The following is a 72,089-nucleotide window of genomic DNA, read 5'->3' on the forward strand; positions in this document are numbered from 1 at the left end:
CATAACAACAAAATAAATCCCAGTTTTTCTATTGTGCTTCATATTTGGTCATTAATATCCAAGGAATCCAATATCCAATCCAGTTTTGTAACCGTTTACAGCAGTTTGCGAGATGTTTGGTACTTATACCAAGGTAGCAGCAACAGGAGTCTTTACACAAAGTTAAAATACTTTGGTTTGCCAGTAGGGAACGTTTACACATTATCATTTAAGTGTAAAAGCTTTTTGGAGTGCAGCCATTTATTTTGACGAGGGTAGATTGCTCCAAGTGTTTACCGTTTTATTGCAAACATATTTCATTGCTCGAAACTGCTTTAATTCACATTGATTCTCCTCATTAAAAGTTTACACTACTCACCATCTGATAACAGATCAAAGGTTGTTTTAACTTCAGAAGGTTCCTTTAATCATCCACTATATACTTTGCTTTATACTAAATGCTGCTAAAGCTGCCGCAGGTTCAACTACATGCACAATGTTGCTTTCAAAGACAGTGGTGTTAAACAGAACTATATATATATATATATATATATATATATATATATATATATGCACACCAGACTTTTATAATTCATGTACACTTAGATTTTTCATATTTATATACCAGTAATAGATTTTTTTTAATTCAAAATAGTGTAAATGTGTTTGATTTGTTTTAATTTATGAGCTAAATTAAAAGACATGTGTATGAATTGATATTTCCTTTTTTTTTTTTTTTTTACCAAATATACTTTAAACAATAAATACTGAATCCCAAAAGTTGTTGAATTCTTTAATGAACATCCTGAGTTATCATTGAGTATATTATGAGGCATCTGTTCTTAGATATTGTATTAACTAAACTTCCTTTTGAGTTTCTGCTCTGTTAGCCGCCTCATCTTCACTGCCGGGCCAAAACCCTTGCTGATGATGGATTCCTGATGGCTTGATGAACGAGTGGTTCTCTGATTTATCGGCCCATATTAGACTTCCCCTTTTTTAGAAAAGTCATAGAAAAAAAAAAGCTTTTCAACAGCTGTGCATCCTGACACTATACAGTTGTTTTGATGTGTTCCAGTCAGGTTACTGGCCACATCCCAGCACTGAGACATCTCTAAAGGTCCTTAATGACCTTCACTCCAGTACGTATAGTGGCAACATTTTATTCTTGGTCTTACTGGATCTCAGTGCTGCATTCGACACGGCCGCCCATAACATCATGATAGACCGATTGAAGAACTGGGTGGAACTTTTTGGCGCAGCACTTACCTGGTTGGAGTCCTGTCTTAAAGACAGGGACTATTGTTTCTTTAGGTAACTACAAATCAGAGCTAGAACAAACATGTGGAGTTCCTTAAGGTCCCGTTCTGGGGCCTCTGTTGTTTATCATTACAGTAGATGCTCCCCCTCACTCAAAATGCATACAGGACTGTCTCAGAAAATGTGAATATTGTGATAAAGTCCTTTATTTTCTGTAATACAAAAATGTCATACATTCTGGGTTCATTACAAATCAACTGAAATATTGCAAGCCTTTTATTATTTTAATATTGCTGATCATGGCTTACAGCTTAAGAAAACTCAAATATCATATCTCAAAAAATTTGAATATTCTGGGAATCTTAATCTTAAACTGTAAGCCATAATCAGCAATATTAAAATAATAAAAGGCTTGCAATATTTCAGTTGATTTGTAATGAATCCAGAATGTATGACATTTTTGCATTACAGAAAAAATAAAGGACTTTATCACAATATTCAAATTTTCTGAGACAGTCCTGTAATTAAAAGTCTCTAATTTTCTGTTTCCCCTGCCTTTGCTTACTCATTTCAGTGCTGTTGTGTATCATACACTACACTTTTACCTTGGGAAAGTCACTAGTTTTTTTCTTGTAATTATTGTAATGATTTTAAGATTAAATGAAAAGAGGCTTTCGACTTAGTTTGAAGTTAGAGCCAGCATTTTAACCTGAAATATGTCAGAGTTTAATTGTAATTAATTAAGTTTTAATTGCATTACAGAAAATAAAGAACTTTATCACAATATTCTAGTTTTCTGAGGCAGTCCTGTAGGTATGTTCCCATAACGATGCAGGTGAGACAAAAACATATACAGCCACTCACCTACAATCTAATTCAAACATTGATTCAATAAAAAAAAAGATGTGCCAGCCTTCCATTAAATAAAGACAAAACAGAAGTAATAGTGTTTGGAGCCAAGGAAAAAAGATTAAAAGTCAGCACTCGGCTTCAAGCAGTGAAGTTAAAAACCAACAGTCAAGCTAGAAATCTGGGAGTGTTTCTGGACTCAGACCTGGGATTTTAACAGCCACATTAAGACAGTAGTGAAGTCGGCCTATTATCACCTAAAGAACATATTGAGGATTAAAGGACTGATGTCTCAGCTGGACTTAGAGAAACGTTTCCATGTTTTTATCTTCAGTAGCCCGGACTACTGTAACACTATTCTTACGGGTCTCCCTATAACATCCATCAAACAGCTGCAGTTATACCAGAACGCTGCTGACCGAGTCCTCACTAAGACCAAGAGATTGGACTGTATAACTCCAGTTCTTAGATCTTTACACTGGCTACTTGTCCGTCAGAATATTTCAAAATCCTGCTGTTGGTTTATAAATCCCTGAATGGTGTAGGTCCAAACTACATCTCTGATCTCCTGGTCCATGATGAACCAACCACACCCCTCAGGTCGTCAGGCTCACGCCTACTTTCTGTTCCCAGAGTTAGAACCAAACACGGTGAAGCAGGGCTCAGCTTTCCTGCTCCTCACCTGTGGAACAAACTCCCATAATGCATCAGGGCTGCTGAAATTAACTTGCTTTAAGTCAACGTTGAAAACCTTTTTACTCTTGTATTTTAATAAATCTCCCACAATGCACTGCAACCTTTATTTCACTTGTTTTATTTTTTCTAAACTTATGCCTGTCTCTAATTCTGCTTATAAACTATATTATATAACTAAAATTACTTTTTAATGCATTTTAAAATGTTTTTATATTAAGCACTTTGAATTGTCTTGTACATGAAATGTGCTATATTAATAAACGTGCCTTGCCTTAAGCACTTGGTCCAACCGCAAGCAGAAGTTTTCAGTTATTATAAATTATATATATATATATATATATATATATATATATATATATATATAAATAAAAAAATATACGTTACATATTAAAAAAAAATATATATCATATGTATTTTATATAAAAAATGCACATATATATGCCTTAGGTTCTTACCAGCATGGTCTTAACCATTAATATGTGTGCAGACAAAAAAAATCAATAAAAAAGAAGTTTTCAGTTATTGAAATGGAAGTGCATCACATCCAAGTTCCCACAATTCCACGCGTGTTGAATTCAATTCAGGTGCTTCATAAATGGCATCTACTACTAAATGGCGTCACTTGATCAAGATGTCAGAACTACAGAGAATAAAAATAGCAGTTCATCCAGTGTCGTACTCATCCCACCATACAGAGGGACCAACGTAGGACCTTGCAGACATGAGGTGGGTTTTTTCTGTCTATATAAAAGGACACCACATGAGAAAAGTTATTCTCCTTGTACTTCAGCACCATCAACAGGAAACATCTAAACCAACAGGATAAACATCAGGCCCATGAAGCGTGTGCAGCCTCTCTGAACCAACCTCAACTCATCTCATCACTCCTGCAGTACGGACACATGATACAAGTTTTAATCAAAAAATTGAGAAAACAAGGCAGAAAATGATGAACATAGACAAAGTGTCATTCATTTAAACTCAAGGTTACATAAAGAGTTTCTTGAACTTAACAGCAAAATGAGCAGAACTTGTTTACGTAAACCATCAAGTTAAACATGTCTTCTTACATTTAGAGTGAATAAACCAAAGTCATTACATAGCAAAGACTCATGAACACTTATTCATAAACATGATCCTGAAAATCCAAACCTGGGTTGTACTTTTGTATGAAATGATAAAGTAGTCCACCTACAAGTCAACTATATCTAGTAATATAGGCGATAAAGATCCCAGAGGGAATTAAAAAAAAAAAAAAGAAAAGGTACAGCCCAAATTTCTTATACAGACGAGGCTCTGAAAACGGATACATTCGTGACGCTAAAACTGCATATTAGAGGATATTAACAGTGCAGTGGTTTGAAATGCAACTCAGTACAAAATAAATCAAGTGTTTTAACAACTGCAAATAAATCTGAGGAATGAATGAGTTAAGCTCCCATTTAAACAATAACTTATCAGAAACGTCTCTCACATCCTAAGGGTTTATACGTTGAAAATTTGGCACACAGGCTGTCCAAAGCACAGGAATTAGAAAAGAAAAGTAAAAAGGCTGGCTGTCTAAAGGAGAATACTGTAGTCCAAAATGACTACATATATTAGCCATATACATGTTAATTGCTAGTCAGACTAGTCAATAGGAAGTTTCATCTTCCTGGATGAGTTCAGATTATCAGAAGTCACTGCGATTACATTTCAAGTCGTCTCCTCAAAGTGGTCCCAGTAGTTTGTAATTGATTCCAGCGTGGATACAGTTTACTCTTACAGCCACACACAAAGGCTCTTCTGTTAACAACACAATCAGTTGACCATCAAATAAAGAGCAAACCCTCCCAGATGCCAGAAAGAGAACCTAAAAATCAGCTTTTACTCAGTCAGGCTATGGATTTTACTGCTGGGGGTAAAAAAAATATATAATATATAAACAAGACCAGAAAAAAAGGCAGACTTTTTAGAAGTAAGCTCCCAGCGCCGACTGATTATATGATCTTCTTCTTGAGTATGAGCGGCCCCACGTTGTCTCCAGTTAGTTCGTTGTGCTTTAAGTGCGACTTGTCACAAACGGGAAACTGAAAACAGGAAACATGTTAATATTAGCTCATCACCAAGATGCAGACAGCCCCTTCCTCGTTTGAAAAAAGCAACAGTTTAATGAATAATGTGCGATAAATTTAAGGCAAATGCTCTGGGAAAATCCCACGTACTGTCCCCCATTAAGTGAGGGAATAGTGAGGATTAACTGCAGCTCTGTAATTTTACCACTAGGAATGTGTCAGACCCAAACTCCAGAAAACGTTTGAAAAGGATTATGAAACCTATTGAGGTGCCGGGGGGGGAAGAGAGGAAAAGCAACAGTTTAATGAATAATGTGCGATAAATTTAAGGCAAATGGGCTCAAATTAAAAAAAAAAAAAAAAAGGTCAGACAAGCACAGATCACACATTGGTGAAGGTCAGAAAAGGATCCACTTACAGTTTTGGAGCGCCAGCAGCGACAGTAACACACATTTGTGCAGTTCAGGTCCTCGATGTCGATCTCATTGACCACTTTAGGGTTTTCCTTCTGGATCTTCAGGTTGATCAGGCTGTCTCGCTGCTTCTTCCTCTTGGGAAGGAACGGGCGAATGGTCAGGTAGCCCAGCAGAGCCAAGATCCCCAGGAGAGGAAGCAGCCGGAGCCACTCGGACACTGCAAGCAGACAGTACACGGGTCAATGACGCGACGCCTATACTTTCTGAAAAACAGACTTTTTTTTCATTCAAAAAAGGTTTAAATGGATAAAAAAAATACCTTATATATGAACTACCTGTCCCACATATGGACTCACTTGAATTTTACAAAAAAATACTAGTTATTTGGGATTTTGTTGTTGTTTTAAGCGTCTAAATGTCATGTGGTGCGACCGTCCGACCATGACTCTTGTTTTGAAAACTTTTTTTGAAATCACTCTAAATGTTTTTAAATCAATCTTCTGCTCTATCTGGCATGATTTCCAAAATGTCTTGTAGTGTATAAGATTGCAACACATTTGTATTTATATTTCCATCATAATATACAAACAAAGTTTGACTGATGACGTCCATTTTATGAAATATTATGTGGCGCGACCATTAAAATAACAATTTTTGTATAATACTGAAAACTTGTAAAAAGATGTCAAGATGTTAAGGAAATTAATTTATTTTAGTATGAATCATGGTTGCACCACATGACCTTTTTTAAGGCTAGTGCCAATTCATCTTGACAAAAAACTCACTTAAATTGAAATCACTTAAGTTAAAATTTTTATATGAATTTATGTGTACACAACATTCTTAATGTTTGAACTACTGCAATAGATATTCTTTTTCTTTTTATTATTTTAAAATTGACCTGTTGAAAATCCTTATTCATCATTGACCCGCATACATGAACATGGGTTTGGTATCTCACAATAACAGCGTTAACCACATCATGTAAGCGTAAACCATGACTTCTGCTTTCAGTCAGTTACTCTCACCATCTGACACCTGATAAAAAAAAAAAAGAGAACATTTTACAGTTTCTCACCCACAGTTTGATGTGACAAGCCAGAAAATATTTTCAAATGTTAAATTAATGTCAGTTTGGTATACAACTATCCTATCTTATGATGTTTTCTACAAAAATTAAGTTAAAAATCTAATCAAGTAACCTTGATGTGCATACAGGACTGTCTCAGAAAATTAGAATATTGTGATAAAGTTCTTTTTTTTCTGTAATGCAATTAAAAAAAGAAAATGTCATACATTCTGGATTCATTACAAATCAACTGAAATATTGCAAGCCTTTTATTATTTTAATATTGATGATTATGGCTTACAGTTTAAGATTCCCAGAATATTCCAATTTTTTTAGATAGAATATTTGAGTTTTCTTAAGCTGTAAGCCATGATCAGCAATATTAAAATAATAAAAGGCTTGCAATATCTCAGTTGATTTGTAATGAATCCAGAATGTATGACATTTTTGCATTACAGAAAATAAAGGACTTTATCACAATATTCTAATTTCCTGAGACAGTCCTGTACAATCACTTTGTATAATGATGCAAAAACATCTTCAAATAAAAACTGTTCGTCAGACCCAAATGAGGAAGCTGCAGGAAAAGACAATTTTTGCCACAATGAAGCTGCACTTGTGCGCTGCAGTATTTTTACACCAGATCAACTGCAGAGCAACCGCTCACAGCAGCAGCTATGGGGGCGGAACGCCAGACAGAGCTCTGGAAAGTGCTCTGGGAAAATCCCACGTACTGTCCCCCATTAAGTGAGGGAATAGTGAGGATTAACTGCAGCTCTGTAATTTTACCACTAGGAATGTGTCAGACTCCAGAAAACGTTTGAAAAGGATTATGAAACTTATTGAGGTGCCAGGGGAAAAATGTGCACACATGAATGAGAAAAACCAATGTTTAGTCACTGGAACATAAATATAAAACTTTACATTTTACTGTTACTGTTTAATTTTTAATAGAGTCTGCAGAAAGCTACATCAAAACATTTTTGACAAACTGATGAATAACAATTGAGTTCAGCCACACTGCTATGAATTACAGCCCTTCTGCAGATCTGTCTCAGAAAACTAGAATATTGTGATAAAGTTCTTTATTTTCTGTAATGCAATTAAAAAAAACAAAAATGTCATACATTCTGGATTAATTACAAATCAACTGAAATATTGCAAGCCTTTTATTATTTTAATATTGCTGATTATGGCTTACAGTTTAAGATTAAGATTCCCAGAATATTCAAATTTAGAAGAGATAGGATATTTGAGTTTTCTTAAGCTGTAAGCCATGATCAGCAATATTAAAATAATAAAAGGCTTGCAATATTTCAGTTGATTTGTAATGAATCCAGAATGTATGACATTTTTTGAAAATAAAGAAAGAAAATAAAGGACTTTATCACAATATTCTAATTTTCTGAGACAGTCCTGTAAATATAAATATCTAGAGTCTGCAGAAAGCTACATCAAAAACATTTTTGACAAACTGATGAATAAGAATTGAGTCCAGCCACACTGCTATGAATTACAGCCCTTCTAGTTAATGACAGTTGACCAACCAGAATAATCATCAATGCGCACACAACAGATTGTATTGGCAGGAATAAGAACTCAGTGGCGAATACGGTAAAGTTTTATAATAATGAAGAACTACGTGACAGATCTAACTTGTACACGAACATAATAAGAACCTGGAGACTTTTGGTAACACTAGATTCACACAGAGGTGTCAAGTAATGAAGTACAAATACTTTGTTACCTTACTTAAGTAGAAACTTTGGTTATCTATACTTTATTGGAGTAATTATTTTTCAGATGACTTTTTACTTTTACTCCTTACATTTTCACGCAATTATCTGTACTTTTTACTCCTTACATTTTAAAAACAGTCTTGTTACTCTATTTCATTTCGGCCTTTAAAAACAAAACTATCCAGTTAAATTGCTCCATCCGGATAGAGTGAATTTGGTTGTGGTTGTTTCAGATGTTCTTGTCCAGTTTTGTTCTTACATCCGTTCCCTCAGATTCCTGCAACTAAACTTGGATGTTCATTCCAATAAACATTAGGATAAATGATAACATGCCTCTGAAGTTTGACTTTTTGCACCATAACAATACTTATAGGCAACTAGTCATCATATCTGCTGCTCTCTGAAACACATGTTAATGCTCAATAGTACACATATATGGTTCTTTAATATATTTGCATTATACTAAGATACATTCATTTTCAATGGCTTTTGTCCTTAATGGCTTTTTTCCCCCTTACATTACTTTTACTTTTATACTTTAAGTAGTTTTGAAACCAGTACTTTTATACTTTTACTTGAGTAAAAAACTTGAGTTGATACTTCAACTTCTACAGGAGTATTTTTAAACTCTAGTATCTATACTTCTACCTGAGTAATGAATGTGAATACTTTTGACACCTCTGGATTCACACAGCGGCGACGCGTACGCCATCTGCGTCGGCCCCAGTAGACTTTGAACGGGGCGACGTCATCGGTGGCCAAAAGGAAGTGTGGACTACATGTGCTGCCTCCATCAAAAGTTATGGGATTTTTTTCCTTGCATGAATATATGCATCAGCCAATTAAGCTACACAGCTAGAGTCATGCCAATGCACCCGTACATGGAGGCCGGTCAACCCAAACGCACACCGGCGGACAATGACGGAAAAACTCTCTGCCAGTGCTTTTAACAAACAGAATGCACCCAAAAACAAGGTTGTTAGAGCGTCAATGGAAAATATAGATAATCCCATGACGACAGCATCGCCCAGAAACGTCAGACCCATTCTCCATCATGGGTTACCGTGACGCTGCTGTGCAAATTCAGTAATTCAGAGGTTTTAAAAAGGGGGTCGGAACAATTCGCAATTTGAGGTTGTGCCAAATTTTAAAGTGCGTTTTATTTGACACCATTCATCCTTTTTAAATCTATAATTCTAGAAGCACAAGACGTGGCACAATATAATTCATGTCTTTAAAAAGGCACACTACCGCATCAATCTCACATGAACTGGCACATAAACTCGTAATCTCAAAAATCCAGCCGAGCAGACAGCCCTTGCAAGAGCTCCACTTCTGAAACGCTCCAGAACCACTCAGAGATGAGAATCTCAGCCTCGACAGACTCGATAGAATTGCAGGGTGAGAAGAGGCTGTCGCCTCCGAGAGCCTGCTGAGATGGTTTGGGTATCTGGTTATGATGCCTCCTGGCCGCCTCCCTGGTCTGTCAGGGACGTCCAACCAGGCCGAGGCCCTGAGACGTGAAGCCCCAAGAAGAGCATTAAAGTTAAGACCATGTTAATAAAGCAGCCTCTCCGCTTTATCTTGGACAGATCATCGGGTTAGTTATGTGATAAAAATGTAAGCCGTTTATATTTTACCTGTGCAAAAGTTAATTTGCAATATTTGGTCGACTAAACACACACACAAAAAGACAATGGGCATGGTGTGCTGCTATGCAAACAGGCTCCCTGGTGTTTTTAATAAAGATGCATCTGTTCGGTATATTTGAAAGGACTGCAGCTAGAGTTCCTCCTGGATTGGATGATTTGCAGGTAAAAACCCAGCTAAAATAGTAGATCCAAACCCTGGGACCAGGGTGGTACTGCACATGTAACTGGCTTAAATGACAGAGGGTTAACAGGAAGGAAATGTATTGTTACTGTAATTGATGTCTACCTCAAATGATGATGGAATAAGTCAACTAGAATAGATACAGTTGAAGTCAAAGGCAGTTATTAATGTGGTACTTTTTACTGTTCTCAAGAACTATAAATAAGTCATGTATGAATGGACCAAGTGCTTTATAGTAAAGTTGAGGAGCCACTTTAAAAGTAACGCAATTTAATTATTGATCCAAAGATTTGATTAGTGATTATACATTTAACTTTCTTAAAAACAAACAAAAAAAAGTGATCACATGAATATATAAGGTAATATATTTCTGCTTATAATAATCTCCAATAAAGAAAAGCTGGATAAAACTAACAAATTTTACATTCAACTCCCATCCCCTGCTATTTTGATCCCCTGTTATTCTTCTCTTGAGGTTTAATGATATCAGCTGCACATGTCGGGGCACGTACAATCAGCTAACTCCATTTTTGACAAACATCCATAGACATTTATGATATGGATATAGTTCTTATTCCAAAGGGGATACTTTAATGAAAAACGAGAGTTGAGCAGCTTGGAGCAGGTAATCGCAACGTCTGCAAAGGCGGGGAAAGATAAACTAATAATAGCATAAAATGACAAAAGACATCAGTTGTAGCAGTTATGGAAATGAATCACAAGTTATCATGTGATTGTGACAATGAAGGTGAGACACTGAAATTCCTACATTACAATAAACCACAGAAAATTGGCTCAGTTTTCAATATCATGTTGCTTATGATCAGTACATACATCAATGAGTCTGTGTTCCTGCCAGTTTTGGTTTTGTTGACCTCTCCTTCCAACACCATGTTAACCACATCACGAGAACTGCTTTCTTCCATCTCAAAAATATCTCCCGTCTCCGTCCATCACTCTCCTTCTCTGCCGCTGAAACTTTGATCCACGCCTTCATCACCTCCAGACTCGACTAGAGACTAGAGACTAGGCTCATCTTCCAAGGTCCTCGATAAACTTCAATACATTCAAAACTCTGCCGTCCGCCTGCTGACCCACACCCGCTCCCGTGACCACATCACCCCAGTCCTCCAGAGGCTCCACTGGCTCCCCGTCCCTCAACGCATCCATTTTAAAGGGGACCTATTATGAAAAACACGTTTTTTCTTGCTTTAACATATATAAAGTGGTCTCCCCTCAGCCTGCCAACTCAGAGAAGGAGGAAAGCAACCAAATTCTGCAGTGTCTGTTAGGGCTGGGCGATTTTGGACAAAAATAAAATCCCAATTTTTTTCTCTGAAAACCCGATTTTCGATTTCGATTTTTTTGGTAAAACTACAAAAGACAATGGAATAAATTGTTTCAAATATTTTATCTTTATTTTTAAAGAAAAATAGCAAACAAATTTCCCTATTGGGAGTGAAGTGCAATTGAAAGATACTGTAAATCCTCCTTGAGTTTAGTAAAGTGACAACATTTACAATTTTCTTGACCAAACAAAGATGACTAGACGAGCTCTGTCTGTAATGCAGCCAGCTGCAAAAAAGGAAAATCGATTTTCCGATTTTCCTTTTTTTAACATCGCCTTGATTAATAAATCCGATTTAGATTTAAAATCGATTAATCGCACAGCCCTAGTGTCTGTACAGCTGCCCGGATGAGCCGTCCAGTCTGATGTGGATCTACGAGCCGTTCAGATTCTGTTCCCGTCGTCACGTAACGACGGGAGCGATTTACATAGGTTGGCCTCCGATGAGTGAAACTACGCCCACAACTAACTCCGCCGGCCGGAGCTTCCACCATTTTTTCGTAGCGGTGTATCTCGTCATTCAGGCAGCCAATCAGCACAGAGCCTCATTATCATAGCCCCGCCCACTCAGAATCCCGCATAGATAATGAGGTTAGAGACTGGGAAGATAAAGACATGGCTCAGAGGCTGAATTTCTAATTTATTTAGCAAAAACAATCAAAAGCTTGTTTTTAAGACATTCAAGGCCTGTTTAAAATAGGTATTTGATGCCATAATAGGTCTTCTTTAAGCAGGGAATATCAGTATGGATCATATTGTTTCTGTACTTGTAAATGTATATTGTTATGTCTGTTTGTAACGTGTGGACCCCAGGAAGAGTAGCTGTAGATAGTAGATATACTGCTTCATGGGGATCCTTATAAATTCATAAATTCTCCATCAAAGTGAACCTCATACAAAACTATAGACAGTACTGGAGTTGAGGGGGGATGAGGGGGGATGGCATCCCTCCTGAAATAAAAACGGTCCAAATCATCCCCCCTGTAAAACTGCCATCCCCCCTTTCCTTCTCTTATGTCATTTCATCAATGAATGTGGTTTTACTGCTATTTCAACATTTAGAGTCATCACCAGAAAAATAACTTATTTGACAATTTTCACCTGTTTCAAGTAAATTTCACTTGAAATAAGTAGAAAAATCTTCCAGTGGGACAAGATTTATCTTCTTATTACAAGCAAAAAAATCTTGTTCCACTGGCAGATTGTTCTACTTATTTTATGTGAAAATCTACTTGAAACAGGTGAAAATTGTCGTTTTTTCGAGGGATGAGTCTTGTTTTAAGTGTAATGAGATTATTTTACTAAAATGAGACATTTTAACTAGAAATAAGACAAATATTCTTGTTAAGATTTTGAGTTTTTGCAGTGATCCATTTTACTTATCCTGTGAAGAACAGAATTATATTGATAAGTTCAGAAAACAGTTTTTTATTGTTGTGTTTTGATGTATTTGATGTAAGCCCAGTGGATATTTAAAGCTTACAGAAGGCTGCATTTAACTGCTGCTATGTCATTCCTGCAGTATTTCTGCAGGTGTTTTGGTCACTGCTATTATTAGTAATATATTATATTATTTGTAATCAGCACAAATTATCTGTCCCCATATGATAAAATCCACCATCCCCCCTGATTTATTTTTACAACTCAAGTACTGACTATACTAGAGTACAATTGTGCTGCAGCTCACTTATTCTTAATGTAATAAAGTCACAGCCATTTTCCAACTCTCCAAGAAAGCCTCATGATGACAGACGCCACTTTAAGGTCATTGCAGCGTCGTTGATATAAAAAGGCACAACATAATACGGAAACTATTTTTGTGGTTTGACACCTGAAACAAACTCTGACGGCGTGAATGCAGAAAAGTTTTCATTTGCATGCTAACTGGAATAGTAATTTAAAAAAACAACCAAACTGTCTCCAGATGAGTTCACAAGTTCTCCTCACAGTGAAGTGAAAAGTGCATTAATTACCTGTTAAGCTGGCGAAGCCGCCGATACTTTCCGGGAGGGGGAGCTTCTTCAGGTAGGCTGGAAGCTGCACTTTTATTATCCTTGAAATGGTTTCTAAAACCATCTTGGATTGCTCGGCACAGCCGGGTTTTGTGTTTGACTTGGACAGTTCCTGCGTGGGTTTTTATGTCACTGCGTTCATTTCTGTTCGCCGGAACGTACGAGCATAGACATATTTACATAGACGCGTCATCGGCCGCTGGGGCGCGAGAAGCACGGCCGCCATCTTGGAGCGGGCAGCCTACCCAGACGACAGCATGAGACAGAACAGTGTTGAAGATGCCAGAGCACTGGGCCGAGTATTCCTGTACAAATTGGCGAACAATTGCGACCAGGGATAAAAATAATGAATACAAATGAAATAAAATTAAATGAAATGAAATTAAATTAAATTAAATAAAAAATCTAAAAATCAGGCTACACCACATTGCCAAACTCACCCATCTCAATTTTTAATTGTATACATGTTAATAAGTGCCACATTAGTTTATTTACTTAAATCTGGGTACAGTGAGCGAAATAACCGGAGTCAAATTCCTTGTCGGGCATGCTTAAACTTGGCCAATAAAGCTGATTCTGATTCTGATTCTCTTGACCTGCAGAAAGGCAGCATGAGTAGAAGTAGTCTTCTTTCAGGGCTTTTAGCATATGTATATGGATTATATATATATATATATATATATATATATATATATATATATATATATATATATATATATATATATATATATATATATATATATATATATATATATATATATATTCTGAAGTTCTGAAGTTAAAACAACCTTTGATCTGTTATTAGATGGTGTGAGCAGTGTAAACTTTTAATGAGGAGAATCAATGTGAATTGAAGCAGTTTCGAGGAATAAATAAAATAGGAATAGAATAGAATAGAATAGGAATAAAATATGTTTGCAGTAAAATGTTAAACACTTGGAGCAATCTACCCTCGTCAAAATAAATGGCTAGACTCATGGTTAGACTATATATATATATATATATATATATATATATATATATATATATATATATATATATATATATATATATATATATATATATATATATATATATATATATATATGCAAAATAGCCTACCTATCACATGCCAGAATATTCTATTACTGTTAAGCCTACTATGAATACTAAAATACGCCAAATCATGTGTCCGGTATTATGCCTAGATGTATGACGTTTGCAGAAAAAAAACCCAATTAAAATCAGTTTTGTATTCTGCGAGTTATGACAGATTAATCAGAATCAGAATCAGCTTTATTGGCCAGGTTCGAACATTGTCCAACAAGGAATTTGACTCCGGTAATTTCGCTCTTTGGTATTAAAAATAAACAATAAACAATAAACAAATGTGGTATTTCTATGTATTGTACAGTATAAACATTTTAAAGGTGCAGCAGTTTGAGGTAGTGAGAAGGACCGTTCTGAATAAAAATAGAATAAGTATAACCTATTTACAATTTTAACAGAAAAATTATACAAAAAATACAAAAAAAATTTACAAAAGAAATACTAAAGTGAGAGGGGCAGCAGAGTGAGGCAGACATGATTATTAAATGCGCTGACACACATTGCGCCAGCCAGACAGATGACAGTGAGTGGAGCGGGTGCCCGCACCAAGATGGCGGCCCCGCGGCTCGACAGCAGCGGTCGATGAGGCGTCTATGTATATATGTCTATGCCTACGAGCTACTCCGAAAACGCGAACACACACGGAGCGCAGCGTAAACGCCTCCGTGAATCTCCGTAGAAGTGACGTGTGACGGAAGAATCCGACCAATCAGCGTCGGAAGAGTTGGTGGCTGCTGATTGGTTAACTTTGAACCCGACACGAGGTGCATAAGCATGTGCTGCCCCCATGGTGCTGCCCTGTTGCCTGGCAGTCCCTCCCAGTGCTGATGCTCCTCATAAGATCAGTTAGACTTTGAAAAAGAATTTGAACACAACGATGTTGTGTTTGAAGAACGTGCATCTTATCATCTTACTATATCTCACTTTTTTATTTCTTTTGTACAATTTAAATTTTTTATCTTGTATTTTTGCATAATTCTTGTCTGTAGAAATTGTAAATAGGTCATACTTATTCTCATTACCTCAAACTGCTGCACCTTAAAATGTTTATAATTTTTGTACATAGAAATTCCACATTGTCTATTCGTCTATTGTTCATTTGTTTATTGTTCACCTTATACCATAGAGAGCGAAACTACCGGAGTCAAATTCCTTGTTGGACAATGTTCGAACCTGGCCAATAAAGCTGATTCTGATTCTGATTCTGATTCTGATTAAATTGAGTTATGTGAACGAGAAATTACGTTTCATTATTACAATATTTTGTGGAGCAAGTCAAACTTTCTAAAATAACACGACCCTTTCACTTGGTTTTGGGAAGCTTGGTTCTTTACTCCCCTCGACTCCTCAGTTTCCTGTCCTTCTCCAACCCCACATGCACAGGTTACTGGCATCCAACACTTTACTGAACATACCGGTACTTGTAGATTGCACATAATAATAATCACTTTATTCATCAGTATACATGGAAACAGACTGACATGTGTCCTCTGCATTTTAACCCATCACTAGTTAGACTAGTAGCAATGGGCTGCCTTTATTCCCCCCAACATGCATAGACTACTGCCATCTGCCACTTTTTACATTTTTTGTCTTCATATATATCAATGTTTATGGCCTATTTGGCCAAAAACCTTTTTTTTTTACAGTAAGCATTTTAATCTTGCAACAGTTGTTAGTTTTTGTGCGTAGGTGTGTGTGAGAGTGACCGTGTCCTACACCAGTCCTCTCGTCAGACTGATCAAACTGCCCCTTCTGCCATTTACTGGATTATACTCACCCAAGCTGTTGCTCTGATGAACTCTCATCACTCATAGAGTCTCAGAGTAATCAATCAATAACTGTGCAATAATAATAATAACCACAATCACATGCTGTAACAATGCAATTTTCAATAACCATGTCTACCTCGTACTGTTGCCTTTAACTTTTTTTTTTTAAATTGTATATATGTTAGGAAGAGCCATTTCTCTATTTACTGTACAGTGAGCGAAAATAACCGAGTCAAATTCCCTGTCTCGTTTGACCTGACTTGACCAATAAGCCTGATTATGATTATGATTATGATTACGATACTTGTACTTGTATTTTGTGCATACACAGACTACTGCCGTCAGCCACTTTACTACACACACTTTCATCATATTTCTGTAAATTATTGAACTTCTTGTAAATTTGTATGAAACAGGCTGTATATATGTTTATTTCTGCTCCAAAGTTGTACATTTTAAAAGGGTTAGCCCCTGGTGGTCATTTGAGGAATCTGGGATTCATTTTACTCAACTTTTACAGTGAACTCAACTCCACAAAGGGAAGTTGAACAGAATAAATTTAGATTTTAAATACATGTTCAAAAAGAAGTGGTTTTGTTTCTTTTTTTGTTTAACTTTTTTTTACTGTACTTTCAGTTTACAATATGCACATATAACAAACTGTTGTAATGAATTGTTTTAATGTAGATGAATTTCCTTAAGATTTTATTGCATATTTAACCTGAAAAATACATTTTTGGCACCTGACACTGTGAGTAAAATGATATAAACGTTAAAAAAAAAACAACTGATGGTGGCAACAGTGTGCTGAGTCATGTTGATAATTCAAAGATTTTGATAGGGGGAAACAATACAAGCTTTGTTCTCTATCATCATAAATTGTAGTTAATAGTAATCCATCACAGGGTGTCTCATCAAAGTGGTTGTGTTGCTACTTTTTTAGATTTGGATATAGAATGTATATACGATTTTATTTAACTTTTTTAAAATTTGAAATCACATCCTTTTGAAGTCAAATGTATATATATATATATATATATATATATATATATATATATATATATATATATATATATATATATATATATATATATATATATATATATTTTTTTTTTTTTTTTTTTTTTTTTTTTTACTTTATTAGCAAATCTTGCTATACAAATACCAACAAGGTATACAATAGTGTGGAACAGCACATACAATGATGGAGTAAATTATAAAAATATCTAGTATGAATAAGAAGTCATAATATAGATAATGAAGGTAACAGTCATAATAATAATAATAAAGATGAGTAAGTAAATAAATAGAGAATAAAATAAATACATAAATAAATAAAACAGATATGAGGAATAGAATCAGATGCATAGAAAACAATAAGGAAAGGTCAAGACAAATAAAATAAAAGGTTAATCAGAGGATACAGGGAAAAACTTTTCATAGTTGATTAAAAATATATTGCTTTAGTTGTTGTTTATCAAATAAAGAGATTTAATGAGAGCATTTCATTCTAGTAGAAAAGGGGCAAATTTAGGAGTAGCACCAGCAAAGTTTTGTTTGTGAATAAAGAATTTAACGTAAATAATGATAAAATTCAATAGGTGTTCAAGAGCACGATCTTTAGGATAATCAAAGTAACAAATAATATATTTAATTTTAAGTAAATAAACAGATTTAGCAGCATTGAAAAAGTGAAACTCCAAAATTTTTTGGATATGTCACTTTGAAAAAATAAATGCAGAGATGTTTCTGTTTCATTGTTACAAAAAGTACAGGAGTCATTAACATCTGTACATTTAGCAATGATACAGTTGACAGGGTATATGTTGTGTAGAATTTTAAAGTGGACTTCTTTTCCTTTGTTTGAGATGCAATATTTATGTGGTAGGAGCCAGGCTCTTCTCCAGTTTATGTCTTCAATGTGAGATCGCCAATAGAATTTACCTCTAATTATAACTTGGTTCTTTTTTTGAAAACACTGGCGTACAGGTATATGCTTGTTATTACACTTTTTATCTGTTAGTTCTATTCCACCTAACATTAATGCAGGTAGCGCTTTCGTAAAAATTACTATAAATCAAGTGGTTTTTCACAAGTTGAATTAAATCTTTCGAAATAGCATGGGTTACAGTATTAAATTATTTAAAGGGAACAGGGAAACTATGTACAGACATAAAGTGTTCATAAGATAGTATATTGCCAGATTCATCAAAGAGTTGGAGAATATGGTTAATGTTCTTTTCAAGTCAAATGTATAATCCCTTTCTGTCTAGTTGTAATCTTGACGCCCACTGAAAGGATCCCAGTGATCGAGGTGCCCTCTAGTGCTGACCAAAAGCGCTGACAAAGGTTAATCGCAAGTATTTTATGGAAGACTTCAATACCCACAATGCATTGCGTAAAAAAAGCAACCACTGCTCCGCCTGAAGAAAAACAACAACCCCGAAGTTGCTTTCAGTGTAATAGACTTTATAAAAATAATTAAAAAAAAACATACATGTAACGACAAAAGAATGCGAATATGAAAAGGATGAATAAATTATAAAAGAACAACTTGTTTCAAGATTAATCTAAAACTGTAAATCTGTAAAGGATGTGTTTAGGCAGCTGAATGAGGTCCTGCGGGTTTGGTGTCATTGGTGAATGACCGAAGATGTCTCACAGCAGGTTGTTTGCGAGGCTGCTTTGTAAGTATTTGACCAAATAACACTTTTGATACGTCGAAATGTGTGGGTGTTTAACTTCCGTTACACAAGCGTCTCCAATGGAACTAGTCGTTGCATTAGCGGAACTTTGCAGACGGGAGTAATCTTGCAGAGAGCAGAGATAAGCCCTGCTGGACCGGCTGTCATGCTATTAGCCGCATTAGCTCCAAAGCCGTGAGTTCATTGACAGTTGGAGCTGCAAACCGAGACACAAGTCCATCTCCTGGTCTGTCTTTGACCTTGTATGATTTCTGGACTGAATCACAGCGCTTCTGTTCACTAAAGGGTTAAAGTTACAGTTCAGCCAGTCTGATATTAGGTGAATGTTGAACTGTCAGTGTAAATCTGGAGCTTCACTGGTGTCATTAGGGCTGCCACCTTTCAGAAATAGAAATAAGGGACACGCCAATTTCAGCAGCGCAGCCGCCAAAAAAAAGGGACATCCCCAAAACTTCTAAACTGCATAGAAATGTGTTTATTTTATATGAAAAAATTTCAAGTTTAAAGTGCTTTAATAGCATTGAATTTGCCTGACTGTACAGACAGCAAACCATGCTAGCAACTGAAATAGCCTCCTATTCTGTATTTGTCCACATTGATTGATTGATTGATTGAATTGTTTATTTCGAACACATAAGGAAAAAAATATAAAATTTTAAAACAAATTCAAAACATACAGAAAAAAGCAACAAAAACGTAATACAAACAGGCAAGAAAAAAAAACAGTGTCGGTAAAGGTGCAGGTAGATGTAAAACGTATTTAACCCTGCCCCTTTGTTACCTCTATTATAAATTAAACATAAATATTATAATAAATAGCTGCTAATTTACCTATTAGGCTACCGATTTTCCCATTGGTTGTGCCTTTGCACCTAACCTGCTAACAAACACAATCTTTCCTTAACATAACTCCTCCTCAATCAAATAACTTCCCAGAACTTCCTTTTTGTACCGTTTTTTTTAAATTGAATTATATTTGTACATCAGCCCAGATGTAGAATATAGCTACAGATGAAGGCTGGAAAATTAAAATACGGTGTAAAAGTGAATGTATTTCAATAATTCAACTTAAAAGGTGGAACTAATTCTCATTACATGCAAAGCTAGATATGTTATGTTAAATTGATTTAATAAAATATTCAAAATTTCTTTAGATTCTTTTTATTTGGGGTTTTCATAAACTGTGAGCCATTATCGCCAAAATTATAACAAATAAAGGCTTGAAATATCTCACTTTGAATGTAGTGGGAAATAATTTGTTTCACCCTAAGCTGAAACGAATGAAGTTTTGCAATATATTCAAATTTTCCGACCTTCATCTGTATATTATGACATCAATAAATAAGAGCATACTATGTGTCTGTATTGGTTCAATATAGAACGCGACTTTTACTTCCCAATTACGCAACAATTCCGTATTTCAAGGGACGGGTGGCAAGCCTAGTGGTGGCTTCATATCTGTTGCTCGTGGCCTATGTCCCTGTCCTAGGATAATCTGCTCGTGTGTGCAAACTGAACTTTGCACAGCGGTATAAGTTAAAACAGTGCAAAGTTCATTCAGATACAGCCCATACTGTTTGTGCTGGTCTGTTAAGGTTGTGTGAGGGTTAAAAAGTGAAGTTTGTCACGTCTAAAGCCTCTTGGGACTTACATTTTTGTTTTTTATTTGGCCTGGTCACCATGGTAATTCACATCATGCCCAACCTGTTTTGGAGCAGTTAGTGTTTACAATTTTAGATACAGATTTGTTAACTCATTGTTGATTAATTTTGGGTTTATATCCCAGATTAAATCATCTTGAAAGAGCATTTAAATTTCACCTGGCTCCAAATTCATGACTTCACAAGGAATGTATCTTCAATATTCCCAGATCACCCTCCATGCACTCCCTATGACCAAATCTTAAAACAGCAATCATTGTTTTAAGGGTATCATATGAGCAGTTACTACTCTTAAGATGCTTTCACATTCCACTCTTGCTGACAGAAAATCTTTTTGGGAAGGGGACTTCTGATTCTAAAGTATCTTTGGAGGCAGCTTCATTTCGTCAGTTTGTGCAGGACATGGCTCATTATAGTTCAGGATTGTACATTGCAGACACTGGACTAAACTCAGACTCTTTAAGTGTTTCTCTAACATAGTTTCATCAAATTACAGATGTAAGTGAAACCCCGCATCACATGCCCACATACTTCTGTTCTTGCCCAAAGTTTGACCACAAGTGGTCATCTGTCTTTGATCCCAGATCAGGTTCCCTAAAACAGTCTTGGGATATTTGGCATTGCATCAAACTCAAGTCGTCTAGAGAGTCTAGTTGTGTTGCCTTTCTCATGACTCTTTGCTAAAATAAAAGTATTACAAACCATCAACATTCAATAAGAATTTATTTATGAAATATAATAGACATCATTTTTATTTTGGGTGGAATACAGTTTTTTTTGTAACTTTCAGCACCCCTTTATATGAATAATAAAATGTTTTAATTTATTTTTAATTTCATATATATATATATATATATATATTTGAATTTCTTCTTATATATGTCATGTATATAGCTTAGTTTTATGTTTTTTTTTTATTAATATATACAACATATATACATTATTAAAGTATTTTGATTGATTGATCAGCACAGAATTATACAAAAGTACTTTGCCCTTTTGTTGGAATATATTAGGGAACATAAAACATTATGTGCCTTCCAGTAGAGTAGCACAGGATAAATAACCTTTTTCAGACTTTTTTTGCCTCCTCTCTGAATGTGGACAGATATTTCTAACTTGGCAGCAATAATAAATCATAATAGAACTAAGTTTGTGCATGCTAATTTTATTTGGCCAAATCAAACATAACACAATCTTAATTCATTCTTTTCAAGTTTTAATCTATTAGTCTGTCCTGCAGGGGTTTTAACCTGAACCAAAAATCCTCCAATCTGATCAGAAATCACTATTAAGTTGATAAATTTGTTTAAATTCTCAGCTGAATGAATTACTCAAGTGTCCAAAACTTGCTGAGGTGTATATGATGCCATCAAAGAAGCTCATGCCTAAAAGACCTTTTCAGTACATCCCTCTGAGATCAGCGTGTCGTCTCATCTGATATGGCGGTGCCATCTGAATGTAAAACTTTTACGCTGCAAATTATAAGTTAATAAATTAGTTTTTTAAATGTCAGAAAGCATAGGGAAGAAAAGGCCACCGCACACTCCCTGAGCTCAAGATGACATTTTCAAACGTACAACCAGCCAGTTTTTGGTGCTTCTGCGCAATAATTATTGAAAGGATTAATTATATTTCTTTCTGTGGATTGACAAACGGTCCAATCAACACACCCTGATCACACTTTTGATTATTTTGGTTTTTAAATACAATAAAACATCATGCTATACATATTTGATCATTTTGAACAGTGAAAATATTTGAAAAATTTGGCAGGATGTCATATTGCTGGAGTTATTTACCGGTAGACATTGTTTTTCCTCTTGAATACTGTGAGCCCAGTCAGTCTGGTAGTTGTTATGTCTTTCTGCTATTGAACATAATCTGTTTTTCTTTTCTTTTTCATGTTCATGTTTGACAGTATTATTAATTATAATCTCTCCTTCACATGTCACATTTTCAGAGATGTTGACACCTTTACAGCTCCACAAAATAAGCAGCCAATAGATTCTTTATAGGTTAAAAACAGTGTTTGTGTTCCCATTTAGAAAAAGTGAATGTCAAACTCTTGAAACTGGTAATTGTTGCTTGGCAACAGCAAAACAGATTGCTATCAAAACACTGCAACCTCTGAGTCTTGAAAGAACAATATTTTCCAAGTAAAGTAAAAGAAAGATCCTTTTTTTTTATTATTTCACCCTTTATTGTAAAAAGAGAGGAAAAAAAAGTTTGGTATAAAATTATCATTTTTTTCCAGTCACGTATACTCGACTTCTGTGTTACTTTCTGATGCACAAACGCTCTCTGTGTTGCTCCTCTTCTCTCACCATCCATTAGTGCAGCAGTGTGGAGTCAGACACTACACTGGAACGAGAAAGAACCTCTACATCACCAAGGACACGAAGGTCATCTGCCAGGGATTCACTGGGAAACAGGTTTGTAGCGACTTCTCATCTGTGATATTGCCTCACATCAGTTCAGGTGAATGTGATCTTGATGTAAATTCTCAGTTCATCCTCGCTGCACACTCAATTCCACTCTTGTATGCGTCTGTGAGACTCCCTGCGTGATGAAGATTACCAGAGAGGAGAAGAAGCGTTTCTTTCCATCACAGTAACCAGTCATAAGGGAAAGAAGTGAAATCTATTCCTGACTGACTTTCGTTTGTCCTCCTGTCTCTCCCGAGGAGACAGATGTGCACTTAAAGGAAGTGCCCAGAGTAAAATCAGCTCAAGGTCTATTGTTAGACGGTGAGTAGTGAAAACTTTCATTAAGGGACCACAAACGATGTGAATTAAAGCAGTTTTGATTAAGGGAATGGAGGAATCAATAACTCGTTCACTCTCATTCCCTTCTTGAGAGCGTGTGGACCTCCTTCGTCGGGTGTAGCATCCGTGAACCACAGTAGTTTGGTGTCGCGGTGTAAACCACACTCAGACACGTCTGTTGGTCGTATTTGATTTGTCACATGCATCCTGACATCCCCGCTCAATGTCAAAGGTGCAGTTTCAGATTTCTTGATCCACGCTGCTCACAAAGCTGCAGGATATCGGATTAAGTTTGGATGTAGAATTAAAAAAATTAAAAAGACATAGACAGGAGCAACCAGTCAGCTTCAGAATAAATACGAGGCTAGATGTTCTTAAATATAATAGATTTAAATATCCAAAGTAGTGGTGCACTGAAATGAAAATTTGTGACCGAAACCAAAAAATAATAATAAACATTTGGGCGAATACCGAACAATACCGAACATGGTTCTTTGCAGTTTTTCATTTATTTTGCCAATTTTTTCACCATTGCATAAATCAAATAAATTTGATTTAGGCATGCTTTTCAAAGAAAAAAAACTTTTACAAAATTACAAGGTAGAAAATATTTATTGAACATAAAAAACTGAACATTTTTTAATTTCCCAGCATTATGTTGTTTTGGTTCCACCTCCTGGTGAATGTTAGGTAAAATTCTTACGTGGTTACCTTTTGGTTGGCCAACGATTTATGTTTATGGTGCGCAACCGTTACTGGAGGGGCCAGTCTTATTTCCTTATATTACAACGCCGTTAATAATTGTTCGTTTTTTTTCCCACTTATTCCACCGAACCCCCGAAAGTGTTTTTTTGCCATTTTCGGCCGAACAATTTCGGTTACCGAACAATCGGTGCATCACTAATCCAAAGTGCCCTTGAATATTGGCAGGGTTTATTTTAATTGTTTCACCTCCTCCTGCTGTGTTGCTACAATATTAAACAGGTTTTGTGTGTGAAATGGACACGTTTTAGAAGCAGAGACCATGAACGCTCCACCTTGTGTGATGTTTAACAGCCGTTTGGACGACGTGGTTGTCGGCTTGTACAGACTTTCTAAAGTGGCGCCAGCAACTGGAAGGAAATGCATTTACAAAGTTGAAATGACCTGGATTTGTCTGTAGGGACCCAATTCACACTATCACTGAAGTGAAATGACATTTTTGAGTCTTGTCAGGGGTTTAAAATAGCAATTTGTTTTCACACAGGTCTGTTGCCCCAAGTGGTAACATTAATTGCTATTTTTCAGCAAATGCAAATTCTGTTCTCAGTCAAAACTGCTTTAATTCGTGTGTTTTTGTCCTCGATGAAAGTTTACACCCGTCACCATCTAATAATAGACTGTTGTTTTAACTCCAGGATATTCCTTTAAGGCAGAATGCACTAGAATAATAGATGGAAACATACTTTTTGGCCTAAGGTCTTTAGCAGAACTGTTTTTTGAAGTCGGTCATATATTTCAAGCTAATATTAATAGTCTTTGTGAACGCTGAAATGTGCTTGGCTCACTCGTCTATTGAGTTTCCTGACTTATTTTGTGGTCTTAAAGACGTGAAATTCATTTTTCTTCAGACTTTGATTGCATGTGGAGTTGAAAGGCGTGAAAAAACAACTTTGATGCACAATTGTTGTCATGACAACCCTTTGTCATCATATTATCAATAGCAATAACTCTGAAAGGCAGATTGTTCACAATTCAGTTTTTAAGTAAAACGAAACAAAAGAAAAAACTAACTCGGGACTTTTTTCAAAAGAGGGAAGAAGGACAGAAAGTGTTGAGTTGTGTTCAACAAAGCAGAAACATGGATTTTTATTACGCACACTCCGTTCTTGAGTTTCCAGTATGAGGCTGTTAAATAGGGTTCCAGTGAACATGCTGAGTAATTGGAAGAGGATGAGCAATGAAACAAGTGCTATTGAGTGCACACTGCCGTGTCCTCCTGGCTTGATAAGCGAGCCATTTTTCAAAATTACTGTCCTAACATTTGCTGTAATAATGAGTGGTAAAAACAGCAAAGTTAACGGGGTGAAGGGGTTCATTGCAAATGGAGGTGAAAATGCTGATTCATGCCTTCTAATTCTTCTTAATAGGCGAGTTTTCATTTTTGCGTTAAACTCATTCATTTTCAGTTTTTGCTCATGCTACTTTATCTACATTTTTTCTGCATCTTCACTACTGAATAACTGATTTCCATCTTGCAGGTCGTTTTCAGCATAAACGTAGTTTGGACCAATTTAATTCCCTCGTTCAAGAAAACCTTCGTCTGACAGGGTTAAAGGATTTTAGTTTTCCAAAACACTTTCTACACTTTTTCTTTTAGTTTGATGCAGCTTCATCCTATTTATCTTTACTTCAAATAGGCCATGAAAGATTTATCTATATGACTTTTCTTGGTTTTGCTGTAAATTCCATTGTGATCATTTCAGTATGTTATGTCGCGGTGGAAATTTGTGCCAGTCATTTCACAAGGAACTTTTCATGAAGTGAATGGCTGTGTTAGCTTAGCTGGAAAGTAGTAGCGCGCAGTCTTTTAAAATATTAGTTACCTTTGCTTTAATGTTTGTTATATTATTCACGTCTGCAAAACTGACAAAGAGGAAGAGGAAGTTCTTATTAACATGGAGAAACGCAAGACCAGGAGGAGACTAATCACTTCATAAATGTAATGAAAGATATGAACATTTTGTCATTTGTAAACGGTAGAAAGTACCGCGATAGCGAGATTTACCACCAGTGGTTGCTCATCAAACCGCCCTTTGCATACAGTTGGTTAGCACTGTGACCAATCAGAGCAACAAACAAGGTGACGAATTCAGAGTGACGAAACAAGTAATCGAAAGTTGTGTAGAAGAGATGAAAAAAGACATCAAACACATAAGACCTTTTCCAAAATAAAGTTCGTTTTTGAGTACATTGAGGATGGTGATGAAGTTCCTGTAAAAAAAAAAACAAACAAAAACTGTAAAGTTTGATTTGCTGTGAGACTATTTGCTCTTACGAATGTGAAATTGACCTAAAATGAAAACAGGTTCTACAAATAAAGTCCTATTTGAATTGGTTGTCTTCAAAACAAAGAAAAATGTCCTTTTCTTGCAAATGTAAAGACTGTCTTGTCTTGGTTTCCTTTTTAATAAAATTCTCCACGTTGGACCAGAATATTCAACGATACAACAGAAATTACACGAGTATTCAATGTCAATATTAAATAACCAATGCTTTGTTAGCTGGATGTATTATAGGTGTAGTTTTGAAAGATACCTCTTTATCTTATTGTTGAGACAAAATGTATCCTCGACCAGCCACACCTTTTTCCAATCATATCATCTATCATTATTATCAAAAGATTTATATATAAAATGGTTTTAACATTTGAACCCCCCCAAAAAATAAAAAAATTTAAAAAAAATGCATACTGGAGATGTCACATCATTAAAGTCCTAGAGCCAAAAGGAGCTGCAATACATTCCTGCCTACTCCAGATTACAACGTTGCGGCTCTGTTGTCGTGTTAATCCGGCCCAGAGACTCTGTAAGGAGAGACTGATTTTATTGGCTTCTCGTGATTATTTTGGCATATTTAATGAGCTCCAGCAGACGGTACATGTAGCTCGACGTACCTGCTCAGCAAATAGAAATTTGTAAGCAATATGTCTCGATTTCTAGGCTAGGTTAGAGATGGTCCAACATCATCTGCTGTTATGCTTCTATGAAGTTGGAGTTCTGGTCAGGTGGAGCTATATTGAGATTTGTTTCTTTAAATGTATTATCTAAATATACACAGAAACAGCACAAATATGTGCAAGGTGACCCTGTAACTTGCTGTTTTACAATTATATGAGCAAAGTAAATTAACTTCTGGAGTGTGAGGAATTAAACGCGCCGACTCTGGAAATGCAAGCGTGACACTTCCTCTGCAGAGCACATGAAAGTGACAGAATGTGAAATATTCTTGCAAACTCTTTCTGGGGACATATTTTACAGTCAGTCCCGCTGGTGAAAACCCAAAGCTATTTTGATTTGTTTTTCAGATACTCTGCAAAGAGATTAAACTGAGCTTTCACCATTATTTATTTATGAAGAACATTTCGATTCCTTCTCATCGAGTATATTTATTGATACCTTGATTCCCTGCTAAAAATCCAGCCCTTACCCAGCAGCCCGTGTGATTAATCCCAGACGGAAGCATATTTCTTCTAACTCCGTCTGCCTTGAAATCTTAATGTCGACGCTTTCGAAGTTGGCTGTATCCCACTTCATTGCTCACACACGCACTCCCTGATTCCTCTTTTCTCCTGCCTTCCTGCCTTCCAGGGAACGTTTCACAGTCAGCAGTCTCTTGATTATGGCTCCCTGTTGGTTGGAGGCGTTTCCCCCGGTAAGGGCGGAAAGACGCACCTTGGAAAGCCGGTCTTCAACTCAGTCAAGGAGGTACATGTGTCATCCTTTCTCAAAATCTGCTGTGCATCAGTTTAAGATCAATTTTTTTTTTAATTTGTTGTTATTTTGAGAAACATTAGGTGGCAGTGTTTCATAACTCAAGAATTTCCTTCTTAAATTCACCACCACTACTTTTTTTTTTTTCTTTTCCTTCATCCTCGCCTCAGGCAAAGGAGGGCACAGGGGCAGATGCCACTGTGATTTATGTACCTCCACCATTTGCGGCAGCAGCCATCATTGAGGCCATTGATGCGGAGATACCCCTGGTGGTGTGCATCACCGAGGGCATCCCCCAGCAGGACATGGTGAGGGTCAAACATAAACTACTGCGCCAGAACGCCACGCGCCTCATAGGCCCCAACTGCCCAGGAGTCATCAATGTAAGCACACACACACACACACACACACACACACACACAATGCACACACTCTTTTACAGCTAAGAGAGCTAAAAGTGAAAACTCCTTCTTGTGGATCTGTCAGTGTTTAACATTTAGTGCTTTGATGATGCTGTACAGTAAATCTAAAACTCTAAAAGCCCTTTTTATATCGTCCTGAGTAGGGCTGGGCGATATATCGAGATTTTAATATATATCGATATATTTTCAAATGCGATATGGTACGAGACAATATCGCTTATATCGATTTAAAAAAAATAAAAATTATTTTGATATAGCCTATTTTGTGACAAATTGACTTGAATGTTTTATTTGAGATTTGCACAAATGTTTTGTTATTTGCACAACTGTCAACCTCAGTGGAAAAGTCTGCCTGTTAATGTCTACATTGTATTAATTGCACAGTGTATTTTAATTTAATTGTTATGCAGGAAAGGGATATTTGTTTTATTTTTATTCAAGAAGCATTTTTATTCTATATATGCAGGCAGTTTATTTTTATTTCATTTTATACATTTTAATATTGTGCAGACCTCTGTTAATAAATGTACCTGTGTGACATTTGGCACGAGGCTTTGTATTAAAACTGACTGTTTTTTTAAGGGTTTGCCTCAGAAAAAAATGAAGCTAACAGAGATGCTATGCTATAATGCTTTGGGGGAAACTCCAATTATGGCACAGAAAAAATATCGATATATATCGAGTATCGCCATTCAGCTAGAAAATATCGAGATATGACTTTTGGTCCATATCGCCCAGCCCTAGTCCTGAGTAACCCATATGTTAAAATAACTGTATAGTTGTTTATTTCAAAGTTGTATTATGACAAAGAAAACCTTTTGGAGAATTATTTTTTTCTTAAGGGAGTTTTGGAGCAGGAAAACAGACAAACAGTTTGTGCAGATAAATATTTTAGTAAGTGAGAGGGAAAATATATCGAAGACCGACTACTAGTATGGAAGTAGTGCAGCAATATTTTCAGAGACTGTTGAGTTGTTTTGTCAGCGTTTAATAGAAATAAGTGTCTTTTTTTCGCAGCCTGGAGAATGCAAGATTGGCATCATGCCTGGACACATCCACAAAAACGGAAGAATTGGTGAGATTTTTTCTGTTGTGTTTGTAAAATGAATAACATCAGACTGAAATGGCCCCCGTTGGGAACTTTAAGCCTTTTTGGTTGTACATAAGATTATCAGGAAGGAAGGAAGGAAGGAAGGAAGGAAGGAAGGAAGGAAGGAAGGAAGGAAGGAAGGAAGGAAGGAAGGAAGGAAGGAAGGAAGGAAGGAAGGAAGGAAGGAAGGAAGGAAGGAAGGAAGGAAGGAAGGAAGGAAGGAAGGAAGGAAGGAAGGAAGGAAGGAAGGAAGGAAGGAAGGAAGGAAGGAAGGAAGGAAGGAAGGAAGGAAGGAAGGAAGGAAGGAAGGAAGGAAGGAAGGAAGGAAGGAAGGAAGGAAGGAAGGAAGGAAGGAAGGAAGGAAGGAAGGAAGGAAGGAAGGAAGGAAGGAAGGAAGGAAGGAAGGAAGGAAGGAAGGAAGGAAGGAAGGAAGGAAGGAAGGAAGGAAGGAAGGAAGGAAGGAAGGAAGGAAGGAAGGAAGGAAGGAAGGAAGGAAGGAAGGAAGGAAGGAAGGAAGGAAGGAAGGAAGGAAGGAAGGAAGGAAGGAAGGAAGGAAGGAAGGAAGGAAGGAAGGAAGGAAGGAAGGAAGGAAGGAAGGAAGGAAGGAAGGAAGGAAGGAAGGAAGGAAGGAAGGAAGGAAGGAAGGAAGGAAGGAAGGAAGGAAGGAAGGAAGGAAGGAAGGAAGGAAGGAAGGAAGGAAGGAAGGAAGGAAGGAAGGAAGGAAGGAAGGAAGGAAGGAAGGAAGGAAGGAAGGAAGGAAGGAAGGAAGGAAGGAAGGATATGAGAAAGGAAGGAAGGATATGAGAAAGGAAGGAAGGATATGAGAAAGGAAGGAAGGATATGAGAAAGGAAGGAAGGAAGGATATGAGAAAGGAAGGAAGGAAGGATATGAGAAAGGAAGGAAGGAAGGATATGAGAAAGGAAGGATGGAAAGATATGAGAAAGGAAGGATGGAAAGATATGAGAAAGGAAGGATGGAAAGATATGAGAAAGGAAGGATGGAAAGATATGAGAAAGGAAGGATGGAAAGATATGAGAAAGGAAGGATGGAAAGATATGAGAAAGGAAGGATGGAAAGATATGAGAAAGGAAGGATGGAAGGATGGAAAGATATGAGAAAGGAAGGATGGAAGGATGGAAAGATATGAGAAAGGAAGGATGGAAGGAAGGATAGATATGAGAAAGGAAGGAAGGAAGGAAGGATAGATATGAGAAAGGAAGGAAGGAAGGAAGGATAGATATGAGAAAGGAAGGAAGGAAGGAAGGATAGATATGAGAAAGGAAGGAAGGAAGGAAGGAAGGATAGATATGAGAAAGGAAGGAAGGAAGGAAGGAAGGATAGATATGAGAAAGGAAGGAAGGAAGGAAGGAAGGATAGATATGAGAAAGGAAGGAAGGAAGGATAGATATGAGAAAGGAAGGAAGGAAGGATAGATATGAGAAAGGAAGGAAGGAAGGAAGGAAGGAAGGATAGATATGAGAAAGGAAGGAAGGAAGGAAGGAAGGAAGGATAGATATGAGAAAGGAAGGAAGGAAGGAAGGAAGGATAGATATGAGAAAGGAAGGAAGGAAGGAAGGATAGATATGAGAAAGGAAGGAAGGAAGGAAGGAAGGATAGATATGAGAAAGGAAGGAAGGAAGGAAGGAAGGATAGATATGAGAAAGGAAGGAAGGAAGGAAGGAAGGATAGATATGAGAAAGGAAGGAAGGAAGGAAGGAAGGATAGATATGAGAAAGGAAGGAAGGAAGGAAGGAAGGATAGATATGAGAAAGGAAGGAAGGAAGGAAGGATAGATATGAGAAAGGAAGGAAGGAAGGAAGGAAGGAAGGATAGATATGAGAAAGGAAGGAAGGAAGGAAGGAAGGATAGATATGAGAAAGGAAGGAAGGATAGATATGAGAAAGGAAGGAAGGATAGATATGAGAAAGGAAGGAAGGAAGGAAGGATAGATATGAGAAAGGAAGGAAGGAAGGAAGGATAGATATGAGAAAGGAAGGAAGGAAGGGAGGATATGAGAAAGAAAGAAAAAAAAATTCCCATTGATGAGGTTTTTGTGTAACAAACATGGCGGATCTGAGTCATTCCAGTTTTGCAGTACAGGTGTAACTCATTTAATTGGTTTTTATTAATTCAATTTAATTGGTGTAGTTTAGTATTATTTAGTATCTTTTAGAGCAGGCCAAAGGCTGAATGTGGTGATAGATTTATAGTTACAAAGGTGGAGTTGAATTGGTATTTTTTGTATCGTCATTTTTATCGTTATCGGGATAAATGCCAGAAATTATCGTGATACATTTTTTTAGTCCATACCGCCCATCCCTAGCAAGAACCCACTTCATGACTCACATTTCTCCTCACATTATATCAGATATATTTCTGTTTCCATTCACACTCTGACATCAACTCCACTCTGGTTTCTGTTGGACAGAATGTTAGATTTCCTCTAACCACTCTCTAGAGAGCAGTGTATCCACCATGCCACCACACTGTACCCGTTTTGCCAGCGTTGTCCTAATGTAGAGGTGGAAAGGAAAAGTCAGCGGAGGATTTGTTGTCCGGTAGCCATGGTGGAAAAAGAAGAAGTCAGCCTAATTAAAACATCTCTGTCACTGTGCCCAGCGTGATAGCAATCAACAACAGCTTGACAACGGCGTTAGTCCTTCCCATGGTGGTGACTGGCTAATTGTTAGTGCTAGCACTTATTGGACCAGATTTTTCTTTCTTTTTTTCCCCCTCCCCTCAGCTGAGAAACTTCTGTTTCATGTCACATTGTTAGTCACCTCGATGTAGTGGATGGATTCAAAGGTCTGGACCCAGACAACGTTTCTCCTCCAACATCCTTTGAATCAGATAGGAATGACAAAGAGGAGACGGAATTACCTTTCTTTTTTTTTTTTTTATAGCCTTGTACTTAAATCCTAGAATGAGCTGCCGCTCTTGACAACTTGATAAGCAGCAAGAGCTGCTGCCGTCGCCCGATGAACCTTCACTGGGTGGCTGTGTTTTAGTGAATGACTGCCTTCATTCTTAAAGCACGGAACAGCTGTTCCAGAGCTTTGTTGTGTAACCGATCTGTTTTTGTCTTGACTGTCATTATGAAGTGATTCTGTCGTAATGAGACACAAAGCGACAGCTGCAGGATTTTTGTCATTTTATCAACCTTAACTGAAATTCTTTCATTATGTGTGTGTTCTTTTGCAGGCATTGTTTCTAGGTCGGGTACCTTGACGTATGAAGCAGTGCACCAAACTACACAAGTAGGCCTGGGCCAGTCCCTCTGTGTGGGTAAGCTACCAGTCACCTGGGACGTGTTGAATGTAAATGTAACAAACTCACAACCCATCATTTTATATCTAGACAGTTTTTTGAGACTCGGACTCGGTTTCATGTTCAGACTGAACTTAAGCAGAATTTTACATAGTGATGTCACTATCAAACTCTCAAAATCAAGTCCTTATATTTTATATCAAAGTTTCACTGATACCCCTTTTACACCAAGCTGGTTCCAGGGCTGGTGCTAGAGCCGGTTCACGGTTGGTTCTAAGTAAGAACCGTTTGCTTTTACACAAGCTGGTGCTGGCCAGCAGCTGGCCAGAGAGCCACGTCATCACGTTACTGTATACGTCTGTGTACGTCACCATTTCCAGTATTACCACTTGTACTTCAATGCATTCCACTATTTATCAAAATCCAGATCTGAATATTAAGCATATCAACATAGTCGAATGGGCAAACTCTGGTTTATAACAGTTTAAAACAGTTCGAGGATTTATTTAATTTGAACATGCAATTAAAATCATTCATGACTTAAAATCAGAATACAACATCCCTGACAAACACTTTTTTAAATATTTACAAATATGGAGCATTGTTCAATCACCTATCAAAACAAATAAAATCCGACTTGGATTATCTGAAATAGAGGACATATTTATAACCTCATACACAATTAAAGGAAAAATCAGTGAGTTTTATATTTTATTTATAAGATATCTCTTCAAAATGTCCAAGATGTAAAAGAATCGATGGAACATTTGTACATATGTTTTGGGAATGTGATCTTTTAATACGTTTCTGGAAATCAATTCATTCCTTCACACAATCAGTATTAGAAATTAAATTTGAGTTAAGCTACAATTTGTATTAATTAAATGACACACTGGATCTTCAGTTAGACCGGAAAAAAAAGCCATAAAAAGATATATATATATAAAAAAAAGAAAGAAATCACCTAATATTGTTATTTACATGTGTGCTTTTCTTTTCTGGTCTGAATGAAATACGCAAAAGTAAGCACGTAGCCCCCGACGTAACGTGGTTCTTTCCTCTAGACCAGCAAAGAGTTGGTTCTTGTCTAGCACCAGTTTTGAGAGCCAGGAGCCGGTGCTTAGGCTGTGTAAAACCAAAGAACTGGTGCTAAGTCTGGCTCTAGCCCAGAACCAGCCCTGGAACCAGCTTGGTGTAAAAGGGGTATGAGTGTGTCATGAGGCTTCATATGACATTAGACCTTATCTTTAACAATCACTTAAGGCTCAGTAGTTAAATAGTTAAATATTTGGACACACCTACTGGTTCGATATAAATGGTCAGATGACCAAACCTTTGGCTGGTATTTGTCCAGATCTGCGATCAGCGGTTACCTTGCACACGTACTGTCATCATATTAGGAAATGGCACAGATCCTGTTTTATATTAAAAAAAATAATACTTGCCAATTTCCATACTGGTTCATGAATTAGATATATAAACATTCAAATCCACTTAATATTTCAGACCCATCGCACCCCTGAATAAGAACGAACGGATATAGATGATGGATGGATGCTTCAGAAGAAAGTTCAATCTTTGCCTATGATTGATTCTATATCTGGAAAAGGAAAATCTAAAGTAGCACAAAAGAATTTTAGCTTAGCTTGCAGAGAGTCTTTTACAACGATGTCCAAGATTTACTCTTGTTTGGTCTCTCGCTCGGGCAGGCTCTCGAATCCTGGGATCATTACTTTCTTGGGTCTATTGGTCGCTTCTGCCATGATGTCCAGTTCAACTCACTGAGCTAGTTTTATTGTTGTGGGACAAAGTTCTGTGACGCGATGCACAGCTCTCATAATATACAACTGGGTTCGGAGTTGGAGTGCAGTGAGTTGTTTTCACAAGCCTGCAAACTCGTGTCACTGTCGACAAAGCTCACCATTTAAATCAAAATATCATTACCTTGAATCGTGTACCAAAGGATACACGATTCACAATAACACATCTTTGGTGGCCCCAACATGCACACGAGTCTTTTGACGAATCACAGTCAAGGTAAGGGCATCGATTTGTTCTCATTACATGGTGAAACGGCAAGCGCCAACCATCTGACTTCCAGATTGAAGCTCGTGTGGAACTAAGATTTGTTGCAACTCCTCAACTGGTCGATAAAGGCTGACTGCAAAAGACAATCTCCATTTTCTCCCATGTTAAAATGTCCAACTTTAGAGGAGAAATACACATATTTACAGCCTGATTTAAAAAAATAAAATGAAATTTTGGTCTCAACCGTTGTTGATGTCACATCCATTTATTTAAAGGTTTAGTTATCAGGGACAATGCACATTAATAATACATTTAAACAAATGTAAAATATGCCAGAATTAACCAAAAAGGCTATTTTGCATCTGCTGTCCCTGGACTGGTGTAAAATAGTCAACCTACTGTAAAAGAAAAGTTATTAAGATATAATCAATAAAACATTTCCAAATAAGAAGGCTACATCAGAATTAAGATTAAAAGGTAATCCATGACAGCTCTGAGGGGGGGGGTTGCACCACACCAGGAGAGTTTATATAGAGCAATACATTTATTTCTAACATGATCGGTTGACAGTCAGCTCAGCCAATGGGAAGCCGCTATCGCTTCCTCATCCGTAATAGTCATTGCTACTGCACTTAGCGAAGCAACAAGCCATTTGTATTAGCCCGTATTTCACAGTCGAGTCAACATGTTAAAGGGTATTACGGACAACAATCTAAACAGCGTTGATTTAATATCCTAACACTCATCTCTTATTACATGGCAAGTTTATTCCTATAGCACAATTTAACAACACAGTGATTTTTTTTTTTTACATTTTTTTGTAACAGGTTTGAACATTTTAATTTACACCGTTCTTTGTAGCATCCTTCAGAGTATTAAAAAAGTTTCAAAATTATAATTGGTCTCTTACTCTTGTTAACCGAACTCTATATCCATGAGTACGTATCTTCCAACAAATATTTATTTTCACTGGGAGTCAAAGTAATAACTCATCAACTCTCCATCTGTTTACTTTAAAATTATGTTTTGAGAGGGGCATATTCCCTACGTATATTCTCCCCCAGCTAAAGAAAAAAAATGTATTCATTCTGTTTGTAGAGTGTAATTAATATTCTAATTTGTATTTTGACTTTTAAAGAACTTTGGAACTTTATGGCACAGGGCTTGCCTGGTTGGAGTTCTGTCTAAAAGACAGGACTCCTTTGTGTCTTTAGGTAATTACAAAGCAGAGCTAACAAAAAAGTTAGCTCCGATTTGTAAGTTTAAATTCTGGGGCCTCTGTTGTTTAACCTCTATATGATCCCACTCACTCAAACATGAAAGACAGAAACAAATGTTACCATAATTATGCCAATGACACACAAATCTATATAACCATCTCGCAGTGAGACTATAATCAAATTCAAATATTGATCAAATTAAACAGTGGATGCGCTCCAGTTTTCTTCAGTTAAATGAACACAAAGCAGAAATAATAGTGTTTGGAGCCAAGGAAGCAACATTAAAAGTCAGCACTCAGGCAGTGAAGCTACAAACAAATAGCAAAGCCAGAAATCTGGGAGTTATTCTGGAGTCAGACCTGAATTTTAACAGCCACATTAAGACAGTGGTGAAGTCAGCCTATTATCACCTAAAGAACATATTGAGGATTAAAGGACGGATGTCTCAGCAGGACTTAGAGAAACGTGTCCATGCTTTTATCTTCAGTAGACTGGACTACTGTAACACTATTCTCACAGGTCTCCCTAAAACATCCATCAAACAGCTGTAGTTAGTTCAGAACGCTGCTGGCGAGTCCTCACTAAGACTAATTCTCTAAACTGCATTTACTCTCTTCCCCCGAAATGGACGTGGTATCACATAGGGGTGTGCAAACAAGGCTACCTCACGATTCGATTTCGATTATTGGAGCTTCGATTCTTCGATTATAACGATTGTCGATTCGATTATTGGTGCCACGATTCTTTGATTATTGTGATTTTTAATGCTTTTTTCCATACAAGATTGATTTTGTCTTCATCTGTGGCTACATTTGTAAATAAATAGCCAATCAATTAACTCAGCTCCTCTAACAACACTCATTAAGTAAATAACAAGGTTTTTTGAACATTTGACATGTATTTTTCAAAGACACAAAATAATTTATTTTATGACTATGTAAACATTTGCTCTTTGACTTACTTAACTTTGACCAGGGAAAGCTGCACTTGCATGAGAGCGCCCTCTATTGGCGGAAAACCCTGAAAACAGTCAAGCCCTGGATTTAATGAGTTCATTAATTCAAGTAAACAAGATATGTACTTCCATCAAATGTATTTAGTGTAAACATATCTGCCATATTTCAAGTGAAGAAAAGGAAATGTGCATTCTTGAAAATGAAATGATTCAGCAGCTTATTCAGTCTGGAATCTGGATAGGATAACAAAATAAAAATAAAAAAATAAATTAATTAATTAATCGATTCCAAATCGTCACGTGACGCATCGCGATGCATCAACACATCGCTGAATTGCACCCACCTCTAGTATCGCACGTACGGGCCGAGTAGTACTTAACCAAGAAACACTAAATGAAGCGAACGCATGAACAGACTGCAAGTATATTCCAGGCCTTACTTGTGTGATTTGCGTTCAGCCAGAGCCGAGTTACTGTAAAAATGCTCTCTGTTACACAATTCCCATTTCATTACATTTTGATTCAAATATCATATGTCGCTGACAGATTGCACGAGTGTGGGGCGCATGTTCTGTCTTTTTTAAAATGACCCATATATGATATCCGCATTTACATTTATTTTGTGAGCAGCTGGGGAAACAAAAAACAAGTCAAATGTGCTCAGCCACCGACCTGAAAAAAGTTAGGCAGTGAGGGAGGGAAAACGGAGCGATGGTCAATGAATGCTGCCAGATAAAATGAGCACAGGTTAAAATGGAAAAGGTAGAACATGGAGCCATTTCCATTAGTGCATTGACACGTCTCCTGTGCATGTCGATACGCATTGACGCGTCTTCTGAGCACAGAGGCCGGGCTCTTTATTCTTGAAGCTGTGAAACACACCACTGAAGAAATGATCAAAGAAGTTACTTTCTGAAGCTCTCTTGGGGGTCAGAAAAAGGATTAAAGTATATTTTGAAAATGGGGAAGAAAGAGTAGAGCCTGTCCACCTGTGTTTAGGATATTCACTACCGTCACATTTTCAAGGACATTAGAGTCCCACTAATGCAGGAAAATCCCATTTGTCCCCTCGATGGTAGACGCAAATGTGCTTTCAATTCATTTTCATTCAATTCCTCCCTTCCTTACTCCCTTTCCTACTTCCTTCCTTCCATCTTTTCTCCCTTCTTTCCTCCCTTCCATCTTTTCTCCCTTCCTTACTCCCTTTCCTTCTTCCTTCCTTCTTTTCTCCTTTCTCCCTTCCTTCTTTCCTCCCTTCCAACTTTTCTCCCTTCCATCTTTTCTCCCTTCCTTACTCCCTTTCCTTCTTCCTTCCTTCTTTCCTTCTTTTCTCCATTCCTTCCATCTTTTCTCCCTTCTTTCCTCCCATCTTTTCTCCCTTCCTTACTCCCTTTCCTACTTCCTTCCTTCTTTTCTCCTTTCTCCCTTCCTTCCATCTTTTCTCCCTTCTTTCCTCCCTTCCTTACTCCCTTTCCTACTTCCTTCCTTCCATCTTTTCTCCCTTCTTTCCTCCCTTCCATCTTTTCTCCCTTCCTTACTCCCTTTCCTACTCCCTTCCTTCATTCCTTCTTTTCTCCCTTCCCCCTCCCTTGACCCAAAGACAGCACAAGGGTTAAACCCTTCAGTGTAAATGACCGCAGTGATGTAAAAGCTACTTACATTGTTGTTGCAACAAAAAAAATCTCTTAATACACATTGCATTGTTTCCTAGATTAACATGTGATAAAGATATGAGATATCTTGTTTTATAATATTAGAAAAAACTGTTTGACTTGTAGGACTTAATTGTTGCAGTGCATTCTGGGTAGTGTCTGGCCCGGCCCCGGTCCCTGGAGCCTACACTGAGATAAACTTGACTTCTGTTCAGCCGTTTCTTTTTAAACTTGAACCCCCTGTAAGTGGTGAAAACAGCCTCGAGGACAATTATCCAAATGTGCATCAGAATGAAGAGGATCAGAGGGGAGGAGAGCGTGAGCAGGGCAGAGGAGATCATGTCTAAGTGGCAGCTCTACCTTTTCTCATCAGCAGCGTTGTCAAACAGCAGGCTCTGTCAAAGCACCGTGGAAGCTCCCACTTGAATGTTCACTTCAAGTCCACTTGGGTAATTTTGATGCGATTGCTCGTCGGTTCAATTAAATTCTGTTGTATTTGAACTTTAACGGTTATGGAGTTTCTGGTTTGAATGGCCAAGTACAGGGTTGTGAGGAATAACTCAGGGTTCTGGGAGAATTTATAGGGTTCAGCTGTTAGTCATGATTACTGAAGAGTATACAGGACTGTCTCAGAAAATTAGAATATTGTGATAAAGTCCTTTTATTTTCTGTAATGCAAAAATGTCATACATTCTGTATTCATTAAAAATCAACTGAAATATTGCAAGCCTTTTATTATTTTAATATTGCTGATCATGGCTTACAGCTTAAGAAAACTCAAATATCCTATCTCAAAAAATTAGAATATTCTGGGAATCTTAATCTTAAACTGTAAACCATAATCAGCAATATTAAAATGATTAAAGGCTTGCAATATTTCAGTTGATTTGTAATGAATCCAGAATGTATGACATTTTTGTTTTTTTAATTGCATTACAGAAAATAAAGGACTTTATCACAATATTTTAATTTTCTGAGACAGTCCTGTACCTACAAGCTAGTGAGTTTGCCATGTTGCTCAGCAAGCCGACGGGAACACGCCCATTGCGTTAACCCAGCTGCTCCCAGCTGAACCCCCTAAATGAATTGCTTGTTATAAACTCTCCTGGCGCTTCGCAAAAAAAAAAAGTACCCTCCAAGTTGTCATGGGTATGAAATCAAATAATTGAGACCAAAACAATTCTTTGAACCATGCAGTAAATATGTTTATTTCTGCTCTAAAGTTGGACATTTTAACATGGAGGTGAATGGAGATTGACTCGCTGTTGGAGCCAGCCTCTAGTGGCCGGTCGGGGAACTGCAACAGAACTTAGTTTGCATGAGACTCAATGCAGAAGTGAGATGGTTGGTAAAAACCCACAGGCTTTTAGTTGAAAAATGGAGTGGAGATGTCACAAGACCCAAAAGCAGGTGTTTGTCTTTTTATTGAAATTGTAGAGGGAGAGGTCCAAGAAAAGAAAAATATCAAATAAAATTATTTAAAGGTGTTAAATCTGGGGCAGCACAGCGGCTTAGCTGTTAGCACTGTTGCCTCACAGCAAATACGTTCCAGGTTTGATTCCCACATCCTGCAGGACAGCCTTTGTGTGTGAAGTTTGCATGTTCACCCCATCCTCACATGGGTTATGGTCTGGTTTCCCCCCGCAGTCCAAAAAACATGTATGTTTGTGCGTGTGTTTGCCTGCGGTTGCGGCAGGAAGGGCATTCAGCGTAAAACTGGGCCAAATCGCTGTGCAGACTATGATCCACTGTGGACCCCTCCAAGAGGGTTTAAGCAGAAATGGTTGATGAAAGGTTGTTAAATCTGTTTTTGATCTAGAAGTAGAACCTAAAGGAGCAACATTGGGCACCGCACGCATCAATATTTAATTTATTCTGGCCTTGCAAAATGTTGAAACTATTAGGATCAAGAATCAACTTGGAAAGCATTGCACATATAAAAGAATTTCATGCTCTGCAGTCAAAAATCATGTTTTTAACAATATGCTGTAGGCGAAGATAATTAGAGACAATAAGTCAATTGTCTGGACTCTTTTAAAGCCAAAGGCTGCTATGAATATTGCTAATAAATGCATTTATGCTTGCTCTTATTGTTGTCTTAATTTGGATGCGGATAATTGTTACCCTTTTGCTCCAGATAATTAAGATGTTAAACACACTAGAACAACAGAGATTATTTTAGAGCATTTTTGTTTAGTCATTCATATTTTTCTTGTTCTTGCCTAACAATACCCATAATATTACAATGCAAATAGAATATGTGACATTACCAGGTTTGTTGTTCTTGATTTTACTTCTGGGTGTTGGGGAGATGATCTGGATTGTTTAAATTTGAACGAACATTTAGTGAGGTGGGGTAACATCATCAGATGTGGGTTTATTACATTACAGCAATTAATAAAGTAACAGTTGTACAGAAACATTCCTTTACCCAGCTTATCTGGCTGCAGAAAATCGATTTATAATCTATATAAAGAACTGCTTGGACATATGATTTCAACAGTGAAAAACAACCTAGCTTCATTATTATTTGAACATTTTAATTATGGAGTATCCTCCAGTCAGACCTAATAAAGCCAGTCTTGCAACAGTATTAAATATTGTGAAGTTCATTAAAGGGGTTTATTGGTCGGTCTGCTCGAGACTTTTTCTGAGATTTTTGAACATCCTTCGGGCTACTGCAAATTACAGTTAATGCAATATTTAATATCCCTCATCTTTGTTGCTGGTAATAGGATTTTACTTGATTATTACCGTAGTAATTTATGTTCCTGGTATTGCCCAGGTTCTTTTGGTGGTGTTTGGAGCCAGTTGACATTGTGTCCCTGAGGTCTTGTTTCCTATTTAAGGTGATGCTCTAACTGTGTTTTGATTGGGTTGTTCTGCATACCCTTTGTAACTGCATTTTTCCTTTAGAAATTACACTTCTGACGGACTGCAAGTCTCCCTCTACTTTGGCTTGATTGTGTTCCTCTTTTTTTGCAATTTACTTCGGATGAAAGTGTCTGCTAAATAAAATGTAATGTTTTTAGAGGTTTGCCTGTGCTCTTCTGGAGGTTCATTACTTTTTTAAATAATCTTTGCACCCCTGCGGTTTTTTAAAGTTTCATAAGTCATGTTCCTTGAATGTGGAAAAGAAAGGGAACATTAAAGTACCATGCTGAGGTAGAGTTTGCTGGGGAAAACAGATTTAAAAGTGAGCAATTGTAGAATGGCGCTTCCATAAACCTCAGTCAAGTTCATCCCTGACAAAATGTCTGCAGTTTCTCTTCACTATAGCTACTAGCTCATTTTTGTGGTTTTTCTGACCCTGGGTTGTTTTTTTTTTTATAGAACCTTTTCCATATTGAGATGATGGAAATGCTCAGTTGAACCCACAGTGAGCCGTCTGCCCTGGGCATAAAACAGGAACTTCACAAGGAGCCTCTGCTGTTGAGCCAGATATTCTTGTCACGAGCAGTGAAAAACCAACGAGTAGAGACAAAGTTGGACTTTGGTTTCTAGAAACATGCATCATGTGTCAAATCTTACAGGACTGTCTCAGAAAATTAGAATATTGTGATTTTCTGTAATGCAATTACAAAAACAAAAATGTCATACATTCTGGATTCATTACAAATCAACTGAAATATTGCAAGCCTTTTATTATTTTAATATTGCTGATATTGGCTTACAGCTTAAGAAAACTCAAATATCCTATCTCAAAAAATTAGAATATTCTGGGAATCTTAATCTTAAACTGTAAACCATAATCAGCAATAATAAAATAATAAAAGGCTCACAATATTTCAGTTGATTTGTAATGAATCCAGAATGTATGACATTTTTGTTTTTTTAATTGCATTACAGAAAATAAAGAACTTTATCACAATATTATAATTTTCTGAGACAGTCCTGTATGTTGTTTTTTCTGACTGTAGTGAGTCTCTGCATTTGGAAAATTCAACATAAGATGGACAACATGTAACTTAAAAAAAAAAAAAAAAACAATAATTTATTAAACAAAATAAACTGAAAAAAATACAACGATTATATAGGTAATACCAAATACTGCCTAATTGCCTTCGCAGGATTTAGGAGGACAGTTTACATGCAAGTGTTGCACACTTGAAAAAGAAAACGGATTTTGTACATATATACTTGCTGCAGGTTTCCGTGACGCTAAATGTATTGGCTCCATGAAGCTCCTTAGCCCGTTAAATATCCATAAATTAGCCACAGGGTTCAAAGCGTGGTTAAAATTATTTTCTTTTTTAAGTACCGGCTTATAGCAGGAAAGTACGGTATTAGTCTGTGACAGCAAAGTTAAAAGAAGATCGACGAGTATGGTTTGCTTGGCTGCCATGAGAAAGCAGATCCTGTATATAAGAAGAACGTGGAAGCTCGACTGAGCTGCTCAAAACTGTCTCTGAACCGGCCGTAGACTTCCCTGACGACGTCCTGTGGACAGATGAGAACACAGTGGGGTTTTTTTGGCCTTCAGCCTGTTTTATACTTGAACATCAAACTGATGTAGTGAAGAATCCTGCACATCTCCATGCATGGTACTGCGCGTTGGGTCCATGTGGACTACAACAAATGTGCTTAGTCTTCATGTTTTCTGCTACCACCATTTATTTTTTCATTCTCAAGCCAAGCAAAAACCGTGACTTCTGTAATGTCAGTAAAAATGAATGTTGCTCGATATTCAGCTCCAACTCAGACTAGATGTGTCTTATTTTCTTCTTTTTCCTGAGATACACTTGTGAAGTAACATGAAGAGATGATAGGAAGTAAAACAAAAGGCAGCTCAGCACTGCCAGCTGCAGATCTGCAGAACGGAACAAAAAGGGAAAAGCATAAACGCAGACAGCAACGCAAGTCCTGTACGCAGGCTACATGCGTAGTTATGAACATAGAAGGATAAATCAGTCTGAAACCCCCCAGCACTGGGTTATGTGATAAGCAAATGCAGCATTTTAGCAGAAACACCTCATGCCCACCATCAAGCACGGCGTGCATAAGTGGTGATTTGTGGTTGTTCTGCAGGCACGTGACCAGGGCACCGAGCAGCCTCTGAACCTGCCGTGCATGACTCTGTGTCATCTTTATTCTAGAGGATTCTGTTTAACGGCTCACGCTTGGCTTGGTCTTGCAACATGACAGTATTCCAAAGTACGCCAGCAAAATCAGTTTGGTTGACAAATGAGTGAATCTGGGTTTAGTCCAGACCTCAACCCAACTGAGATGAAGCAATACTGGAAAACGGAAGCGGCCATCATTGCTCCACAGTGATGCAAGAGGCTGATAAAGGGCACACAGTAAATGACCACTTTAAGGTGGTACTAATCTTTACACACAAATGCAGTTCTTAAGTAATATAAATGGGTCAATGACGAATAAGGATTTTCAACAGGTCAATTTTAAAATAATAAAAAAAGAATATCTATGGCAGTAGTTAAAACATTAAGAATGTTCTGTACACAAAAATTCATATAAAAATTTTAAAGAGTTTTTTGTCAAGATGAATTGGCACTAGCCTTAAAAAAAGGTCATGTGGTGCAACCATGATTCATATTAAAATACATTAATTTCCTTAACATCTTGACATCTTTTTTTTTTTTTTACAAGTTTTCAGTATTAGACAAAAATGGTTGTGTTTTTAATGGTCGCGCCAGATTATATTTCATAAAATGGACGTCATCAGTCAAACTTTGTTTGCAATCGTACACACTACAAGACATTTCGGAGATCATGCCAGATAGAAGATTTATTTAAATACATTTAGAGTGATTTCAAATAAGTTTTCAAAAACAAGAGTCCTGGTCGGACGGTCGCACCACATGACATTTTGACGCTTAAAACAACAACAAAATCCCAAATAACTAGTATTTTTTGTAAAATTCAAGTGAATCCATATGTGGGACAGGTCGGTCATATATATGGTATTTTTTTTATCCATTTAAACCTTTTTTGAATTGAAAAAAAATCTGTTTTTCAGAAAATATAGGCGTCACGTCATTGACCCAAATACTTCTTGATCAGATGCCTGTCAGATCATACTGACTGTAAGCTTTGAGAGTTGAGTGAGTAAGTGTTTGTTTTTTGTGTTTTTCTTCCTCCTGCTAGGTATTGGCGGGGATCCATTTAACGGTACAAACTTCATAGACTGTCTGGAGGTGTTCCTGCATGATCCGAAGACGGAGGGCATCATCCTTATCGGAGAGATCGGAGGAAATGCTGAGGAGAATGCAGCCGAGTACCTGAAGCAGCACAACTCTGTAAGTAAATAACACGCCCTTTATTTGCCCTCGTTCTCTTTCTGATATCTTCTCCCACGTTCCGTCCCATCAGCAGAGATATACCTGTTCACATGAAAAATGTGTTGATTTTCAAATTAACACTTAGTTATGCCCTTTCAAATCTGTGAGCAGTGGTGCACACAGGAAAGTGTCAGATGGGGAGGACATGGTGCAGCTGTGAGCCGCGTTCTTTCTCTTTGATCGCATGCCTCAGGCTTCCTCTCTTATTTTTCTGTGTGATTTGTGTGATCCGGGTAAAGAGTGACAGATGGGATGAAGGTGCGATTCGCAGGTCGTGTTCGACACATCAGCGGCGGCGGTGAAGGGTGAGCCTTCAGTGATGGCCACATGTGGTACAGAGCAGTCGGCTGAACCAGCGATTTATAACGTCACCGGGACTGAACTTTGCGTTTTTTTTTGCCTGTAGCAGATTACTTTTACCACGTTTAATTTTTCAGTATGTGTGTGTTTGTTTCTGGGAGTCTGTGCGTGCTGGGCGCTCTTGAGCTGAAAAATGGATTTGATTCGCCCTCGACTGCTCTAATGCATGCAAATCTCCTGCTGGCGTCTCAGGAGAATAACTCTTCTCACCGAACAAATAAAGTACAAACACCCCCCCCCCCACCCAATCACCGAGGGTGTTGACAGTGAGGGACGGTTCAAATGAAACACAGGCATGAAAAAGGCCAGCAGAGCGTGTCAATAAGCTGCAGATGTCCCGTTGAAAGTCAATTGTGTAGAAAATTGTTCATAAAACAGTACTCTTAGACCGTACTTTTAATAGTCAAGAACCGTACAAAGATGTCAGAACACGTTGTTTTCACTTTGAGTCAAACTTAACTTTTCTTCATTTGAATACATTTGAATTCAAGTCACACAAACACAAGTTTTTTGCACAGCCAGACTTATCACCACGGCTCTGTGTCGGCACTGCATAGAGGTCTAGCTGCACCCGTTATCATTTCTGGTTTAAAAGAGAGACATGGAAAACAATAGCAGCAAAACAAACCTCTGGCTTTATATGAATTTCTTTAAATCAATTAAAATTGTCTTGGGTGGCCCTCAGCCCGGGTTGCAGGGACGGATCCTCTGCAGAATAGTTTGGAGATATTTACAAAATAGTGTTTTGGTGCAGCTGGAAATATGTATTTTGTAATGTATGTTTCAGAAAGCAAGAATTTTCAACTTTTTTATTTTATAATATACAGGACTGTCTCAGAAAATTTGAATATTGTGATAAAGTTCTTTATTTTCTGTAATGCAAAAAAAAAAAAATATATACATTCTGGATTCATTACAAATCAACTGAAATATTGAAAGCCTTTTATTATTTTAATATTGCTGATTTTGAGATAGGATATTTGAGTTTTCTTAAGCTGTAAGCCATGATCAGCAATATTAAAATAATAAACATTACAGAAAATCACAATATTCTAATTTTCTGAGACAGCCCTTTATAGTTTCTTTCCATCAATTCACACACTCCTTGTACATTTGCTCTAATCCAGATATCTGGCAAAGGTTTCTACTAACTTTGTGTAGATGGAGTTATTGGTGTTTCTACACAGGTGACTTCCAGGTAAATACTCAAATGGTAAATTTTATGCCAAATATGCTGATTTCACAGCTAGTATTTAAAGGGCTGCTCTGCTATTGTTGGGTTCTTCTTATTTTTTATTTTTTTTCCCCCGATCAAAATGACCCTGTTGAAAAGTTGGCAAATTCTTCTTTTAAGTAGCTTTTCAACAAAGTGGAGGAGATCTGCTTAAACTCGTGTCGAAAAGAAATGAAACCCTGTTTGAATTGTAGGGTTTCATGTATCAAGAAATTAAAAAAAAGGGAAAATATACGTTCAGGCAAACAAAAAGATGATATTAAACTCCTTAGCATTATTTATTGAACAAGAACTAAGGAAAATCGAGGACGTACGTTTGCCTTATCTGTGGATAAACCTCCACCTGTTACTGGCACCATCCAAACTGGATAAATAGATTCATTTACTGTCAATAGAAAATGCTTTTGCACAATATTAATGATCATTTTAAGCTTGGATAACATTATCAGGTACATAAAAGAAATAAACGACAACATACAAGTATAAACAGCAGCTATGGCAGATCTTGTACGTAGGCTACGTGCCTGCTTGTTGCATGGAAGCATAAATCCCTCGTTACTACGTCCATAAGAATTTAGAAGTTTAAATCGTCTAAACTTAAACGCGCAGGAGTAATTGATCTTCAGCTACTGTGACCACTTCCATTAAATGAAACACTTTGGAGGTTTGATGGTCTGCAGCATTCAGGTCGGTTTAAAATCCCAGCAAGCAAAGACATCAGCAATAGTCCTAGAGAAACTGTGGTCACTGCTCAGGAATCTGAGTGATTATGAGACTATTTTTAAACAATTTTGAGTCCTTAATTCTACAGTGGAAAAAGATGAATTATAAATGGAGAACATTCAAGACAGTTACTGATTTTCCCACATTTGGGATTCCCAGCACGTGTAACCCGAGCTCCAAGCATGCAGTACTCAGAGAAGTTGCAAAAAGAACTAAATCCAAGAGCTACATGCCAGACTTCACAGGCTTCAGTTGCCGTGTTAAATGTTAGATTTCATGACAGTGTGATTAGGACGACTGCACATTTATGATTTATTTGAAAGCTTTGACAGGAGAAAGCCTCTTAGAAAGAGAGAAAAAAAAAGTGCACAGCTTTGCAAGTTTGCATTCAGACAAAACCCAGAAATTGACAGTTGAGAACGAAAGGAGACGTCGGGCCGTAATGGACAGCGCCGTGTTTTAGTGACCGGGCAGGGAGTCCTGCAGCCATGGAGCAGATAATTTCCTCTTCTCTGTACTCTGGTTGTGTAGTCAAATACAAGGCCAGCTTTCAGCTAAAGTTTGGCTTAAATTGGTTCAGAACCAAACTTCATGATGGCTGAAAAATGAGTCCAGACATCGCCCGGGTTGAAATGCAGGACGTGGGGATAGTTCAGTTTAACGCAGCGTCCACAAACCCCAGAAGAACTGAAACGATTCTATTTTTGTGTGTTTTATCTAATTCTCACACGTGGATCGACTGTTTTTGTTAATGAATCATTGACTTGGTGGAACAGTTAACCACTTTTTCTTTATTTAATGATACTGTATATTTACCTAATTTGGTTAACACTTGATAATATATATATTTTTTTTAAATCACATATTGTGTGAAACTTTCTTATGTGAAAGTGGTTTCACCTTCTTTTTGCACATAGTTGTATATAAAGCGCTTGTGACCACACTGAAAGTGGTTTTAGAAACGGGTAATTGAACATTACAGGAGATTGTTGATGCACATTACACCAGTTATTTATTTTAATCCCTCCGACTGATTAGGATGTGCATTAATGTAGGCAGTGGGCATCGATTTTTATTCCTATATTTGATTAGCAAGGCTGTTCTTTTGTTGCTAAATCTTTCCATACCGACTGGATATTTTGTCCATTTGATTAACGAATCCACTTCACAAAAAAGTAAAAGACTAAAATGAAAATACTGCGGCCACCATAGTGATTACTTTAATGTCTCTAATGAAAAAGGGGGGAAAAAAAGTTGCTTTTGCCATTAAATAGACAAATTATGACACGCTACACATTATCTGGTGAAAGCTTAGTGAAATTACATTTTTACTGTGATGACTCATTTATGTCATGGAACATTAAATGCATTTCCCTCTCGTTTGAAAAGGCACATGGAACATTTCATTATCCATCAGCGTTACCGTTGGTCTCCCAACACCTTTTATTCCCAGAATAAAACAACCTTTGGACTGCGCGCGGGTGTCAGATTTTTATCGTGCGCAACGTACAGGAAATATACCACGTCCTTAAAAAGTCACCCGTCTCCAAAAAAGCACCCGTCATTCACGCAGAGTCCTGGCAAATGTTGTTAAAGAGTTTTTTTCTTCAGGTTTCAATATATCTGCATCGTGAAGGCTGCGGGGGATGTACAAACGCACGCCAGTCAGTCACCCCGCCTTATCGCGACTGCGCACGTGTTGGATTTAGTTCGACTTTTTAAGCTTGTGAATAAAAAAACTACTCATTTTGGAACCGGTTGTTGTTGTTTTTTAGAGCAAAACACTTCTCCAGTCATGTCAACACCGGGACAGGGTAACTCCACAATCGGCCTCGTAATTGAGGTAATAAATCTGTACAGCCAACGGTGGGAAACAAAAGGCGGGTAAAGCGAACGGTAGCACAACCCCCCCCTCTGAATTGTTACTTAGCGCCAGGGGAAGCAGGGATTAATAGAGTAATTAAACCTTTTCATTCTGAGGTAGATTTCAGGCATGATTCACATGAGGGTGGTTTGTGTATTCACCATGTGCTTTGACTGCTAAGTAGGCTGTTTTGTGCTAATTTGTTTTGTGCTCACATTTTTCAGTGCAGAGAACAGATGCTTGTAACATTTTTAAAGCACTTTAAAGTGATACGCCCCCTCCCCCTCTTTCTCTGTTTCTCGTTTTTCTTCATTTCCCCGTTAATTTTGCGAGTGTTTATGTCCTCGTTAGAGGTGCATTTTGATCCACGGGCTCTCAGCAGGTCCCTTGCTGATATAGCTCCCGCTCAGCTGCTCTTGTTTATCAGCAGCCCATCTCCAGCTCGCTCGCATTAGCGGCTGCCATCTTGTTCCTGCCAATGTCACGTTTTTAAATTTGTTGCTGAAAGAGGAGCAGAGGCACGCCACGTTCGCTAACCCGAGCGCAGCCTCTTCCAGATGGGCGGCAGACGCCTGCAGACGCGCACCGCCACGTACGCGCACCGACGTCCTCTGCAATTACGCTGTTATTCCTAAGTATGAAATATTAGCTGTTGTACACGCACGGCCTCTGGCCCCTCTTTGCTTGGCTGCGATGTTATTGCCCAAGATGAAATATTACCTCTTCACCTCGGAAATGATCTCAACTGTTGAGCGACGCATCCATCAATGAGCAAGCAGCATAGACGGGCGCTGAGCTAATCACTGGCTGCTTGACTAATTACCATTTCAGAAATGAGATGATACAAAATGGCAGGAGCCCGGTTCCCCTATCTGGTCATACAGCAGCCCGTGCAATTAAATGGCTTGATTGACCCTTTGTTTTAATAATGCAGGCTGAGACGGAGATGACTGGTTAGACAAGCTTGTTATCTAAGAGCTCTCTACTGGGAGGACATGAGGTGCTTTGTGTCTAATGGATGAATGAGATTCAGGTGCAGAAAGCTAATTCTCTCTATTTTTTTGCAAAACAGCCCACTCCCTCGCCTTGGCTTGTTCCTTTTCCTTTCTCTGCGTCGTTCTGTTTTACATATTAAAATCACACGTTCCCCTTCAGCTTCTAATCTGTTTTTCCCCTCCACCTCTTGCATTCTCCAGGGTGCGAAGGCGAAGCCCGTGGTGTCCTTCATCGCAGGGTTAACCGCTCCTCCCGGCCGCAGGATGGGCCACGCCGGCGCCATCATCGCCGGTGGAAAGGGCGGAGCCAAGGAGAAGATCGCGGCCCTCCAGTCCGCTGGGGTCGTCGTCAGCATGTCCCCCGCTCAGCTGGGCAGCACCATGTTCAAGGTGAGGCTTAGATTTAAGGGAGTTTGAACATGATTGTTGGGCTCCAGATGGGCTGGACCAGGGGTCGGCAACCCGTGGCTCTAGAGCCGCATGCAGCTCTTTAGCGCCGCCCTAGTGGCTCCTGGAGCTTTTAAAAAAATATTTGACCTTTTTTTTTTTTTTTCCTTTTTTTTCCTTTTTTTCTTTTTTCCTTTTTTTCTTTTTTCCCTTTTTCTTACTTTTTCCTTTCCTTTTTTAATCTCGAAATTTTGACTTTTTTCTCAACATTTTGACTTTTTTCTCAACATTTTGACTTTTTCTCTCAACATTTTGACTTTTTCTCTCAACATTTTGACTTTTTCTCTCAACATTTTGACTTTTTCTCTCAACATTTTGACTTTTTCTCTCAACATTTTGACTTTTTCTCTCAACATTTTGACTTTTTCTCTCAACACTTTGACTTTTTCTCTCAACACTTTGACTTTTTCTCTCAACATTTTGACTTTTTCTCTCAACATTTTGACTTTTTCTCTCAACATTTTCACTTTTTCTCTCAACATTTTGACTTTTTTCTCGACATTTCGACTTTTGTCTCAAGATTGTACTTAAACATTAATCTTGAAATTTCGACTTTTTTCTCGAAATTTCGACTTTTTTCTCGAAATTTCGACTTTTTTCTCGAAGTGCATAATGAAAAAAAAAAATCTTCCCCCAGTTCTAACTAATATAGAAACATGCAGCATGTGTTGTCTTCATTCTAAGGCTGATACAAGACTTTTCATTTTTTGCGGCTCCAGACACATTTGTTTTTTGTTTTTGGTCCAATATGGCTCTTTCAACATTTTGGGTTGCCGACCCCTGGGCTCGACTGAGTATTTTAGATCTGCTATCGCACAACCGTCTCAAGGTTTCAGAGAGAGCTCCAAAAAAAAGAGGAACTACTCTGCAAGTCAATGTTCTCTGATCGAAAAAGATAGACTTTGATTTCAGAGGAAAACGACAAGACTAGGTCGAGTTGATAGAAAGGCAACACTAAATTACATAAACTTCACTTACTGTAGATCTGAATGATAAAAAGTCAACATTTTCACAGCTGGGAGCCAGCACCAACAGGATACCTGCATTTTCTTGTCTCATCTGTGTTTTTATGTTCCCGTATTCATGTTAAATCAATTCACGCAGTCTCAGTCACCAAGTTTCGCTTTTGGAAATGTCATCTTACCTGCGTCGAAAAACATCATCCGAAGTGTGATCGGCCTCACTTTCATCCATCTGGTCCTTGGAAGGATTGCATTTCTTCACTTCTTAAAGTCTTCCTCTTGAAACTTCTGCGTATGTTGCTTACCGTCACATTTGAGCAAGAGACTATTTCTCTTTATTTATGAAAGATGTCAACAAATCTCAAGATCAACTGCTACACAAGGTGTTATGGGAACTTTTTTTAATTGATTAACAAGGTTCAAATTTTGACACGCTGGTAAAAAATAGAAAACAGCACACGCGGGCAGAAATTAATAAGCGTGCGTTGACAGTGGCTGACTTGGCACCACCGCTTCTTTATTTCAGTTTATCTCAAGGGAGTCACCGTTAACAAGATGTATAAAAAGTGAAAGCATGTATTACACCCATTCATCATCCTATACTTTCATTACCACCGCTGGCACTACGGCACGCAGATATAGATTTACATGACATTTTTTTCCCAGAGTTTAATTCATAATCATTATGTGTAATGATGAAAAACGTGAGGCGCGGTTGCTCATTTTCCCCCCCACATTGTATTCATACATCTCTGTTAATCTCATTGACCGCCTTAATCGAAGTAATAACGCGTAAGAGAGGCGAGTAGCCGTTACGCTTCAAGTGTGGCCGGGAACGATAGCGGGCCCCCGGGGCGCAGCTGCTCAGGCGCCGGCGTGAACATCTGCATCCACTGACCTGCGCGAGCTTCCACGCACGTGGTGAAAGCGTGAATCTGCAAGAGCAGGGTCATTCGTCATGAGCGTTTAATTTGCTCTGGTGGAGCAAACATTCGCTGAACGGGAGGCCCCGCTTGTCTCAGCTGCACATTTGTTTTATGCGTCACCAGATTTTCACTAAAATGCCCAATTTCCCAACGTTGCGATGCTCTTGAATCCACCGCCTCTCGTAGAAGGGGCAATGCTGATGATTATGTTCTCAAACTAACAAAAATGCGCAGCTGTCTTCTCCTCTGCATTTTTATTATTTCTAGCTTTTGCACTAAATAGTGAAAAATCCCCGCTCTAAATAATAATTTACCATTGGATCTTGTTTCGTGCAAAGCTTAATACCATTTCATTTAATCATATGTGTTGTAGGGCTGGGTATCGATTAAAATGTCAAGATTCGATTCCGATTCTTAAGATTCAGAATCGATTATCATGATTCGATTGGATATTGACAGAGGTGGACAGAGTACTCGAGTAAGAGTACAAATACTACTGGTCAAAATTTACTCCGTTACAAGTAAAAGTAGCTCAGTCAAAATATTACTCAAGTAAGAGTAGAAAAGTACTTGCTTTTAAAGGTACTTAAGTATCCAAAAGTAAATGCTTTTAAATTTACTTTAAGTAAGAGTAAGAGTAAATTTCTTATTTTCCACATCAGTAAATTACTATATTTTTCTAAATTAATTTAAGGATCTTTTAACTCTTGTTTCTGAGAATTAACTCTTTGAAACCAGCTGCACTGTTGTGCTGCTTTTAGAACCACAATGTTATATAAAACCTGCAGAAACACCAAAAACAAATCAAATGAATGGGATCATAAGAGGAGTTTATTAACAATCATGAACTGAAACCAAATGAACCTGCACCATCCAACTAAGTCTGGATCCCCCTCAAAGACCACTGCTTTACAAAAAACTACATCTCTGCTTTCAATAACTCAATGTTGAAGTCACTTAACTTTACAGGAAGGACATGTACCAGTACAATATAGCAATATACTACTTTGGCGGTATCGTTTTGAGGAGGCTTGACGTATTTCCGCTTTACGTACATCCCAGTGGAGAGCGTGCACTGTGATAGGTCTCCTCCTTTGACAAAAACAGCTTGTGTCCAATAGGAAAAAAGAGCAGACCTGAAAGTAACGAGTACTTTTCAGCTTTCCTAGAAATGTACTCGAGTAAAAGTAAAAATATTTGTCTTGGAAATGTATTCAAGTAAGAGTAATAAGTACCAAAGAAAACTTATACTCAAGTAAAGTAAAAATCCTCTGGATATGTACTTAAGTACAGTACTCAAGTAAATTTACTCTGTTACTGTCCACCACTGGATATTGATTTGGCTTAGTGTTATTTAAAATGTTTTTTGAACTGTTGCCTGAATTATATGACTGTAAAATAACTAGTGAAATAATAATTTCACAATAATTATTGTGAAATAACTAAGAAATAAATAACTCAAACAGGCCTTTCAATATCAATTTAAAGTGCAAAAAAAGAAAGAAATTGCAACAGTTCATGCAGTAAACAAATCATTTTAACTTATCTAATTTATTCTGTCACCATGCACACATATTGCCATGAAGCACCTGGCATTTTTCACAGAAATTACAAACTGTGTCCAACTACTGGGATTAAAGTTCACCAGGCGAAAATGTAATGATGGGGGAAAAAAAAAAAAAAAAATCGATCTTTAGACATAAGAATCGATTTTTAGGAATTAATATGAGAATCGATTTAGAATCGGAAAATTGATTTTTTTTTCAGCACAGGCCTAATTTGTTGTGTGTAAAAATATAACAAAGGGCTAAACACAACCTCAGACAAACAACAACAAACTTCTCTTTTTTTTCCCCACTGCAGAATCATTTATTAAACAAAAATGAAGCCAGGAGGAAGAAAAATATGTGGGCGAAACAAATACGTGTTACTGCTTCTGCAGGATTTAAGGGCTAAGTTACAGCCTGGTGCTGCTAATAATCTGCCCTTGAGAGAACCGTCCTCACACAGGTATCATGGGTTAGGGTTTGTCCCTCTGGATTATTCAGGTTTGTGTAAACACCGTCCCAGCAGTGAAGGACACGAGCAATGATCTGAGCGATAATCGTTTCTGCACTTTGGTACGGGTTACAAAACAATGTCCAGACGATAATGAGGTACACGTTCTCATGTGAGAGAGTTTTTTCACACGAGGAAAGCCTTCACGATAGTTGCCAGGGTGGAAGTCTCACCTGATTTACCCAAAGGTCAGAACATGTAAAGCTCAGAGAAGTAAAAGAAATCCAAGAGCTACATCTTTAGAATACAAATATCACCGAACATGTCAAATGTTAAAGTTAATGACAATGTAGAATCAGGAGAAAGCTGAAGAAGTAAATTTGGAAGCGTTGCCAGGAGAAAACCAGTGCTGGCATCACAAAACTGTGTATGGGTTAACAACAAGAGTTCTGGAGCAGATGACACCAAAGTAATGTTGATTGGCATTAAATTATGTTTGCTAAACAAAACCCAACTAAACACAGGAACCTGCTACTAAAGGTGGATCTAAAAGTGATTATATCATGGAATACTTAGTATTGGCCACATGATGTTTATTTATTTTTGTTTAACAACAAATAAAAGTGAAAACTGTTATATGTTGTTTGTATCAAACCAATGCCACTATTGACACTATATGACTTTTATTATGATTGCACACAAAACCATATTATTTACCCTTGTGCTGTGGTCGGGTCAAGGAGGGAGGAAGAGAAGAAGGGAGGAAGGAAGGGAGAAAATAAGGAAGGAAGGGAGAAAACAAGGAAAGAAGGAAGGAAGGGAGAAAAGAGGAAGGGAAAAAAGGAGAGAGCAGGAGGAAAGAACGGAGGAAGGGAAAAAAGAAGGATGGAAGGAGAGAGAAGAAGGATGGAAGGAAGCGAAAAAAAGAAGGAAGGAAGGAAGGAAGGAAGGAAGCGAAAAAAGAAGGAAGGAAGGAAGGAAGGAAGCGAAAAAAGAAGGAAGGAAGGAAGGAAGGAGAGAGCAGGAGGGAGGGAGGAAGGAAGGAAGGAAGGAAGGAAGGAAGGAAGGAAGGAAGGAAGGAAGGAAGGAAGGAAGGAAGGAAGGAAGGAAGGAAGGAAGGAAGGAAGGAAGGAAGGAAGGAAGGAAGGAAGGAAGGAAGGAAGGAAGGAAGGAAGGAAGGAAGGGAGAAAACAAACAAGGAAGGAAGGGAGAAAACAAACAAGGAAGGAAGGGAGAAAACAAACAAGGAAGGAAGGAAGGAGAGAGCAGAAGGAAGGAAGGAAACAAGGAAAGAAGAAGGGAAGGGAGAAAAGAGGACGGGAGGGAAGGAAGGAAGGAAGGAAGGAAGGAAGGAAGGAAGGAAGGAAGGAAGGAAGGAAGGAAGGAAGGAAGGAAGGAAGGAAGGAAGGAAGGAAGGAAGGAAGGAAGGAAGGAAGGAAGGAAGGAAGGAAGGAAGGAAGGAAGGAAGGAAGGAAGGAAGGAAGGAAGGAAGGAAGGAAGGAAGGAGAGAGCAGGAGGAAAGAAGGAAGTAAGGGAGAAAACAAACAAGGAAGGAAGGAAGTCATTTTGACCCAAACACAGTACAAGGGTTTAAAAAGAAAAAGGTATTGTAGGTGCTAACTTTAGCTGCAGTTTAGATTTGCCCTCTGCCCATTTAGATATAGAGAGAATGCATATATTAAATAAAGAAGACATAATGGGATTCCTGTGGCGTGGCAGCTTTGGGTCTATTAGAAATGCTTTTCAGCCACGGACGCGAGACCCCCGGCCTGAGGGAGATGCCAACCAAGTCGCTGCTATCAACATGAGAAGTTCAAACGGAAGATGAGACAAGAACGATCAGACAGCAGAGACTGCACGTCTCATATCTTGTCCAGAAATACCTTGAGGCCGAAAAGGGTTTAAAGTTTAATCCCCTTACACTGGATAGGGCACGTGCACGTATCTGCCTGTTAGAAGTTCACGTGATTCTCCTTTTCATGCATGATCTGAAGGTAACGTGTGTGTATATGTATGTGTGTGTATACACACACACACGGGTTAAGAGCTACTACGTTTTAGGGATGGGCGGTATGGACTAAAAAATGTATCACGATTATTTCTGGCATTTATCCCGATAATGATAAAAATGACGATAAAGAAAATACCAATTCAACTCCACCTTTGTAACTATAAATCTATCTCGCTCTCAGATCTGCCATGTTTGTCATCAACGGGAATTTATCTTTCTTTCTTTCTTTCTTTCTTTCTTTCTTTCTTTCTTTCTTTCTTTCTTTCTTTCTTTCTTTCTTTCTTTCTTTCTTTCTTTCTTTCTTTCTTTCTTTCTTTCTTTCTTTCTTTCTTTCTTTCTTTCTTTCCTTGTTTTCTCCCTTCCTTCTCCCCCTTCCTTCCTTCCTTCCTTCCATCCTTTCTTCCTTCCTTCTTTTTTCCCCTTCCTTCCTTCTTTCCTCCTGCTCTCTCCTTCCTTCTTCCCTTCCTTCCTTCCTTCCTTCCTTCCTTCCTTCCTTCCTTCCTTCCTTCCTTCCTTCCTTCTTTCCTTGTTTTCTTCCTTCCTTCCTTCCTTCCTTCTTTCCTTGTTTTCTTCCTTCCTTCCTTCCTTCCTTCTTTCCTTGTTTTCTTCCTTCCTTCCTTCCTTCCTTCCTTCCTTCTTTCCTTGTTTTCTTCCTTCCTTCCTTCCTTCCTTCCTTCCTTCCTTCCTTCCTTCCAAAAATCAGCTTTACACAAAAACATCATCAACGGGAATTTATCGTTTTTACCGCGAGATGACAAATTCTTATCGTGAGGAATTGTTTTGACGGTATATCGTGAACGGTAAAATATCGCCCATTCCTACTACGTTTTTTTGTTTTCATTTTTATATTCCTACAGAACATTTGACACAGATGAAATTTAACCATCTGTTTTTCTTTTTAGCCCCACTCCATAGGATCCTTCTTTTGTTTACACTCATTTCTCACTCGCTCCTGTGTAGCTGGGGGGAGAGAGAAGAGACACGTATTGTTTTCCATTTATTACATGAAATACAATTAAGCAGCAGTCGAAGCTTAACCTCAAGAAATGTCCATCAGGGGTCTCCCTTAAACAGCTCGTGGCTTTACGGTGTTTTATCATCCAGCGTAGGCCACCAGCCCTACAAATATGATCCGTGTTTGTTTCCTGTGTTACCCGACTCTCCTCTCTCTCCTCTCTGACCACTGAATAAACCAAAGGGGGGGAAAGAGAAAACACAAATTCAGAATACTCTCAGGGCAGCTGCTGCAGAAGAAAACATTAAAGTGCTCCTGTTAAGCTGAGTAGAACTTAATTCACATATCAAAGCAGAATAATTACCATCGTATCCTTCAGAATATCTTCAGCTCCCAATTACTGAATGATGCAGTCCCACTCGATGAAGCTCACATGTTTGTGGAATAAATTCAGAAGTTGAAGGAGGTTTACAGACCCCGTGTCTGACGTCTCATGTCTGGTTCCAGGTGTGTCAAAGCTCTTGTCATTGCTCGGGGCTCTCTTTCCTTTCCTGTCATTTCTCTCTGTTCTCCTCTTTTTCATTCCAGAGGTATTTTCCCCTATAACTTCTGAGTGGCAACCTCTACTCCTCCCGCGCTACTCCCTCTTTTTACTCTTGACTTGGCAAGGATCTGACTCTCTCTCCCCTCTCAAAAAAATACCTTTATTCCTCTATCCTTGCCTTTGACACATGATTCCTGTCTTTTTTTTCCCCTTTTTCTTTCCTTCCTTCCTATCAACCTATCTCCTTAATTACCGAGCCCTGTTCCTCTCTCTTCAAAAGCAGCTCTAAAGAGGAAACGGAGTGGAGAAGGCTGCATCGCTCTAGTTTAGTTAACTGTATCCAAATGAATGTCATCCTTCCAAAAAAAAAAAAAAAAAAAAAAAAAAGAAGCCAGAGATTGGAGGATGAGGCAGCCTCTGGAGCTTTTCAAGTTTTCAAACATGATCCCTTCTCCTCCTCAGGGTGGCAGTAGACCTTCAGATATGCTCCAGCCACAGAGGAACGGGCCAACATGTGCTTGAGTACTCGTGTGTGCTCTAGACCTGATAAATGACATTTGCATTAAGTTACTCTCTCCCCCGCAATGGCAAATTCTCAGGGAACGATGTATTCTATCATCCTGCGATTTGTGTGATATTTTCCAAATTGAATATGTAAATAGCAACATCCTTTTTTAATGGCTAACATAATGCCTTCTCATTTATAGTCACATGGTTGGACTGTGAAGATAAACACAGTGAGCATAACCCCGCATAAATCAGGATTTTACAGATGCATCTCCCCAATCAGTCACGGGAAGGGAGCTGATTTACTGTCGACAACTGGGACTTTGTGACATGTATGTTTCTACGTGATTTGCAGTATCCGGAAAAGAGAGAGGAAAAAAAAAAAAAGAGGTTTAAAAAGCAGATCGTACTCACCGACTCAGAGCAGACATGTGCGGATTCTGCACATCCATCTGTCTCATCTCATGCTGTTTTTCTTCTCTCTCTCTCTCTTTCTCTCCCTGTTGTCCGTTTCTGCAGGAGTTTGAGAAAAGGAAGATGTTGTAAATGTGCTGTAAGACAACCATCCTTTTACCCCTGCCTCAAAAATGAGATGATTCTGAAGGTGGACAAGCTCTACAGTATCTGTAAACCCTAATTATTTCATCAAAGATGCGCACACACAGTGTTTATATTGTAATTTCTGCCATTGACTTGTACCTTGCACATAATTAAAGAATAAACATTAGTGTCTTAATGGTATCCTAAAGATTTCATTGTGCACGTTGTTAAACCTTTAAAGATGTTTATTTCTTTTTTGTTTTTTATCTCCAGTGTCACCAACTGAAAGAGGGATGCCACAGTGATCTGTTTCATTCTGTTATTGTACGATGTATTTCATCTCCCATTTCACTGGCTGTCCACCTCAATAAGAAATATTTCTCCTATCATTTTGCGGCTGTGTTGTCTGTACTTTGACAGGGCGCACAAAAAGAGCTCATCCGTCTCCGGACTTTTAGCCTAAGCTAAACCGAGGATGTCAGCCGTGCCAGTAAAGCTTCTTAAGTACAGGATGAATTAGTTAAGTAATTAAGATGGAGACACTTTCCTGTCTTCGTAATATATTATTAAAATTAACATCCTCAAATCTTTCTTGTCAAGTGATCTGGTGGCATAAAGTCCCCCCTTTTGGTTGTGGTCATGCTTCCTTCCTGAGCAGAAAAGGTCCAGTGACAGCGTCGTGAGAAGATTAATAGGCAACAATTACTGAGATTTGATCGTTGTCGGGGAAGCACTTGCAGGTTTGGTCCCATTCAGAACTTCAGGTGTTGACCAGAGGTGTCAAAAGTATTAATTCATTACTCAGGTAGAAGTATAGATACTAGAGTTTAAAAATACTCCTGTAGAAGTTGAAGTATCAACTCAAGTTTTTTACTCAAGTAAAAGTATAAAAGTACTGGGTTTCAAGACTACTTAAAGTATAAAAGTAAAAGTAATGTAAGGGGAAAAAAGGCTATTAAGGACAAAAGCCATTGAAAATGAATGCATATTAGTATAATGCAAATATATTAAAGAAGCATATAAGTGTACTATTGAGCATTAACATGTGTTTCAGAGAGCAGGAGATATGATGACTAGTTGCCTATAAGTATTGTAATGGTGCAAAAAGTCAAACTTCAGAGGCATGTTATCATTTATCCTAACCTTTATTGGAATGAACATCCAAGTTTAGTTGCAGGAATCTGAGGGAACGGATGTAAGAACAAAACTGGACAAGAACATCTGAAACAACCACAACCAAATTCACTCTATCCGGATGGAGCAATTTAACTGGATAGTTTTTAAAGGCCGAAATGAAATAGAGTAACGAGGCTGTTTTTTACAATGTAAGGAGTAAAAAGTACAGATAATTGCGTGACAATGTAAGAAGTAAAAGTAAAAAAGTCGTCTGAAAAATATTTACTCCAGTGAAGTATAGATAACCAAAATTTCTACTTAAGTAAGGTAACAAAGTATTTGTACTTCGTTACTTGACACCTCTGGTTGTGACGAACATCTCAGCATCTTATCAGCACCACTGCCTATCGGCTTTTGCATCACTTAACTCTAAAATGCCTATTCCGCTTTTGTAATGAGGCCTTTATTCTCTCCAGTCGTACCAGAACACCGTGTACTTGTTGATGGATTGCTGTGTCTGACACAGTCTCGTCAACACCCACATCAACCTTCTCAGTCACCTGACAAACGGCTCATCAAATGTTTACGCTAGTTACACAACAGCCTCTTAGCAGATGTGTTATTGCTACATGTTAATGTGGCTGTCTTTAATTGAAATGTGAGCGGTCTTAATGTGTTGTCTGGGTGGCAACAATGACTCAAGGATGATTGGATGTTATTTGCTTAATTGCAAAATGTGGTGCACCTGTGCGGAGGCATCTGCATTTGTTGCCTTCCCGTTCATTTGTCCTTTTCCTCTTTCATTCGACACACATCCGTATGTTGCGCGTGTGCTCTTTAAAAAAAAAAATTACATTTAAAGCCACTCTATAGAGCAAAACCACTTCTGACCACATGGGGGCCGCGTATTCAGGTAAGAGCAGTGTGGTACATTCAGTTTGCATCGATCCAGGATGCAAATGTTAGGTTTAAATCAACATCAAACCCAGTTCGTAACGAAGGAAGACCCCAAAGACTGTTGGAAATGATTTTTAAAATGCGCCTCTGCAGAAGGGGAAGCAATAGTCGGAGCTTTGCAGAGCAACACGGCTCTCTATGGATGCTCCTGACGAAATGCTTCCGTAGTTCCTCTTTTGCATCAGCCTTTTACTGAGGATTTTTAGACAGATACTTGATCGTTTGTACACAGTGTGTGTGGGAGGAAACATATCGAGGTTAAAAGGTAAATCATGACATTTTTTGTTAGAGGAGCTGAGAATTTTTATGTCTGGTGGAAAGAAACTTAAAGTTTCAAAAGAACAATGAGGCCCCAAACAAACAAAAAAATCTGCACAGCTGTACGGTGTTAACCTTTAGTTAACCTTACACAAAGGAAACTGCAGTTCTTTGACTGAACTCTAGGGGCTTCTTCCAAAAGCTACCCCGTCTCCACTGGACCCCTCTGTTCAAATGTTTAACTTTACTTTGTGAATTTTGAATTACCCCACACATGTATGCATAATTAGGGGTGTGGTCTTTTGAATGAAAGCTGGGTATGGGTGAGAGTTAGCTGTCATCACTTCAGCTACTTTACTTACGAGCTGTGATTAAAAATCTTAACAGCATTATCATTCTTCCTTTTAAAGATACTAGACGTGTTTCCGCTAGCAGGAGTTCAGGGTAAACTCTCCAGACAGGAACCTTTAACGACCGTCGTCTCGGCCCCTTCAGCCGCCGTGTCTCCATTAAACTAATGCCACACAAGAACTTTTGACTGAACAAATAACACAGCCTTCCAGGTGGTGGTCATATGCATTTATTCTGTTTGCTACTGGCCAGCAGCATAAAAGGAGATGGGGGGGAAAAAAAAGAGTGAAGCAAAAGAATAAAGAGGGGTAGAAACACGTGAACAGTGGGTGCCACTTATGTTTTTTTGTTTGCTGTTATAACCCGCGTTGCAATTGTAGTGATTGAGATTAAACAAACCCCCCCCACCCCCCCCCCCCCTCTGAATCTCTAATTTCACGTGAGAGTGCTGAGAGTAAGCAGGGACACACCACCAGGAGGTTCCTGTTGGCTAATCGGAGTACCTTTCTACTACACGGATGTTTTTCACCCCGTAAAGGTTCCTGAAAGCAGGGCCGTTCCTGGAACTAGAGACGTGCCAACGATCCGGCCCTGAAAAATCTACCTGCTAATGGAGGCCCGCCTAGTATGGCCTGTTGTGTTGTTAACTGTACTAAAAGACTGCTGCGACTGGTTCTGGGCTGCCTTAAAGGCTTAATAAAGCAGCACGAAGCAGTTATCCTCAGCCCCGGTTAAAGGCTGTTGGCACTGGCGCCGGATAAGGGGGGGCCAGGGCAGTTATTATCGTTCACGAAAACGAACAAAATAACGAAAACTAAAATTGAAAAAACAATTTTGTTAACTGAACTAAATAAAAACGAACATTAAAAGACAAAAACGATAACTAACTGAAACTATATTGCGTGTTTAGAAAACTAACTAAAACGAACTGAAATTATAGATATAATTTCCTCCGTTTTTGTCCCTGTCAATATAAGTCTCTTGGTATGATCAATTTATTCTGCTCTGACCGTTTATCTCCAACTGGCAGCTACGGCACCTTAACGCCTCACGGTCCGTGACGTCAAAACTAAAACTAAAACTAATAAAAACTTAACTAAAACTAAGCATTTTTTTAAAATATAAAAACTAGCAAACCCACTCTAAAAACAAATGAAAACTAACTGAATTGAAGGAAAAAAAGTCAAAATGAAATAAAACTAAACAAAAATGAAAAATTCAAAACTATTATAACCCTGGGCCAGGGGGGCCATTGCCCCCCCGGCCGGTTCCACCAGTAACACACCACCACATGCCGTTGGGCTGTAGAACCCGACTGTACCGACAAGCTGTGACTGAGAGACAGTTCTCCTCTCTCTCGCTCTCTCCCTTGCCGATTGCTCCCCAATCCTGCCATAAACTCGATCCTGTTTCAATTATTCCTGCCCTTTGTCAATAAATGACACATAATCCAATTAAAAAATTACAACTCTCATATTTTGAATCAAACCAAAGCACATCAATCAAATGTATCGGTGCGTCCAGAATGCCATACTAAACATTATATAATAAAAAGTATACTTAAGTTCGGCAAACTTTTGAGTAAATATCAGTAGTATTCATTAATTCGGACGTACTATTCAGAGCGCACACGTCACTTCCTGCCGTTGGGAGGAAGTGAAGTGTCACAGCAGCAGTAGCAGCACCGCTCCGCTATTTCCCGTTTATCCTGGTCAAAACAAGATGACATTATATAATATTATTATATACAAATATTATAATATTAATATTATATAATATTATTATACTTGTGACATATACATATCACTTAGCAACCAAACAAGTTTCTGCTCGGCTAGTGTCCATCAATCCTAATAAATTTCTCCAGAATGAGTATGGATAACACATACTATTGAGTACGTGCTAATGTTTCAGACGCACTAAAAAATCTCACATACTGTTTTTGCATACTCATTAGGGTGGAAGTATGGGATTTCGGACGCAGCCTATGAATTGCTTTCTTGACTCACTGTCCTCGAAATACAAAAAGGAGATATTTATTTAACCTATAACCAGTGGTGTTTTCTTGTGGAGGTCAAGGGACGCAGGCTTCCTCACTTTTTTTTTATTTTTCAGAATATAACTGATATTTAATAAAAGACACTTTATTTTAACGTTTTACGTAATCCTTCTGTGTTGTCTCTGTCGTCTCCTTGTTTCTCTTCATTAGTTATAGAGTGTTTATAATGTGTAAAACAGCGCCCCTATAAATGTTACGTGGTGAACACATGGTACTGCACTCTTGTCTGAGGAGGCCAAGCTGAGTTGGAAAAAAGTGATTAACCAATCAGGTGAGGCTATTGTCACCACTGCTCCCCTGTGATTGGTCAGGACGGTGTCAAAGGAAGTCACAAACTTGTTGGCCACAGGCCAATGACATTAGCATCTACGTCATGAATTAAATAACGGAAGAAACCTTGGTAAACTAGCAAAATGGAGAGTGGAGATTTTGAGTATTCTGTAAAAAAAAAAAACAAAAAAAAAAACAAACCTTTACTAAACGGCCTCTACAGCAGCAACTCCGAATTAAGTCAGACGGCAGGCCAACGCCACAACTAGAGCTCCGTCCTGAGAGGAAGAAAACTGGTTTCAATGAGAACAATCACGTCCGTACTGAGTGGTTAGTTGGTAGCACCAATCTCCAGCGGCTATTTTGCCGTCCCTGTCTCCTTTTTGATGAGGATTCCTGCTCCCTGAACAAACCCCGGGTTACCGCAGGATTCACCGAACTCGCCAACCAGTCTCAGCAAATCAAAACATCTCATCGACTGTGAAGCTGTTTGGACGCGTAAGGAGGAATGAAGCTCTGTATCTGGCAAAAAGTCTGAATACATAGAAGCACAATGGGCAGGTGAAGAAAACCCGGGATATTTTAATGAGTCTCAGTTGCAGCCATGTATCTTGAGCCCCAAGAGCAGCATTCAGGGCCACAATGAGGCCGCTGGCATATGGAGCCAAATCAAGGCCAAAAGTTTTGCTAATTTGAAAATAAAATTTGAACCTGAAAATTCAAGTTTTGATCATGAACTTATTTTTTTACAGTTTCAATTTTTTTTTCAGTAAACTGATATTAGTGACACATTTCTGTTTAAAAACCTGTTTTAGACCGTACTTGGCACCAATCGCAGTATAAAAGCAATAAACTATGCCAGACTGTACAGTTCAACAGCCACACTTTAAAGTTTGACATTTCCCACTTCCACATCCTACCATGAACGCATCGCAGTATCGTTTGCGATACAGCTTTTTAAACAGAAATGTGTCACTAATATCAATTTTTTCCACTGCCAATCACGTGAATATAGTGTATACAGTGTTGAATCATACTTCTACTGATAACTTCTGCAACCTACGTTTCCTGAAGGCAACATGACTGAGGAAGGTCCCCCGCCTTCTCTGTTCTGCTGTCACTCATGATGCCACGCCCCTCTCAGTTGATGCCACGCCCCCCACGCCAGATCGGGGCCAAAAGTCTGAAACTGAAAAAAAAAAGATCTGATACTGAAAAAAAAAATTGAAACTGTAAAAAAATAAGTTCATGATCAAAACTTGAATTTTCAGGTTCAAATTTTATTTTCAAATTAGCAAAACTTTTGGCCTTGATTTGGCTCCATACTGGCAGCACAAACAGGCATCTTGCAGAAATGTGCATCACTTGCAGAGCATTTGGGCTCGTCAACAGTCTTCGGCGGTATGTCAGACGATACAAAACCCACCAACTCTGTTGTCGAGGACCTAAAGGCCAGGGGGGAGTTTCTACCACATGGTCATTGATCACTTTGCCACCATGAAAAACAGGAGGATGGTCTTACTCTTCAAATAAGGTGAGCAAAAACGCTTTTCTTCCTGTGTGCAGCTTAATAATCACTGAACTGCCCGTTTAGCAACATGTGTTATCTTTGATGTGATTATAATCCTTACTGCGTCTTGCCTGCTTTGATTAAGCAGCATGTGAGTTCACTGAAGCTGTTTACTGTTGATGTTTATGTGGAAAAAATTAGCACCACGGGTTGTTGTGTTGCTGTATAATAATCATTTACATGTAGTATTATTATTATCATAAATTAATGAGATGTTTAAGGTGTGTGTGTTGGATGGTAACAAGCAGTTGTAAGTCCTGGTAAAATGATGCTGGGCGCTAGTAGTTAATCTACATGACAACTACATGAAATAGTAAAATATAAAGAAAGAAACATCAAGTCACTCATCATTATCTTGCCAAACCTTCTATGGAAAGAGACCTTTGCAGGTATAAAAATGTTGGTGACATCAAGTAACAACTAAGGAATCATATAATTCACAAGTTTTACAAGTATTGATTTTATATTGGGAGGAAATTACAATGAATCATCTGTCCACTAAATTGGACATCATGCATCACTGACTATATTTCAACTACAATTCATACTATTACTGTTACTTTTTTTCTTGAAAATACTTAATCTGAAGTAACCTTTTTTGGCTGTAAATCAATGTATTTATGTTATTAGAATGTAATTTGAAGTTTTTGTATATCTTTATATCTTGTAGAGCTCAAGAGCAGAGCGTGATAGAAAGGCCTAGTGGAGGAAATACCACCTGAGTCAAGGGAGGATGATGCTTGTGGCAGTGATGATGAATGGTTGCCAGATAAAGGAGCAAATGATAGCAGTAGTGACAGCGTAGCTGAGGATGCTGAGGATGCAAATGCTAAGGGAGTTGAAGCTGAGGGAGCTGAGGATCAAAATGATGCCAGTAGAGTTGAGGTTGAGGAAGCTGAGGATGTGCCACCTAACAGAGCTCAAGGAAAAAAAGCTGAAAATACAAGCAGAATTATCTGGAAAACCAAATACAACCAGTTTGAGGGAGACTCGCCTCCTTTTTTAGGAGAGTGGAAAGTGAATGTTGAGGGAACAGAACCAATACATTTCTTTATGCATCTATTTCCAGAAGAGCTGATGAATGAAATAGTGCATAATACAAACGTGTATGCACTCCAACAAGGAAAGGAAAATCTGGCCGTGACATCAGAGGAAATGAAAACATTCCTAGGAATAAATAGGGTCATGTCATACATCAGATACCCAAGATCAAGAATGTACTGGTCATCAGAGGAAGGGCTTCGTCTTGATTTGATAGCAGATGCCAATGCCATTGAACAAATTTGAGCAGATTCTGAGGTCAAAATCAGACGCACTCAAGGAAACCTTCCATACAGCAGTCGATCCTGAAGAATTTCAATCGATAGATGAGCAGATAATTCCCTGCAAGGGCCGTCTGTCTATCAAGCAGTACATCCCCAAAAAACCCAAACCCTGGGGTGGGAAAGTGTGGGTGAGAGCAGGATCCTCTGGATACATGTACAGATTTGAAGTCTATCAGGGTTCAACTGGGCGTGTTTTAGAGTTTTCACATCTTTATATATCATTTTATTCATTTGTTTGTTAAATACATATTTCTTCAGTTGAAACAAAAAAATGCATGCTGTCCAGTGGACAAGTAAAAATCTCTTTGAAAAAACTGGAACAAAAAAACTAAAGTTCAAATCTTGTTTTTTATGCCTAAAGAGTGATAAAAACACTTGGTAAAAAAATCCTGACTGAGGTTGTCATAATTCACGCATGAAAGGGTTAAAAATGCGGGAAATGTTCCCACCGGCCCAACCGAGGTCCAGTATCTTACATTTTAAGACAGATTTACAAGAAATGTAAAATAACTACCTGTCAGCCACTTACAAACTACAATTATGTGCTCAGAACTGCCCCCCAGGCTACAGCAAGTGGCAGGTCTCGCGAGGTTAGTGACAACTCAATTTGGTGTTTAAAAATTATTATTTATAAAATGGGAAATTTATGGGAAAATACTAATATGGTAGGACGGCGGGAAATAGGAGTAAAATACTGTAGTTTCCCTGCAAACGGGAGAATTGACAGGTGTGGTCCCCTTCTTTCTTTCTTTCTTTTTCCCTTCCTTCCTTCTTTCTACCTGCTCTCTCCTTCCTTCTTCCCTTCCTCTTTTTTCCCTTCCTTCCTTCTTTCATTGTTTCCTTCCTTCCTTCCTCCTTCCCTTCCTCTTTTTCTTCCTTCCTTCCTTCCTTCCTTCCTTTTTCCCTTCCTTCCTTCTTTCCTCCTGCTCTCTCCTTCCTTCCTTCCTTCCTTCCTTCCTTCCTTCCCTCCTTCCTTCCTTCCTTCCTTCCTTCCTTCCTTCCTTCCTTCCTTCCTTCCTTCATTTTTTCCTTCTTTTTTCCCTTCCTTCCTTCCTTCCTTCCTTCCTTCCTTCCTTCCTTCCTTCCTTCCTTCCTTCCTTCCTTCCTTCATTTTTTCCTTCTTTTTTCCCTTCCTTCCTTCCTTCCTTCCTTCCTTCCTTCCTTCCTTCCTTCCTTCCTTCCTTCATTTTTTCCTTCTTTTTTCCCTTCCTTCCTTCATTCCTTCTTTCCTTCCTTCCTTCCTTCCTTCCTTCCTTCCTTCCTTCCTTCCTTCCTTCCTTCCTTCCTTCCTTCCTTCCTTCCTTCCTTCCTTCATTTTTTCCTTCTTTTTTCCCTTCCTTCCTTCCTTCCTTCCTTCCTTCATTTTTTCCTTCTTTTTTCCCTTCCTTCTTTTTTCCCTTCCTTCCTTCCTTCCTTCCTTCCTTCCTTCCTTCCTTCCTTCATTTTTTCCTTCTTTTTTCCCTTCCTTCCTTCCTTCCTTCCTTCCTTCCCTCCTTCCTTCCTTCCTTCCTTCCTTCCTTCCTTCCTTCCTTCCTTCATTTTTTCCTTCTTTTTTCCCTTCCTTCCTTCCTTCCTTCCTTCCTTCCTTCCTTCCTTCCTTCCTTCCTTCCTTCCTTCCTTCCTTCCTTCCTTCCTTCCTTCCTTCCTTCCTTATTTTCATTCTTCCTCCTTCCTTCCTTCTTTCCTCCCTTCTTCTCTTCCTCCTTCCTTGACCCAAAGACAGCACAAGGGTTAATAACACGTTGCCATGGATAAGACTGATTCATGCGTGCTGCAGTTCGTCACATAAATTGTTTGCTTGTTGAAAAGGAGAGCCACTTTTCCACTTGATCTGACGATTGACATCTAAAAATACACACCTTCCTTCATTTTTTCCTTCTTTTTTCCCTTCCTTCCTTCCTTCCTTCCTTCCTTCCTTCCTTCCTTCCTTCCTTCCTTCCTTCCTTCCTTCCTTCCTTCCTTCCTTCCTTCCTTCCTTCCTTCCTTCCTTCCTTCATTTTTTCCTTCTTTTTTCCCTTCCTTCCTTCCTTCCTTCCTTCCTTCCTTCATTTTTTCCTTCTTTTTTCCCTTCCTTCCTTCCTTCCTTCCTTCATTTTTTCCTTCTTTTTTCCCTTCCTTCTTTTTTCCCTTCCTTCCTTCCTTCCTTCCTTCCTTCCTTCCTTCCTTCCTTCCTTCCTTCCTTCCTTCCTTCCTTCCTTCATTTTTTCCTTCTTTTTTCCCTTCCTTCCTTCCTTCCTTCCTTCCCTCCTTCCTTCCTTCCTTCCTTCATTTTTTCCTTCTTTTTTCCCTTCCTTCCTTCCTTCCTTCCTTCCTTCCTTCCTTCCTTCCTTCCTTCCTTCCTTCCTTCCTTCCTTCCTTCCTTCCTTCCTTCCTTCCTTCCTTCCTTCCTTCCTTCCTTCCTTCCTTCCTTCCTTCCTTCCTTCCTTCCTTATTTTCATTCTTCCTCCTTCCTTCCTTCTTTCCTCCCTTCTTCTCTTCCTCCTTCCTTGACCCAAAGACAGCACAAGGGTTAATAACACGTTGCCATGGATAAGACTGATTCATGCGTGCTGCAGTTCGTCACATAAATTGTTTGCTTGTTGAAAAGGAGAGCCACTTTTCCACTTGATCTGACGATTGACATCTAAAAATACACACCGACATCAGAGTATAACAAAAATGAGTATGTGTACCTGAGAGTCATTCAAGCCCAGGCTAACCAGAAGACACCAGTTGGACAATCCCGAGCTCAACGGCTTCTCCCACTTGCACTAGTTGGGTCCTCCTGTCAAGAAACCTTTGCTAAGTGAACCATTAGCTATTGGGAGCTCCGCCACTCTCGGCTACCTGTTGTTTGGTCATCCAGACCACTGGACTCGGTCTGTCCACGGGCAGCTGTGACCAGCCTAGACGCTTCATACGTGACAGAGCAGCTGCACGGTCCAATGGAGCTACAGTCAGTACTGGAGTTGAGGGGGGATGAGGGGGGATGGCATCCCCCCCTGAAATAAAAACGGTCCAAATCATCCCCCCTGTAAAACTGCCATCCCCTCTTTCCTTCCCTTATGTCATTTCATCAATTAATGCAGTTTTACTGCTATTTCAACATTTAGAGTCATCACCAGAAAAATAACACCAGAAAAATAACTTATTTGACAATTTTCACCTGTTTCAAGTACATTTTCACTTGAAATAAGTAGAAAAATCTGCCAGTGGGACAAGATTTATTTTCTCATTACAATCGATAAAATCTTGTTCCACTGGCAGATTTTTCTACTTATTTTAAATGAAAATCTACTTGAAACAGGTGAAAATTGTTGTTTTTTCCAGTGATGAGTCTTGTTTTAAGTGTAATGAGATTTTTTTTACTAAAATGAGACATTTTAACTAGAATAAGACAAATATTCTTGTTAAGATTTTGAGTTTTTGCAGTGATCCATGTTACTTATCCTCTGAAGGACAGAGTCATATTGATAAGTTCAGAAAACTGTTTTTTATTGTTGTGTTTTGATGTATTTGATGTAAGCCCAGTGGATATTTAAAGCTTACAGAAGGCTGCATTTAACTGCTGCTATGTCATTCCTGCAGTATTTCTGCAGGTGTTTTGGTCAGTGTTATTATTTGTAATATATTATATTATTTGTAATCAGCACAAATTATCTGTCCCCATATGATAAAATCACCATCCCCCCTGATTTTTTTTTACAACTCGAGTACTGGCTACAGTAATTGTCATTTCAGCTCTGGCAGCACTACAGTAGTTATGGGAGTCGTCTTGGTAAAAACTTTGGGCAGATTTGATCAGAACAAATGTAAAAAATTATTTTCACGATGAGCGTGTTTCACCTACTTGCCCATTTTTGAATATATGCAGAATGACGGTTCAGAAGCCCACTTAAAGGAGCTGTATGTAAGAGCAATAATAAAACGAATCATAAAATGACCCCGATATGTCAACAGACATTTAAAAATCATGTTCATTTCAAATACTTATGTCACTGACAACAGCACTCAAGCCAGGATATTCCAGTTTAAAAAGAGGAGTTGCAGCCCTCAACTGATGTTTGTGTTGTCATTTTTTGTTTTGGCCTGAAGCTCCACCCTCCACCTATCTCCCAATCACCAAGTCAGTATTGTTTCTGAAGCTCCACCCTCCACCTATCTCCCAATCACCAAGTCAGTATTGTTTCTGAAGCTCCACCCTCCACCTAACTCCCAATCACCAAGTCAGTATTGTTTCGGCATCCGGGTTGCCAGCTCGGCTCTAATTATGGCAGCCATGGCAGCCTACGTTCCTGCTGCATTCTGCAGCCTACCTGGCAACCTCTGGTCGGGGGGAGGAGGGGGAGGGTACACGCCGCTCAACAATATTTTGAAAGTGACTGCAGTACCAGTTTTGACCATTTCTTACAGACGGCTCTTTAAAAAAACCCATTGGGGTTTTGCTCAGTTCTTTTTGCACCATCTATAAGACCCTAGTGGTAACACATAGTATTAGAAAGCATGTTAGGCCACCCTGCTCATTAACAGTATTGTCAGTTCTTTCTTTTTTTTTCTTAGATCTATATGCCTACGTGATGAGATTCACCGTTGCTACATAGAGGCTTTAACCTGCCAATGACATCTAAGGCTGTAAACGGAGACGCCGAACTTGAGTCGAACTTGAACGTCAGTTTGTGAACACGAAGGTGGCAAGTTCCACAAAAGCCGTCGTTTAAATTATAATTGTATTTCTATACACGAGGTGAACTTAAACTGGAGTGGAAGGAAAATGAAAGCAGGAGGTTGGATCTGCTCCCACACAACCTGTTTAACTTACTAGGGACAAAAGTGTGTAATGAAGCATATAATGCCCTACACTGGACATCTCTACAGCCTGTTTTATCTTCTCCACTGCAGTCAGCCAAGGCAGATTATTCTGTGTACACTTTCACAATTACTTTTTAATCTGCATTAGTGAATTAACATAATGACTGACAGTGGAACAGAAAGCTTATTTGTTTAGTCTCAGAAGTTCCTGCTTGAACCAAAGTTCCCAGACGGCGCTTTACTTTGGTTTGACTCGAGAGGAAGACACAAAGGAGGCCATCAAAACCAAACGCAACTCATTTGGTGATTTAATTTCATGAAATGTCACACAAAACACCTCAATATATGATGCAAGTCTTTCTCATAAATAAGAGTTATTTCAGACTTGCATGTGCCCTGGATATTGTTATTCTCCATCGACCTGGCGGGGCTGAAATGTAGCAGCCAGATACTTCAGTCTCTCTTTTGTAATTTACCCTACTTTAGGTTGGTTTCTATGGTTGCTATGGCCACACACAGACTAATGGTGATGGCAAGTTGAAAAAGGTCATTCATTGTAAACTGTGAAGGCAGCAGACGCCTCTCAGCTTCAGTGCAGGCAGCTGAGACAGCCTTTCATTTTAACCACATGGTTCTTTCAACATATGAACTTTAGAGAAAACCTTTTATG

The 72,089-nt window shown here is 38.3% G+C and overlaps 2 protein-coding genes across 4 annotated transcripts; one reads left to right on the top strand and one right to left on the bottom strand.

The window, feature by feature from the left end:
• Positions 1 to 3,683: 3,683 nt before the first annotated feature.
• On the bottom strand, positions 3,684 to 13,383 carry cisd2 (CDGSH iron sulfur domain 2). Its single transcript, XM_061740013.1, has 3 exons — positions 13,217 to 13,383; positions 5,257 to 5,471; positions 3,684 to 4,853 (listed from the first exon to the last, which is right to left on the bottom strand). The coding sequence occupies exons 1-3, from the start codon at positions 13,317 to 13,319 to the stop codon at positions 4,764 to 4,766; spliced, it is 408 nt and encodes a 135-aa protein (XP_061595997.1). The 5' UTR covers positions 13,320 to 13,383; the 3' UTR covers positions 3,684 to 4,763.
• Positions 13,384 to 18,691: 5,308 nt separating this feature from the next.
• suclg1 (succinate-CoA ligase GDP/ADP-forming subunit alph) lies at positions 18,692 to 59,114 on the top strand. 3 transcript variants are annotated; one of them, XR_009784075.1, is made up of 10 exons: positions 18,692 to 18,803; positions 22,820 to 22,917; positions 27,600 to 27,716; positions 27,893 to 28,105; positions 29,162 to 29,219; positions 32,437 to 32,520; positions 44,466 to 44,617; positions 50,037 to 50,225; positions 58,705 to 58,811; positions 58,999 to 59,114. XR_009784075.1 is itself a non-coding variant. In XM_061740139.1 (9 exons), exons 1-9 carry the CDS (start codon positions 18,770 to 18,772, stop codon positions 58,729 to 58,731), a joined length of 972 nt encoding a protein of 323 aa, XP_061596123.1. In that variant the 5' UTR covers positions 18,692 to 18,769; the 3' UTR covers positions 58,732 to 59,114. The 3 variants fall into 3 exon arrangements, 1 of the variants encoding a protein (XP_061596123.1); XR_009784076.1 differs by having other exon boundaries at positions 58,705 to 58,789; XM_061740139.1 differs by having other exon boundaries at positions 58,705 to 59,114.
• The last annotated feature ends 12,975 nt before the right edge of the window (positions 59,115 to 72,089 follow it).

This window comes from Cololabis saira, chromosome 1, assembly GCF_033807715.1.
Source record: "Cololabis saira isolate AMF1-May2022 chromosome 1, fColSai1.1, whole genome shotgun sequence".
NCBI lineage: Eukaryota > Metazoa > Chordata > Actinopteri > Beloniformes > Belonidae > Cololabis > Cololabis saira.

Bases quoted from the DNA above. Each gene is read 5' to 3' on its own strand.
- cisd2 (XM_061740013.1), bottom strand. From the start codon at position 13,319: ATGGTTTTAGAAACCATTTCAAGGATAATAAAAGTGCAGCTTCCAGCC. The intron at 5,472-13,216 runs GTAATTAATGCA...GTCTGCTTGCAG, and splicing joins CGGCTTCGCCAGCTTAACAG to TGTCCGAGTGGCTCCGGCTG. The intron at 4,854-5,256 runs GTAAGTGGATCC...TCCTGTTTTCAG, and splicing joins GCTGCTGGCGCTCCAAAACT to TTTCCCGTTTGTGACAAGTC.
- suclg1 (XM_061740139.1), top strand. From the start codon at position 18,770: ATGTCTCACAGCAGGTTGTTTGCGAGGCTGCTTT. The intron at 28,106-29,161 runs GTAAGCACACAC...TTTTTTTCGCAG, and splicing joins ACTGCCCAGGAGTCATCAAT to CCTGGAGAATGCAAGATTGG. The intron at 50,226-58,704 runs GTGAGGCTTAGA...CCGTTTCTGCAG, and splicing joins TGGGCAGCACCATGTTCAAG to GAGTTTGAGAAAAGGAAGAT.